The sequence below is a fragment of the Nicotiana tabacum genome, chromosome 17 (genome assembly GCF_000715075.1).
Source record: "Nicotiana tabacum cultivar K326 chromosome 17, ASM71507v2, whole genome shotgun sequence".
NCBI classification, from domain to species: Eukaryota; Viridiplantae; Streptophyta; class Magnoliopsida; order Solanales; family Solanaceae; genus Nicotiana; species Nicotiana tabacum.
This window is the reverse complement of record NC_134096.1, coordinates 149146880-149218968: the sequence shown is the minus strand read 5'-3', so window position 1 is coordinate 149218968 and position 72089 is coordinate 149146880. Positions and strand designations below refer to the sequence as shown.

At 38.3% G+C, this 72089-nt stretch overlaps 4 protein-coding genes, 1 long non-coding RNA gene and 1 pseudogene across 8 annotated transcripts in view; 4 read left to right on the top strand and 2 right to left on the bottom strand.

Moving 5' to 3' along the window:
• The window catches only part of LOC107810287 (uncharacterized), a 10539-nt gene extending 6009 nt beyond the window's left edge, over positions 1-4530 (bottom strand). Inside the window, exons 1-9 of one of the 2 annotated variants that reach the window (XM_075235277.1) lie at positions 4276-4530; positions 4071-4158; positions 3871-3962; positions 3551-3589; positions 3415-3468; positions 2600-2674; positions 1900-1965; positions 1607-1649; positions 372-417 (exon numbers count right to left, since the gene is read on the bottom strand). In XM_075235277.1, the coding sequence (XP_075091378.1) occupies positions 372-417; positions 1607-1649; positions 1900-1965; positions 2600-2674; positions 3415-3468; positions 3551-3589; positions 3871-3962; positions 4071-4137 (482 nt within the window). In that variant the 5' untranslated portion in view covers positions 4138-4158; positions 4276-4530. Of the gene's footprint in view, positions 1-371; positions 418-1606; positions 1650-1899; positions 1966-2599; positions 2675-3414; positions 3469-3550; positions 3590-3870; positions 3963-4070; positions 4159-4270 lie in introns of both variants that reach the window. The other variant, XM_075235278.1, reaches the window with a different exon arrangement.
• A 655-nt stretch (positions 4531-5185) lies between these two features.
• LOC107810285 (uncharacterized) lies at positions 5186-9445 on the top strand. Of its 3 annotated transcripts, none has more exons than XR_001653602.2 (3): positions 5186-5273; positions 5457-5523; positions 7431-9445. It is a non-coding gene; the product is annotated as an uncharacterized LOC107810285 (long non-coding RNA). The 3 variants fall into 3 exon arrangements; XR_012701534.1 differs by having other exon boundaries at positions 5801-9445; XR_012701533.1 differs by having other exon boundaries at positions 5457-9445.
• Positions 9446-57595: 48150 nt separating this feature from the next.
• Positions 57596-65109, top strand: LOC107763253 (uncharacterized). Its single transcript, XM_016581726.2, has 7 exons — positions 57596-58375; positions 60657-60799; positions 61870-62141; positions 63556-63710; positions 63977-64239; positions 64378-64440; positions 64584-65109. The coding sequence occupies exons 1-7, from the start codon at positions 58096-58098 to the stop codon at positions 64839-64841; spliced, it is 1434 nt and encodes a 477-aa protein (XP_016437212.1). The 5' UTR covers positions 57596-58095; the 3' UTR covers positions 64842-65109.
• Positions 60406-60513, top strand: LOC142172291 (U6atac minor spliceosomal RNA; annotated as a pseudogene).
• A 1547-nt stretch (positions 65110-66656) lies between the features above and the next one.
• On the top strand, positions 66657-70464 carry LOC107763251 (pentatricopeptide repeat-containing protein At5g44230-like). The gene is made up of 2 exons (XM_016581724.2): positions 66657-69111; positions 69761-70464. The coding sequence occupies exon 1, from the start codon at positions 66915-66917 to the stop codon at positions 68874-68876; it is 1962 nt and encodes a 653-aa protein (XP_016437210.1). The 5' UTR covers positions 66657-66914; the 3' UTR covers positions 68877-69111; positions 69761-70464.
• A 207-nt stretch (positions 70465-70671) lies between these two features.
• Positions 70672-71736, bottom strand: LOC107763252 (dehydrin DHN1). The gene is made up of 2 exons (XM_016581725.2): positions 71361-71736; positions 70672-71155 (listed from the first exon to the last, which is right to left on the bottom strand). The coding sequence occupies exons 1-2, from the start codon at positions 71646-71648 to the stop codon at positions 70934-70936; spliced, it is 510 nt and encodes a 169-aa protein (XP_016437211.1). The 5' UTR covers positions 71649-71736; the 3' UTR covers positions 70672-70933.
• Between the last annotated feature and the right edge of the window lie 353 nt (positions 71737-72089).

The following is a 72089-nucleotide window of genomic DNA, read 5'->3' as shown; positions in this document are numbered from 1 at the left end:
AAAACTTCAAGAGGTAAAAAAATTTAAAATATTGAAATTATAAATTTTAATGGGATGATTTCTCTGTCAAACTAACTTTTCAACCATTACATAATATTTTCTTCCAATATAACTAATATAATATATAAGTCACATTTTTATCTTAAAACTGCAACCTCAATACTATACAGTTATATAAAATGGAATGAGGAGAAACTGCAAACCCAATACTATACAGTTATAAAATGGAATGAGGAGACTGTGAACTTTCCCAATCTTTTAGACCTCACTCCAACATGCAGCTTCTCTCTTTTTTCTTTTTTTGTTGGAAAGGGGACACAGGGGAGGGTGTGAAAACACATTGAATATCAGCTGAATGATGGGAAAAATACCTACAAGTAGAATCATATTCAACATTGCAGATGCATCCAAGTCCACCTGAGGTATTGAATTTAACAAAAAAATTAGCAAGACAAAGACACATTCCATAAGACTATAACGGATTCTCAAAATTCCAAATCCCACATTTTTGTTAAGCAAAGAGGTAATAATGGATTCCTCAGTGAAATCAGAAAAAGATTAAGGAACCTAACGCCTTCTACTACTTCACTCTTTTCTGCGAAAAATCACTATCTATACCACCAGCAGAAGTCATTCCATTAAAAAATTAGCTTTCAATTTTAACAGTGAGGTACACATGACACAGAAACCAGGGAGAAAGAGAATACATGACTAACAAATTTTGTCCAATAATACACTTCAGAATTAATGATGAAAATCAGACCCGTGACCTGTCAGCAACTCGCATACCGTTAAGCAACACAAAGACCTACTGCCTTTATCACATCCCTGGAATCGAAAACCAAACTTAGCGGTATGCTGATCTTCGCCTAATTCAGGATCATAAGACAAACTAAACCACACAAATCACATTTTCTACACACGGGACAAAGGCACCAAGGATAAGACATTTGTCTTTTCATCAATTCATCGTGCCCACCTCAATGAGCCATGTTCATATCTCAGTTACACGGATGATTAGCTTTGTCCTTATATAACCTGATACCCATCAAGGGATAAACGAATAAATGACATAACTTCTGGTAGATTTTCTAATTAGAACTTGTTGCATATAGATCAACCTCATGACTCAATTCCAGGAACCACAATACACTGCCAATCAGAGGGACATGATCTTCTACCCCAACATGAAGAGCCATGGCAAAACCTAATACAGGTATTTAGAATTTACACACTGGTCAACAGCTAATAATGATTTCACTAGTAACTGAAGTAGAATTCACTAGATATGTCACGCAACTATGAGCCACCAAAAATGACATGTTCAAAGTTATTTAACACTTGCAATACTTTGTACAACCTTTTGGGCTGGCAATTTTGGTGCATTAATATGTGATATCAAAATTATGCTTCTCCTAGCTGACCCCCAGGCTTCATGTTTATGATGTCATTGTAGATCTAAATTTTCAGAATCAGTTGACAGTTTCAGAGGTATTTCAGAGATTAATCAAAAACACTAACTCAGACATTTTGTAGTTTATTGAGGCTATTTCATGCATCTTGCATTAACAAACTATCTTACTAGTCAAATGAAGGGTTTGCATACCTTTGCATTGTCCCTGAGGACAGTTTCCACATATGATATTTACCTATCAATCCAGAAATAAGAGAGTCAATCTAATTGTGTTGGAGTTTAGTACATGGAAACTAAATATTGGAAAGTGATATTCCTATAGGGCCCACTACTCATTTTTATCTTCTGGGAAGATCTACATATGATTTCTTGAAAATACAACACATAAAAAGGTTATATTGCTGGAGAGAGAGAGAGAGAGAGAGAGAGAGAGAGAGAGAGAGAGAGAGAGAGAGAGAGAGAGAGAGAGAGAGAATCATTCAAACCTGAGCTGTTCGGCCCATCTTATCATAACTCTGCTCGCAGTTCATCAGGTCACCGTTGAAATATTCCTGGGGACAATAGAAACAATGTAAATTAAGATTAGACTCAGGTAATCAGAAATAAAAAGCAGGCACTTTGTTAATTCAAGTGACAGAGCAACATGAAGCAAGGGAGCAATGCATCTGAGGAGCAGGTTGTGCGACTTGAAGCACATACTTCACAAATTAAAGCTCAAAGTGATCAAAGTGAGAAGCGTTTGCTTTTACCAATTACTAGTATGTGTAAACATGTCTGCTAACTCTACTAATACACCTACAGATAACAAATCAGTAAATAAGCCCACTGTTATTTCCACTTTATGTAGTAAACAGCTGCAGCGAACCAAGAAACAGCTGTCTAGATGAATCACTAAAGTCTCGTTGCTTCAAAAGGTTTTATATGCCACAGAGCAGAAGTAGAAGAGCACAAGTCACACATGCCTAGAGCCTATCAATTATTGTGGGCTATACAATGCAGCCAGCCAAGAGAATAACAATTACGTCAATCCCACGGGGGGGGGGGGGGGGGAGGACAGCAAATGTATGGCAACAAAATACATTTCACTTCCCAATTGCACCAATAGGCATCACAGTCTTAAACAAACATGCAGGAGTCTTTAATTTTCTCCAGCGTAAGATTATACTTCACAGTTGAAAAGCTTACCTGAATGAAGCTGACATGTCCAGACCCAGTATGAAAATAGTTGAGTTTATCAAATCTGCCGAAGTCCACATATCCCTGCAATTCAGGTTCACTCTTTATTACATAAGGCATCAATGTTACAAGAGTACATAATGGACTAGTTAATCAAGTAGACATTTTCTTGGTACAACAGCTCGGTATTTTTAACAATCTACAAGTTACAGTGAAATATGAAAGATGCATGGAGTTGAGTAAGAATCATTTTCCCCACTTTCACTAGGCACTCACAAGCAAATCCAGCTTTCATTTATTCATCAATTCTTGATAGACAGTTAATTTCTACTCCTGTGTACTTCAGAGGTGGCAGCCCCTAAAATAAATTACTCATCACAACCACAGAGAAAACTAACCAAAAGACAGACAATAACAGGTTGTTTTGTTTATGGTATAATTATACAAGGATTTAATACAACGATTTTAGCAACGGACAATAATATAGGGATTGTTATGCAGTGAACAATAATAAAGTTACTCTATTTATTTTGCTTTAAAGTAACTATGAAGTGCCATTATCAGCGCCAACTAGTATGCTCAACAGCTATTAATCTAATTAGCTATGAATCCCTGAAGGATGTTTTTGAAGGCATCACATCAGGTTAGGGATGCAAAGATGAGAAGTAGGGAAGGAGCTAGTTGAAGATTACTAGAAAAGACAAAGTTTGTAACAGTTGGAGAGAACATTTTCGGGAAAAGAAGTAACAGAAAGGGAAGAGGAAATAAGAATCTAGTAATATACCGAGTGACAAAATAAATGAGAACATCGTAAAATGCATTACCGCTTGTGATCTAGACTCAACATCTTTGCAAAATCGAACCACCAAGTCAGCTTCCTACATTAAAAGACACCAATGAGCATTACATTTTGCATATAATCGAAACCATTTGTGGACATAGCATCAAATCAGACATCACCTTCCCTTCATACTCAAAGGGATGTCCAATCCAGCTACTCTGAGACGTAGGTTAAGAAACACCAACTTTATTCAAAATGCACCTCTAATAACACGACCAGGTAATATCATTGCAGATCTCGAAGGATAAAAAATAACATATAAGAAGTTTGCAAGTATTGTGTCACCATCATGGTGATAAGAAATATAAGAAGATTGCGAAGTTCAGCAGCATGACATTATAAGGTTAAATTTCTGTATTTTAAGCCACTGAAAATGGATCAATTTCAGCATTTCTGTACCCATCTCACTAAATCGACTAGCAAAAATTTCAAAGGATACAAAATCGTGAATGTGGCTGGAGTTATCCAGTGCATAGCAACCAGTATTTGGTGCAACAACTGAAACAACTTCAATTGCTTGTGACAATACAGCTGAAAATAATATGAATTAGCATATTATATCAAAATTTCCAAATTCGTCAGTATAAAGACATCAAGTAGTTCTAGAGAATGCTTCCTCGTAGAATGTATACACATCACCTGCTACTACTGTGATTAGCAAATGATACGCTACATATTCACTAAAGTAGTTTTTTGGGCTCCGCATTTCCTTGAGTACACCGCGGTCCTGCCAATACAGTTCAAGTAAGCACATGAGATTTCATTTTATCACTACTCTATATTGACTAATTGATTATTGCTGCAATTGCTAGCAATTTTGCTATGTCGATAGTTCGGACCTTACCAATAGAAGCTTTCTTTCGGATAGTATGGAGGTGGCAGACGAGCTTCTGAATTAAGCAATGCCAGTACGCGAGAACGGAAATAAGGAAACCACCTGAAAATCTCCGCCGCCGTTGTTAGCACTCGTCGGTGTACAGATTTCGATGAATTGCTCTATACCAATTCTTCGTCCTAAACTTTCAATGACTCCCGTTCTTGATTTGATTTGGAATATCATTTCGCTAACGTTGGGCCTATTATTATTTCAATCGCGTTTAATCTAGCAAACGCCTTTTTCATTTTAAATATTAAAAACTAACTCTCTGTCTGAAAAAAATTATAAATCATTTAAGTAAATACCTTTTATGAGAAAGAATAAATAATTTAACTATTAAATTATCCAAGAATTAACTCAAATAGTCAATCACTCAACCACTTAAACTAAAAATAATCGGTAGAGATATAAGATATGCATAATTTATATATTATATATGTATAATTATGTATAATTAATATGTAATCTATGTATATAATTAAAAAAAATAATAAATATAAACGGCTATTTGTATAAAAAATCCTAAATTATTTCTGCAAATTGGTGTTAATTTTTCAATGAATTTTAATGAATTTCTGACTAAGACGTATTATTTACCTTTTCTGATATCATTATCATTGAAAATTTAATCTGTATTCCAATGGACGTTCTTCTATCAGAAATGGCTATCGAAAATTCGATAAATTTCACAATCTATATTATTAGTATTATTATTATTATTTAGAAGCCAGACTTTAGATGTACGAACAAGTTCGTCAAGGGGTAAAATCTTTTTCTTAGATAGTAGAAATTCATTAACTATTAAATTGCCTTTTATTCCAGAAGGCACGTGGACTTTTTGTAGAGCACGTGTCATACATCTTAACATGTGTAGCATATTCAAAGCCCTATTCTCTCTCACCAGGTTGTATCGCCTCTTTCAGTTTTTAAAATTTTTCTCCTCCTCTCTCTTCTGTTCGCTCTGGGTGAGTTTTTTTTTTTTTGCACTATTACCTCTTGGTTTATTTCAGTTTTTTTGTGGATAATCACCACTTGTGTTTTCACTTCTACGAATTTGTCATTTTTTTCTATTTCTCTCGGATGCGACTTCTCTTATTGCTGGTGAGTTATTTGTGCAATTTTTCTCTCTTTATTGCACCTTTGGACAGAAAATGGATGGCGAATAAGAATGTGACAGAATCTGTTTATCGGCGAAGGTCGGATTTCTTAGTAGTTGTAAGTATATTTCTGGTCTCCATTATTTTAATTTATGCAACTTGAATGGAGAAGTTGTAGCTCCTTATGCAGGTATTTCAATTTTTTGGGTGTATTTTGGTTGTTTTCCACTTGCTTTGTGCTGCTTCCTTGCCCTAGCGTCTATTTTTTAGTGATCCATCAATATAAATTTTTATATGTGACTCCATTTTTTTCATCTTCCTTTTTAACCTTGAAAGTTTTAAATATTTTTCACATATGTTGATTCATGTTTTGTAGCCTTTACATTTCTTTGTAGGTGCTCCAGATTCAGTTGACCCCTTTTTGTGGTTATGGAGCTGGTAGTAATATTTTTTTTTTTTGTCTATTTTAGCTTCGTTATTGGTACAACTACTGAGAGGCATGTAATATCTGTTGTAAAAATAGTGCATAGCCTCACCGGAGAAAGACTTAGTGGGCGTTTGGACATAAGAATTGTAAAATTCCAAAATAGGGGGAAAAAAAATTCAAGTGAAAATAGTATTTGAAATTTAGAGTTGTGTTTGGACATGAATATAATTTTGGGTTGTTTTTGAAGTTTTGTGAGTGATTTGATGAAAAATTTGAAAAACAACTTTTTGAAGTTTTTCAAATTTCCAAAATGCATCTTCAAGTGAAAATTGGAAATTTTATGAACAAATGCTGATTTCTAAAAAAAGTGAAAATTTTTTGGAAAAAAGGAAAAAATTTCTTATGTCCAAACGGGTTAAACTTGCTCGACATCACCAACAGATATTGTTGTCTAATTTATATTTGTCCTAAATATATAACAGTTGTATATGCAATTATTCAAAAAATATTTCAATATGTTTTCATAGCTTCCAATTTCGTTCATCTGTGAGATCACATCATAACCTATTTCGCCTAATTGCAACTAGAAAAAAAATTACTTGATATGGAAAAGAACATAGGTATAGCCTTTCAATTTACTCTTTTCTCTGTTGAAGTTGGTTTGCTTTGAGGAAAGCCTGAGTAGGTGCGACTATCAACTTCTCTGGCAGGATGCCTTCTGTGCGTTTATTGCAATCAAATTTATTTTTCCCCTTTTTGTTTTGAGGTTGTTCTTTCATATTAAGTTGCTTACTTCCATGACGATAAAGTGTTGTTGCAGCTAAAAAGAAAAAAAAAATTGAAGGATAGAGCATGGGTAGTCTTGTGACTTACCCATCACATGAAAGAAAAATTTGACTTTGGACGAACTTGAATTGATTATGGAGTTAAATTTGTTTATTTTTCTCTTGAAAGTTAAAGAGTGTAATAGAGGATATCATTAAAAGTAACTTGAAAAAGGTTGGAACTTAAGTCAATTGTCATCATCACAATATACTCAATTTGAAGATCAAAAAATATTTTAGTAAGCAATCTACACAAAAAAATTTAACCGATACAATCATAGTGGCATTGTACCAAAGATTTTCAACTTCTTAAAGAGGGATCATGTTAGCTAAGATCTTTGGAGAATATATTTATGGTGGGAAGGTAGGGATTGTAAGGTAAGGATTAAAAGAATGATAAGGAAAAGACTACAAAATTTAAATTATGAGAGTGAGTTCCTAACTTCACAACAACAGCACAGGATTTGAGTTTTTGTTATGAAGTTAGGAACCCACTCTTAAATTTATTTTGAGGCCACAAAAACTCTCTTATGCCTTACAGGAACTTTTGTAAGGCCTCTTTTGCCTTATAGGAATTATTTCATGGATTCGAACTTTCACATTAGAAAACTATAAAGTGATATTTAAAAACAAATCCTCATGTATTTCATTCTGTTTTATTTCTGTTTATTTGCATAATTCCATAGAGTCCATACTGAATATCATTCAACATAAAAAGAGTAGTTTTGTTTTGAATCATCTACTTGGAGGTAAACCCAAAACGACTTGATGCAGGTACAAAAGCATTTTGTAGTGGAGGGATGCTGATGTTGGATTCTTATTGTGCAACTATTTTGGAGCAGATAAATATTGACAATTAAATCTCAAAATTGATGGTTTAGTTGTTACAAAGTGGAGTTTATGTAAATGGAAGGATTTAAATTAACAAATTTCTTTGCCATTGTCACTCTCTTCACAAATCTTTTGCTCCTTAGGCATCCTTTTTTCATTTGGCAAGAGTTGGATTACTTCTTTTGGTGCATTTTTTCTATATTTATAATGTTGTGATGCTGCTTCTATAGTCTCTGTTACTAACGTTAGTGTGCCTCCTCTTTCAGGCATTCGGTCAGTTCGTTTCTTGCAAGGTTTCTCCTATACTTTTGTTGCTCCTTTTTCCTTTTTGGCCTTCACTTCTGGGCTTTTTTGTAAGTTTCTTTATTTATAGCGCAAGTTGCTTATGATGTCTGCTCTCAGTCTGGCGAGTTTTCTCTCCATTGTTCATATTATTGACACCTATTTGTTGGTAGTATAAATTTGATTGGTGTATATTAGTTTTCCTATTCTTTTCAATAATGTTGTGCTGGATTTTCTACATGAATATCATGATTTGCCCATGCATGTTTGGTAATAGATGCATAGGTGCATGTAAGTGCTTTCTCTTTTAGGATCATTAAATTTGCTTCTATTTTTCTGTTTAACTTTAAAATATTGCAAAAAATCATAAACTGAATGTTAGTGTTTGCACTGTTTTTTTAACTTTGTTGGTCGTTCAAGTGGTACAATATTTATTAAAAAAAATCGTTGGATTTTCTCTTTAAGATTATTTTGTTTGTGCATGGAGGTTAAAATTTTGCTTTTTTGAGTCACTTGTCTCCGAGGAGTGTTCATGCTACTGAACAGTACCTCATTCAGAACTGACACTGACACTGACACTGTTGTATATACGTACTCTTCTTAAGTGTTGCCAGTTCTGATGATTAATACTTCCATTTAAGATGTAATAATATACTTTCTTTCAAGAAATCGAACTTGAAATCAGTCCCCAAGTGTGGTTTTACATCTGAATGAATGACTTGAACATGAGGTTCTTTAATTTTGCGTATTTATCCGGTACTTTTGAAATCTTTCTAAGGTAAAAAAGAAGAAAAAGGTTCAAAAGTAGCAGAACTATTGAGAATTATCTCTTTGTTCACTTAGAAGACACTGGTGACATCTTATTTTCTCGATATTTTGGGCAATTAGATACATATATTGTTGTGATACATTTGGATTTCTTCTCTGATCGTTTCATCTTTTTCCCATGTTGTTCTGGTAGATTTTCCTGTGGACTGTATCTTAAATTCACCATGGGTTGATTGGCACGCGTATTCGCTTGAACGAGGTATTTTCATGTTCGAATCTATGGCGTGTTACATCAATGTCTAAAAGTCATCACCAAGAGCTCTCTCAGTAGGTTTTATCCTTGCAATTTGATGAACACAAATATGATATTTTGGGTACAAAATATAATTTCTATCGCATACTGATGCACAATATGCACCCAATGTGTTTGATGATATGACTGCAACAATTGAATAGTAATTTTATTTTCTCTTTGACAGGTAGACCAGGAGTTTACCTGTATCTTATTCATGCATGTTTCATGATCAATGCAACTGATACCAGGTATAACAAAAATTTGTCTTTGGATATGATTAACCAATTCCTAATGTAAAATTCTGTCCAAAGATCTTTAGTGTGTTTCGTCCAGTACTTGGATGATAATTTAATGTAGGTATTGGCTTCTTGGAGCTTCAACCTTCTGAAATTGCAGCGGCAATGGCTTTGTCTGCCTCGGTCTTTCGAGAGACATTGAAAGGCCAATACAGTTGCCTTCTTCACATATGTACAAGTTGTACAAGACGAACTTTCTGCTTTGATTCTTGAGGATACGGTTTATTCTTTAATTTATTTTTGGAATTAATCACTCATTGATTAATATTATTCTATTTTATGTTTATTATTATTATTATTTATGATTAAATATTTAATAGTTACAATGGTACTTCCCCGTCCCTATGTTATTATTTTGTTGGGGGATTCATTGATGTATGCTCTGAGCCTCTGAGGACAAGGAAGGTCATCAATTTAGTAAAATATTTGCCTTTGTTTCTATTCTCTTCATACTTGCAGGATTTTTTAGAGTAGTTGTATATTTCTGTGTATGATAATTTGGAAAGTGAAAAAGAAAAAATAAAGTAATAGAAATGAGCAGAGAAAGTAGAATTCTTTTTTTTTTGTCTCTCTGTTGATCAGCGAATGAATTGAACTATCTCAAAAAAAATTATTTAATCTTTGACTATTGAGCCAACCTTTAGGTAGTTATTTTCAGGAAAGAACAGTATGATCAAGTGATTTATATTCTGAAAGAGAACCACATTACTTATCAATAAGATATGAAATATTTGTATTGGGTAACTAAAAATTTTGACAAAAGACAGAAAATAAAATTCAACTAGAAGACAAATTTTGGTATTCATTCTTATTAGTTATGGGTTTTTTTGTGTGTTTCATACACAGACTTAGAATCTTATCCCCTTAAAATGATTTTCTTTCCCGAAGTATACTTCTTGAAGTAATTACGTGCGCTCTGCAATTTGTGGCTTCATTTCAGTTATCATTCAGAATAGAGCAAAGAACGTATGGCGGAAGTGTAATTCTTTTGTAGTTTATGATGATTCTTTTATCTGATTTTCTGCTGCAGGTTTTGGCATTGCCACTATTCCTATACCCTTTCCTTGAGGGTTCTAAATTCCTATTTATACGATGGGTTGGTTCTGTCTCTCTTAGCTTAGTATTAAAAAACGTGTCTCTTAGTCTACTGTTGCGGCCAAACGCACACGCAAGTATACGCGGTCGTCAAGTAATAAAGTGACTAAAAATCGGATGTCGAACCCACGAGAACTTGTGATTAACTATTAACTAAATTAGACTATCTTAATTATCTAAACAAGAATTAAACCTAAAAATATTTGATTCTAAACTAATTAAATAAAAAAATATAAATAATGAACTTTGAACAGAGAAAGAGCATATTTTTATGATATCAATGTAATGAAAACGATCTAGGGTTATGGGCTATCTAACAATCCTATTGTATTCTTCAATTGAATTGACCGACTAATTTATCTAGCTTATTGGGTGACAGGGTTAATATTGCTCATAAGAATCTGTCGAGTTCTTACTCGCCTATTCAAGCTAACCTAATGCCTATATGTCTATGGAGTTAGAATCAATAAGAACGCATTTATAATTCCTGTAGATCAACCAAGCAAGGCAATTAGGTATATGTCTATCCTAACCACGAATCTGTTCCTCGATGCCCGAGTTCAAGAACTTGCTCTACTTAATCCTATATGCAATCTAGAATTCCCACTTTCGAGTTCAATTCTAGATTCGTAAATAGTATTCAATTGGTGATCAAGCAATTAAATAATTAAGCGCAAGATTAAATAAATAAACCAATATGATAAATCAAGAAGGCAAAATCAATATCCGAATAATAATAGTCATGAAAGAACCACAACCCTAGAACGTGAAGTTTAGCTCCACATAAACATGGTAACCAAACAACAAATCATACAAAGAAACATTAAAATTACTAAGTTTGGTGGGAGAAAGATGGAACTTAGTGAATTCCGGCCTCCACGGCGGCTCTGTGCTTGTGTTTTCCTCTCAAAAACGTCCTCTCCAAGTATGTTCTCCCCCGGTATGTTCTCTTCCGGTCTTTTTTTCCTCTATGGCGTTTTTAGGTCTATTTATATGTATAGGAAAATACCTAAACATGTAGGACAAGTCCTAGTCAAACCCGGAAACGAATTAAGTCTTCAAAATTCGGATTGGACCTGGCCCCAGGCCTGGCGTCGTCAGCCTAACGCCAGCCTCAGCCTGGCTTTAGCCTTGCAAAGCCAGCCTAAAGCCAGCTTCAAGCCTGGCGTTGCCAGGTTCTCTCATTCACTGCTCCTGCGCACGCTTTCGACTTGTAGGTCTCCTCTTTCTTCTACTTTAATCTCCAATTCACCTACACATAAAATAGACTCAATTAAGCACGAATATAGTATAGTTTAGCATTAAATCCCCAAAATGTAAGGTAAGTAATGCACTAAAAATATGTAATTATAACCAAACATCACTACCCCACACTTAAACTCTTGCTCGTCCTCGAGCAATCAAACTACACTTTATATAGACACGACCTTTTTAAATAATTCTCCTAACTCATCACACCAAGAATCTTTAAAATAGACTAAGCACAAGTGTATAACCTCTTTACCTCAAAATTTGACTCACAAGTACCACGCATTATTCACAACTCACTCACTTACTCTAACATAGAGGTCAATAACATTACCTTTCCTTCATGAATCAAGTGCCCTCACACAACAAAAGAGAGTAGTTCCACACACAATAAAAATTTAAGAACAATTAGGAACTCAAGATAGAAAGAATTCACTCACTCTCAGAAATAACATTCATATGCCACAAAAGATGCGCCATAGGCTTGCCCGTAGTGTACTACTCTACTAATTGAGCTCATTCAGTCTAGGATCAAGTAGGACTTTAATTGGTTGTAATGTAGGCTACGGGTCGGGTAGGATACATTTGGATATAAGAGTGACTACACCTTCCTAAGCACTTTAATACATGTACTTTAACATTTAACCCCACACTTATGTCAAACCATAACTCCACCTTCACATCAATGTATATTAACTCCATACTTCTTTAAGCACAATTATATCAAGAGTCACCACTATCAAGGAATATTTTTCACAGCAATACAACTATTTTTTTCTTTCTTTTTCAATTCAAGTGGCTTTTCTTATTATTTTATTTTTTTCAAAACAGTGCACCTTTCTCCTTATTTCATTAGTTCCACTCAAAAGCCAAACCAACCACCCCACACTTTAACTTTTACAAAGTTCATAACAATTCAAGTGCTCATGAGAGGTGAAAATGTTCAAATAGATGGTTAATTCAAACAAATAGGTAAGGCTTATAATGTGGTTGCCAAAGAAACAAGATTACAGGCTCAAAGGGGTTAACTACGATACATAACAATAAGGTGGGTAAATTATATAGCTGGTTCAACAAAGAAACGCCTATATCACTTTCAAGACTGAACAAAACTACTATTTTGCTTTGCAAACACACGAGGCAAGTTCTAGACATCAAATGCAATGCACAGAATTACACACAAACCTCACACACACATGGCACATAACTCACTTAGGATTGGACTCATCAAGATATTCTAGTCAAAGCAGTTAAGCAAAGTTAAGATCATACGATTTAAGCTACTTATACAAGAGTCAAAAACTGAGCTTAAGCGTCACAACCAAAGTACTCACTATTCTCAAGGCATAACAAAGTTAAGAGATATTACTCCAATTCAATTCATCTCACAGTGGCTCCTACTCCTAAAAAAATATAAAACTACCTACACCCGGTTCAAATAAAACTCTTGAAAAAAAACCGCGACACAAAGAAAAACCAAGGGAGAATTATTACACTACCTAACAAAAGAAAATCTTTTTTTTTTCAACTTAAATCCCTCAAGAAACCTTTCGAATGAGATCCATCGTCGGAAAAAGTAAGCTAAGATAGCACAGAAAAATACCTAGACAATCTCCTCACCCCACACTTAAAATTGTGTAATGTCCTCAATGCACACTATAAATAACAAGAAGGGAAACAAAGAGACTCCCTGGTAGGCCAAAGGCCGAAGAATTAGCAGCTCACGGGATACTCAGACTTCTCCCAAGTATGGTCCTTTGTGTGGGCACCCCACACTTAGTTCTCACCATCTAACTTACTTTTTCACTCTTCCAATGACTTTGTTTCCTTTGCTTATCATCCTACAAAATCAAAACAAACACTACGAAATAATATAATAAAAACAAAAATAAAAGAAAGTAGTAAAGTTGGGTTGCCTCCCAACAAGCGCCTAATTTAAAGTCGCGGCACGACTTGAACCACCTTTTGCCTCCACCTTGAACTTATGAATTGTACCTCTAATTTGATTTCAAGTTTTCTGCTATACTCTTTTGGTAGGGCTACAAAGATAACAAGACCAAGTAATAAAGTTTTCCCTCTGTACTTTTCGGCCTTTAGACGTGGAATGTAATTTTTGCTTTTTTGCACAACAAATTCAAGAATATAGGAATTCTCATCCTCACCCTTTGACTCCCCCATAGGCTCAGATGGCTCGATTACTATCTTACTATCTAAACACAATGTGGAAAAATGATTAGAATAAGGTCTAATGCGCCCTGACTCATGAATTGTACTACTATTTACATCCCCATAGATACACACACTCAAGTTTCCCAAAGTAATGTTATCTACTCCCTAGTATGTCTCTAGATCACTCTTCTCAACATTGGCATCCTCAAAAAAAATATGGTCTAATGATTGGTATTCTCGTTTTAGCTCCTCAATTTGGTCTAGAAGATTTTTTTCAGCTTCACACAACTCATCATTAAATTGTTGGCCATTACACGCATCAACCTTTGCATTCAAATTTGCATCCAAGTTATGCACAACCAAGCCAAAACTATCAATTTTTTGTGCAAGATCAACTCTCTCCTTAGACCAATCATTCACCAACATTGTTAAGAGACAGCGTCGTTCCGTATATTCGCTTAATCGAGAATATTTGTCCCAATACCAACCCTTACTTCCATATTCGAATTCAGACCTCCCAGAGTTCAGGGCATCACAAGACCAAAAAGATGGGCCATAACGGTCTTCCGTCAACCAAGCGTCTTCATCAATAACCTTACCTCCGGATACTTCATCCCTAGATGTCATGTTGAGAGAACTAAAAACACACTAAGAGAAAAGTTAAATAGTTATAAAATTAAAAATATTTACAAAAAAAAAAAAAAATATAAAGTTAAAAGTAAAAGTCTAATCTAGAAAGATAGCTAATTCTAAGTCCCCGGCAACGGCGCCAAAAACTTGTTGCGGCCAAACACACACGCAAGTATACGCGGTCGTCAAGTAATAAAGTGACTAAAAGTCGGATGTCGAATCCACGAGAACTTGTGATTAACTATTAACTAAATTAGACTATCTTAATTATCTAAACAAGAATTAAACCTAAAAATATTTGATTCTAAACTAATTAAATAAAAAAAATATAAATAATGAACTTCGAACAGAGAAAGAGCATATTTTTATGATATCAATGTAATGAAAACGATCTAGGGTTATGGGCTATCTAACAATCCTATTGTATTCATCAATTAAATTGACCGACTAATTTATCTAGCTTATTGGGTGACAGGGTTAATATTGCTCATAAAAATCTGTCGAGTTCTTACTCGCCTATTCAAGCTAACCTAATGCCTATATGTCTATGGAGTTAGAATCAATAAGAACGCATTTATAATTCCTGTAGATCAACCAAGCAAGGCAATTAGGTATATGTCTATCCTAACCACGAATTTGTTCCCCGATGCCCGAGTTCAAGAACTTGCTCTACTTAATCCTATATGCAATCTAGAATTCCCACTTTCGAGTTCAATTCTAGATTCGTAAATAGTATTCAATTGGTGATCAAGCAATTAAATAATTAAGCGCAAGATTAAATAAATAAACCAATATGATAAATCAAGAAGGCAAAATCAATATCCGAATAATAATAGTCATGAAAGAACCACAACCCTAGAACGTGAAGTTTAGCTCCACATAAACATGGTAACCAAACAACAAATCATACAAAGAAACATTAAAATTACTAAGTTTGGCGGGAGAAAGATGGAACTTAGTGAATTCCGGCCTCCACAGCGGCTCTGTGCTTGTGTTTTCCTCTCAAAAACGTCCTCTCCAAGTATGTTCTCCCCCAGTATGTTCTCTTCCGGTCTTTTTTTCCTCTATGGCGTTTTTAGGTCTATTTATATGTATAGGAAAATACCTAAACATGTAGGACAAATCCTAGTCAAACCCGAAAACGAATTAAGTCTTCAAAACTCGGATTGGACCTGGCCCCAGGCCTTGCGTCGCCAGCCTAACACTAGTCTCAGCCTGGCTTTTGCTTGGCGTCACCAGCCTAACGCCAGCCTCAGCCTGGCTTTAGCCTTGCAAAGCCACCTTCAAGCCTGGCGTCACCAGGTTCTCTCATTCACTGCTCCTGCGCACGCTTTCGACTTGTAGGTCTCTTTTTTCTTCTACTTTCATCTCCAATTCACCTACACATAAAATAGACTCAATTAAGTATAAATATAGTACAGTTTAGCATTAAAGCCCAAAAATGTAAGGTAAGTAATGCACTAAAAATATATAATTATAGCCAAACATCATCTACCAACAATTTAAATCTTGAATATAAATATACTATATGTTGATGGAACATTTGGTTATCCGTGTAGTTTTTCTCTGTGTAGATTGGGGCCAGTTACAATGGAATCGAGTATGACAGTAAAATAGCTGATGTGCTGATCCGTTCAGTCAATTGCTATATAAGCTGAAGTGAGATACCAAGAGATACTCTTAGTATGACAGAAGAATAGCTGTTGTGCTGATCCGTTCAACTTTTCAATTGTTGTATAAGCTGCAGTAAGAGATACTAAGAGCTTGTGGGGATTCCAACTGATGCTAATGAAAATTCGCTTGCTCGAGTGTTTTTCCAAATTTTGGTTACATAAACATTATCATTCCTGTCTGCACCGTTTGTGTTTCCTTGTACTATTATGCATTGTTGTTTCTATGTTTAGTCACACGGAACTTGGCAAAAAAGAATTCTGACGCTGAAAATAGTATTGCAACTGTTGTTGGAACTTTTTCCCTCAATTTTAATTATCCAAGGACATATTCGAGCTGAGTAATTCCTCCCACTCATTAGCATTATAGCTTTGTGTCTTACTTGCACAAATTACATTATATTCTTCGAACAAAGGAAAGCAAATTTATGATATCTCTAGCGGTCATCTATGTTGGGCTCGTGCTGTCTGTCGGGTCCGGCAAGCACCTACTAGTCAATATATAAAGGAGGGTCAAGGAGTGCTAACATCTCTCTTTGGCCACCATTCTTATTTTTCTCTTTTCTCCTTTTTTTGCGATTTACCTTATTTATTTGCTAAGTATCCTTTCTCACCTTTTCATAAAGACGTGACTGGACAGTTTTTCAGTTACAACTTTGTCCAGATAAGATTTGAAATCTAAAGGCTCTAAGACTTAATTATGGAATTTGAAACGGTTTTTCATTCTTAAAACAGTCACCGCCATTATTTTCACACACCACTATATAGATATATCTACCATTTGTGCATCTCATCTTCTTGGTACTGCTTCTGTGCTTCATGTTGGATGCATCAAGAATATATCTCATATGATGCTTATTTATTTTATTGGCTTTTCGTGACTGTATTTTTAGACTTTTCGACATCTTTAAAATCTTTTTAATGTGCAGGTTGATGAAGAATTGAATAGAGTGAATGTGACTGTGTAATGGGCAAGTAGTCATTCCTCATGTTTGTGCAACCTTTCATCGATTTTAAAACTGATTCTTCATTGCACTTTGTTTTCCCATGATAAAAGTGTAATTTAGGGGGGAAATGTGCTTATAATATTAAAAAATTAATTATAGGTGATTCTAATTATTCTGTTATTTCGTACTTATTTAATTTGAATAATTGGTGTTATTCTAGGGAAATGACACCGGAAAATAACAATAATAATGCAATAATAATATTTGTGAGCCGATACACGGGTTGACTTGAGTCGTGCTAGGCATTGTCCTAAGAAATTATTTCAACAATGTGAAATATTTTCCCAGGATTAAATAATCTCATCTCTATTTATTTAGAGGATACAGGAATCAGCAAAATTAAATAATACCAGCAAGTTTGTAATGAGGAAATAAACCCAGGTTATAAAAGAAATTGGAACAAACAAAAGGCTAGGCGTAATTGAAAATGAGAAGGTTTGTAGTGATGATTACTAATCATTATCATTCATGAGAGAACAAAATATTTGTTGGTGTCTTCAGATGGTACAGAAAGTGGGTATTTATAGTTATAAGAATTGTGTAAGAAAATAATAAGTGTTCATCTACTTGTCAAAAACTTGTCATGCAAAGAGACAAGTGGTATGTCTCCTCTGCCACTTGGTACTTAGCTTATGCCACTTACCCAAAACCAAGAGAAAGGATGCCACATGTTGGATATTAGAATAGACCAAAGACACTTGGCTATTTAAATTTTGAAAATACTCCCACAATCCACACATATTTTCAAAATTTATAGGATAAGAATAAAGGAATGGAAGAATTGACTTGCTGGATTTGCATGGTCCAAATGTAATAGGTTTGGTGTCTTCTCTACTATGAACCAAACTTAGACCAATAAAATTTAACACACAGAATTACTGGTGAAATATAATATTTCTATGAACCAATAATTCTTATTGTAAGTTAGAGATTTTATCAATCACATTTTGACCCCCGGTAATTTTGTTGTTCAATGCGGTTTTGCGCCCAATAGGCCATGCGCGTGCCTAGTTATTCATGAGAGCTCTAGAGACTAGGCCAAAATCTCATAGGAGCGGCCCCACTCCACTCTCATATAGGTGAATTCATCAAGTGTATACTGCTTTTAAATACACCATCCATACGGACTATGAATTTCATTAAGAGTTATAACTCAGCCTCTCAATTGGTAGCAGTCAAACACTCTCTTTTAGTGCTTCAATGCTAATATTGACTTGTTATTACCCATATGAACCTACTTCATGGGATCTCCAATCACATAGGTTGGGTTACCATCTCATTGACAACATGTCGGCCTTAACCCCATCTCTTTTGAGGTTTGAAGAATTAATCTTCTTCCCACAAGTTTAGTCAGATGATTGGCCAAATTTATCTCTGACTTCACATAGTCAATGGAAATCATTCCATCTCTCAACAGTTGTTTTATGACATCATGTCTCAATTTCATATGTCAACTTTTACAATTATAAGATTTATTCTTTGCTATAGCTATTGACGCTTGGCATTCACAGTGTATAGACACAGGAGGCAATACGTCCTTTATTAAAGGGATATTAGCTAAGAAGTTTCTTAGCAACTCAGCCTAAGAACCAGCTAACTCTAGAGCTACAAACTCTGATTCCATAGTCGATCTAGCAATGATCGTCTGTTTAGCTTATTTCCACGATATTGCACCACAACCAAGGGTGAATACTTAACCACTAGTGAATTTTGTCTCATCTAAATCAAAGTAAATTGAGGATTTGAATGACACGACCTAAACAGAAGGGCCACGACGGGCATCTGATGCCTTGCTCAACTGAGTACTAACGTAACATATCTTTCTTATCGTACTATCATTGGTTAATGGGCCAAAAAGGGCTGTCATGGGCTAACCAGAATAAACATAAGGGAATACTCAATATAGGACGACCCAACTTGATATAAAAACTTATACGTATGACATACGAGCCTATAAGGCGGCCATGATAATAATCTTAAAACATAGGCCGACAAGGCCATATCCTCGGAGGGCCTCCCATCATATCATCTCGGCCACTGTGGGCAAATCATCAACATATACCAGTTGATCAGGTAGTGGTGCATTTATAACGCCGTAACCTTTTTTCATATCCCATATACATATATCTACATATATACGTGTATATAACGCTATCTGGTCATGGGTCAATGTGCATGTATAAATGAATGTAATGCATGAGAAGTACGTCAATAAAATCTTTCGGAACGTCATAAGACCATTATGCCTCTGATTAATATCATGAAATAAACTTTATCAAATACGTATTTTTCTAAGACCCATGAACAGACGATAGAATAATAAGACATATGAGAATTCAAAAAACATAGGCACCTCTAATACTTCTATGAATAGAGTCATTTATGAAAGTTGCGTATTTTGCTCGTTTCATTTGTATTATTTGGATCATGCCAAAAGAAAGAAGGGATAGCCTTAACATACCTGAGTCGATTCTCTTGACAATCCCCCTAACACACGTCAACTGCGACAACACGTAATCGCGGATCGAAGTAGGAAAAGATCCGTATGATATTCTTGAGAAAGATTGTACCGTATTCCTTAAAATTGCAAAATCTCACACTATATTGTGTTATGAAATTTCCAGTGAGCTGTGGAGCTCCATCCGTAGCATGGCCTTCATTCACAATGTTGATGAGATTTTTCTTAGAAATGGTTAGTTTTTTTCCAACCGTGAGGTGATGAAATTTCTATAAATGGTTGATCTTTATGTGGGCCCCACATGTTTCCCAAAGTGTGCCATCTAGCAATGTGACTAAAGAGTCACTTAAATCAATATTCTTGGGCTACCACATTTGGGAGGGTTTATTAAGCCTTATCCAAAATCTTAATTATTCCCTAATTCATTATTTAACTAATTAATCTCTCACTAACCAATAATCAATCAATTACCCACATAATTAAAAATTATCTCAAATTACTTAAAATACTACTCACTTTTAATACACCTTATACACCTTACTATCATGGCCATGTGGTACCTTGTATAGTACTAGTCCATAAATACCGGGTATTTTACTCATCACTTGTTTGAAATAGCATAATGCTTATAATCCCAAAAAAAATCTCATTCCCGAATTTATGTTGATTAACTTACGATGAAACTTTAACGTACAAAAATAATGGATGTAACATCTCATTTACGAGCTTTCATCAATTTATTTATGGCATACTTTCACGTACGAAAACATGGGGTGTAACATCACTCCCCCCTTTGGAACATTCGTCCTCGAATGTTGACTGATGCACTTATCATTCTCATAATCCATAGCTTTTTCGAATACTTTAATACTCTTCTTACCATTTAGGCAACTGTTCTTTGAATAAATCCAAAAGCCAAGGCATTCTCCCTTTTAGGCCTCTTTCTCACACCACGACTTGTGGTCGGAATCTTTCCAATCTTGAAACTTTTGCTACCTTCTATCATGAAGCTTGTACGACTTTTTCCTTGTGTGGGCGCCTATGCGACTCTTCCCTCCAGCCTTTAGCCAATCTCTAGGCCTCACTTTGTGAACATATACAGAAATATGACAAGTTGTTCCTTTAGGCGTCATTAGCTTTACTATATATAAGTAGGCCATACTATCCCATAACTCTTATTTCAATTTATCGTTACTGAGGTCTGCTACCAAACTCCAGGTTACTCTCATTGCTCAACCTATATGCATAAAGCTAAGTCTTTTAATGCTTCTTCATTACTGCTTATCTTAAGACTGATGGCCTAATCTCATCTCATACTTTGTATCTTTTATTCATCCATTGTTGATTCACCTCAATGTTAATCTACAATTTACCATTGATAATTTGAAACTTCTTACGTAATCACTAGGGCTCATGTTGCATCGAGGAACACTTGAAGTGATTTTCCTGATCCACCTGGGGGCGATACCGTACTTCCATAACCGTATTTCATAGCATCCCAATGTAATTCACCGTATTTAATCCTGTGCCATCCGTGAAATCCCTTTTTTTTCCTTTAAATCATTACTCAATCTAAGGCCCAGACGTCATCCTTTATCTATCACAATTACACCATTATTCTACTACCATGGCAGCATCCCATCTCTTCTAAATGTTATTAGTCTTAGACTCCTTTGAGTTTATTCAGGCTATACTGAACTTTCTGTAACTTAGAGAAACCATTAACTCTCTTGTTTTCACGGGCTTAATTCCGATGACTAATCCGTCTCATCACCTTCTCACTCGCCCTTTCTTATCCTTACTCATATTTTCCTAAAACCTTGTCGCTTTACCATACTTTAGCTTGCGACCTATGCATGTCTACTTATACTACTCGCAATGCGTTCATAACATCATCAAGCCTCTGAGGGCATCTCATCATATCATCTCGGCCACTGTGGGCAAATCATCAACATATACCAACTGATCAGGTGGTGGTGCGTTTATAACGCTGTAACCTTTTCACATATCTCATATACATATATCTACATATATACTCGTATATAACGCCATCTGGTCATGGGTCAATGTGCATGTATAAATGAATGCAATGCATGAGAAGTACGTCAATAAAATCTTTCGGAACGTCATAAGACCATTATGCCTCTGATTAATATCATGAAATAAACTTTATCAAATACGTATTTTTCTAAGACCCATGAACATACGATAGAATAATAAGACATATGGGAATTCAAAAAACATAGGCACCTCTAATAATTCTATGAATAGAGTCATTTATGAAAGTTGCGTATTTTGCTCGTTTCATTTGTATCATTTGGATCATGCCAAAAGAAAGAAGGGAGAGCCTTAACATACCTGAGCCGATTCTCTTGACAATCCCCCTAACACACGTCAACTGCGACAACACGTAACGGCGGATCAGAGTAGGGAAATATTCGTATGATATTCTTGAGAAAGATTGTACCGTATTCCTTAAAATTACAAAATCTCACACTATATTGTGTTATGAAATTTTCAGTGAGCTATGGAGCTCCATCCGTAGCATGGCCTTCATTCATAATGTTGATGAGATTTTTCTTAGAAATGGTTAGTTTTTTTTCCAATTGTGAGGTGATGAAATTTCTATAAATGGTTGGTCTTTATGTGGACCCCACATGTTTCCCAAAGTGTGCCATCTAGCAATGTGACTAAAGAGTCACTTAAATCAATATTCTTGGGCTGCCATGTTTGGGAGGGTTTATTAAGCCTTATCCAAAATCTTAATTATTCTCTATTTCATTATTTAACTAATTAATCTCCCATTAACCAATAATCAATCAATTACCCACATAATTAAGAATTATCTCAAATTACTTAAAATATTACTCACTTTTAACACACCTTATACACCATACTATCATGGCCACGTGGTACCTTGTATGGTACTAGTTCATAAATACCGGGTATTTTAGCTCGGGCCGTATTTTATCCCAAAATGTCAAATTGTGACGAAATTCATTTTCTTCGATTTGCTTACCCTCTCACCTTTGCGAATTTACTCATTACTTGTTTGAAATAGCATAATGCTTATAATCCCAAAAAAATCTAATTCCCGAACTTACGTCGATTATCTTATGACGAAACTTTAACGTACAAAAATGCGGGATATAACATCTCATTTTCGAGCTTTCATCAATTGATTTCTGGCATACTTTCACGTACGAAAACATGGGGTGTAACAACTGTAACCTTCTAAGGTAGAAGGGAATCCACTATATAGGATACCATAATTCATGGTTCCTCTCAAATATTTCATTAGTCTATCTAATGTAGACCAATGATCTCTGTTGGGATTATGAGCATATCTATTCAGTCTACACACAGCATAGGCTATGTCAGGCCTTGTAAAATTCATTAAATGCATCAAACTCCTAATAATCTGTGCATATTTAGACTGAGCAATTGGGTCACCATTATTCATTTTCAAGTGAGAGCTAGCATCAAAAGGAGTGCTCACAGATGTGACATTAAAATATTCAAACTTCTTAAGAAGTCTCTCAACATAATATTCTTGTGACAACATAATTCCATCTTCACTCCTTATAACTTTAACTCCCAATATTGTATTTACTTCACCCAGATCTTTCATATCAAAATTAACAGACTAAAATAATTTAGTACTTTGTACAATATTTAAACTTGTACCAAATATAAGCATGTCATCAACATATAGACATATTATCACATAATCATTATCTACCACTTTAGTATAAACACATTTATCCACCTCAACTGAGAAAAAATCGTCTCTCATTAAGACTTGTTTAAATTTCTCATACCATTGCTTAGGAGCTTGTTTAAGGCCATAAAGAGATTTAATTAATTTACAAACTTTATTTTCTTATCCAGGAATGACACAGCCTTCAGGTTGAACCATATAAATTTCTTCTTCTAAATCACCATTTAGAAAAGCAATTTTGACATCCATTTGGTGGATAAAAAGCTTACGGATAGAAGCTAAGGCAATTAAAACTCGAATAGAAGAAATTCTAGTCATTGGTGCAAATGTATCAAAATAATCTATATTTTTTTTTTAAGAAAATCCTTTTGCTACTAACAGAGCTTTATATTTATCTAAAGATCCATCGGGATTAAATGTTTTTTTGAAAATCTATTTACAACCAATAGGCTTTGCACCAGGAGGTAAATCAGTTAAAATTCATGTGTTATTTTTCAAAATAGAATCGATTTCAACTTTTATTGCCTCTTTCCAATATTTAGTATCTGAAGAAGATATAGCTTCGAAATAATTTGATGGTTCATTATCGACAAGAAAAGTTTGAAAATCATTTCCATAAGAAAAATATTCTTTCCTAGGCCTTTTGCTCCTTCTCAGTTGGATTAGGGGTAATTTCACTATTTGTTTCAACAGATGTATGAGAAATTTTATCAGACAATGGATAAATATATTCAAAGAACTCAACATTCTGTCTCAATTATAGTATTGCAATCAAACACATCACTTTTTAAAATAAAAAATCTATATGCAACACTATGTTCAACATATTCAATAAGCATGCAATCAGTTGTTTTAGAACCTATTTTTCTCTTTTTAGGTTCAGGCAAAAGAACTTTAGCAAGGCACCCCCACACTTTTAAATACTTCAAGTTAGGTTTATAACTCCTCCACAATTCATACGGAGTTTTGTAAGTTCTTCTATGTGGTATTCTATTTTGTAAGTGATATGCAAATAAAATAGCTTCACCCCACAAACTATCAGGAGCATTAGAACTAACTAACATAGAGTTCATCATCTCTTTCAATGTTCGATTTTTCCTTTCAGCTACTCCATTTGACTCAGGTGAATAAGGCGGAGTTACTTCATGAATTATTCCATTCTTTTCACAAAAATCATTTAAAGATAAATATTCTCTATTTATTTGGAAAATGACCGCAATAATTATATTATCCGCTTTAGTCAAATTTAATTTTGACTTAGCGAGATTATCATTTATCTCAACTCTTCTCTTACATTGAGATGCATTTTTCTTGAAGGTTTTAATATTAGCATTCGATATATAACCATGTCTATTTACATACCTGTATTTTGATATCAGTGTTTGCTCAAGTTATGGATACAATAACGTATTTGCAATACCATGGATGTCTGGCAGGACAACTGGAACAGTAGCAGTGGAGACAACACCAAAATTGGCAGCATCATCAAAAAATTTTGTAGTAGTATTACTTGCCATAGTTTCTTAGATTCTAGGAAAATAACACCGGAAAATAACAACAACACTGCAATAATAATATTTGTGAGCGGATACACGGGTTGACTTGAGTCGTGCTAAGCACTGTCCTAAGAAACTATTTCCGCAATGTAAAATATTTTTCGAGGATTAAACAAGCCTATCTCTATTTATTTAGAGGATACACGAATCAACAAAATTAAATAATACCAGCAAGTTTGGAATGAGAAAATAAATACAGGTTATAAAAGAAATTGGAACACACAAAAAGCTTGGCGTAATTGAAAATGAGAAGGCTTGTAGTGATGATTACTAATCATTAGCAATCATGAGAGAATAAAATATTTGTTGGTGTCTTCGTATGGTACAAGAAGTGGGTATTTATAGTTGTAAGAATTATGTAAGAAAATGACAAGTGTTCATCTACTTGTCAAAAACTTTCCATGCAAAGAGACAAGTGTTATGTCTCCTCTGCCACTTGGTACTTGGCTTATGCCGCTTACCCAAAACCAAGAGAAAAGATGCCACATGGTGGATATTGGAATAGACCAAAGACACTTGGCTATTTAAATTTTGAAAATACTTCCACAGTTTGAAGGTTAATCTCATTTTTTAAATTCAAAGAATAGGAGCACGAGTAACTCTCCAAGTATAACCATTCATCTTTTCCTCTTTCCTTATAATTAATTATTTATTAGATATGTAACATCTATGACTATTAATGTTCTCTTTAATTATTCCAAACTTTTTTTTTCCAGTAACTATTTATTCGATAATTTATCACCCATTTTGTTATTAGTAGAAGAAAGTGTTTGTCATAATGCTTTTTTTCTTCTTCTTTGGCTAGGACTTTCCGCCAGTTATCACTGTTATAAATCTGTATTGCTGTAATAAACAATTAAACTTTCTGAAATATATAAATAAAACAGAAAGTTAGTAATACTTATTTAACGAAATAAATTCTGGAAAAACAGTATGGGAATAAATCGAGCCCACTGAATATACAGTGTGTCCTTAAGGAAATTATTCCCCTCAAGTACCCGAGGTGCTGGAATATATCCTCCCAGGATAGAATAATTTAACTCACCGGAGTGTTGGTACCAAACGCCGGTGAACAGCGAGCCACTCGAAGGCTGTAAAACACACTGAATTTTTTTTTGTGCAGAAGAAGAAGAAGAAGAAGAAGCTCAAAAAATTTCATAAGGAAAGATTCTGGGATTCAAACTCTATTTATAGAGTTGCTGGCATTGTTTCTGAAAAGGTTTGCAACCTTTCAGAAACAGCCATGGCTGTTGGGACAGGGTTGTTTGAAATATTACAGGAAATTGGATTTAAAATAATTCGGGAAAGAAAACGGGCCTGACCGGACCGGGTCGCGGGTCATGGGTTATTCCGGATTGAAATTTTTGTTAATTATTTAATTAATTAATTAAATAATTGAAAGAAATTTTGTCCAAAAAGATTAATCAATCAATCTTTGACCAAATCCGAATCCGAAGCCGAGCCGAGCGAGCGAGCGACGACGACGGCGTGAGGCTTGCCTTCTTCTTAACTCTTTAAGAGCTAGAAGAAGAGCAATTATATATATACCCATCAAAAGCCTTTTCTTCCTCCAATATGGGACAATGTCCCTTTGCCAAGGAGGGAAACTCAAATATTTTATTTTTCCACCATTTCTCATTCACCCTCTTTAAGCTACACAAGCTTAAAATCCCAAAAATCCCCCACATGAATGGGGAATGGCTATAAAATAAAGGAATGCACGGACGCGTGTGTGTTTTACATGCAGGAATTAATTGCATCTGGATAAGTAGGTTTCCCTTTGAACTTTCCGTAGAAAACTTATATCGGATATACTCGGTCAATCGGTAGATTTGATATCTTTGAACCGTCGAGCTTTGTTGTATACCTAGACAACATAAGTCACACAATCAATCCATAACCATCTATGGTTCTCACGGTTGTGTTCGTTTCAACCATGAACACCGCTTGGTTTCATGAGTGCTTAGAGAATGGACCTTTACTTTCATTCCCCTTGAAGCGGCTTACACTTCATACTCACATAGGTGATTTCTAAACGTGTAATCCTATAGACACACTATCTGGTCATTTCCTGCCAGACTTAGCAAATCATTAAAAAAACTTTTAAGCTTTGTTGACTCATCAAAAAGCCTTAATGTTTTACCTCGATTTCTAAACATTGTCTTCATCACGAGAATTGGTTGAGTTATTTGACAATGTTGAACCGTCATTCATAACTTTGTTTGATCTCTTTGAACCTAGCTCATGGGATATCCAGTCTGCTAGGTAGAGTTACCGCCATGATGACTTGTCCTAGACCTTAACCCCATTCCCTTTGATGATCTTTCAATTGCCTCTCTAGATAGGCCTTTTGTAAGTGGATCCGATACGTTATCTCTTGACTTTACGTAGTCAATTGTGATAACACCACTACAGAGTAGTTGTCTAACAGTATTGTGTCTCCATCGTATATGACGAGATTTTTCGTTATACATAACACTCCCTGCCCTGCCTATTGTCGCTTGACTATCACAATGTATACAAATAGGTGCCAAAGGTTTGTGCCAAAATGGAATATCTTCCAAGAAATTCCGGAGCCAATCAGCTTCTTCACCGGCCTTATCTAAAGCTATGAATTCAGATTCCATTGTAGAACGGGCGATGCATGTTTGTTTGGATGATTTCCAAGACACTGCTCCACCCCCAATTGTGAAAACATATCCACTCATGGATTTAACTTCAGATGATCCAATGATCCAATTTGCATCACTATATCCCTCGATCATAGAGGGATATTTGTTATAATGCAAAGCGTAATTTTGGGTATGTTTGAGATACCCCAAAACTCTTTTCATTGCCATCCAATGTATGTGATTGGGATTACTTGTAAACTGACTCAGTTTACTAATAGCACATGCTATATCTGGTCGCGTACAATTCATGATATACATCAAACTTCCCAATACTCTTGCATAATCCAGTTGTGAGTCACTTTCACCTTCATTCTTTTGAAGTGCATAACTCACGTCAATTGGAGTCTTGGCAATTTTGAAATCCAAATACTTGAACTTGTCAAGTACCTTTTCAATGTAGTGAGACTGTGATAATGCTAGACCTTGTGGAGTCTTGTGAATTCTGATTCCTAAGATCACATCAGCAACTCCTAAGTCTTTCATATTGAATTTGCTAGCCAACATGCGCTTAGTAGCATTTATATGTGCCATGTTTTTGCTCATTATCAACATGTCATCAACATATAAACAAACAATGACTTCGTAACCTGGAGTATTTTTAATGTAAACACATTTGTCGCACTCGTTGATTTTAAACCCACTTGCCAACATTGTTTGGTCAAATTTGGCATGCCATTGTTTGAGTGCTTGTTTAAGTCCATAAAGCGACTTAACAAGTTTGCACACTTTCTTTTCTTTACCAGTTACCACAAAACCCTCAGGTTGTTCCATGTAAATCTCTTCCTTTAATTTTCCATTTAAGAAAGCTGTTTTAACATCTATTTGATGGATTTCAAGACCATACACGGCCGCTAGTGCCACTAACACCCTAATAGATTTTATCCTCATTACTGGCGAGTAAGTGTCAAAGTAATCAAGGCCTTCCTTTTGTCTATAACCTTTGACAACAAGTCTTGCCTTATATTTGTCAATAGTGCCATCAGCTTTCACTTTCCGTTTAAAGATCCATTTCGAACCTAAAGACTTATTTCCCGGAGGAATATCTACCAATTCCCATGTATGGTTATCCAAAATTGATTAAATCTATCTATTGACTGCCTCTTTCCAAAACGCTGAATCAGAAGATGACATAGCTACTTTAAAAGTATGAGGCTCATTTTCAAGCAAGAATGTCACAAAATCTGGTCCAAAGGAAGTAGATGTTCTTTGACGTTTGCTACACCTTGGATGTTTTATACTTGGAGTATTTTCCTTTGGTTCTTCCCGAGGTTGTTTAGGTCTTTCACTTAACGACTCACATTCCGTTTTATACAGATAGATGCTTTCAAAGATTTCAGCATTATTTGATTCCATTACCATATTAATGTGAATTTCGGGAACATCGGATTTATGAACCAAAAACCGACATGCTTTACTGTTTGTAGCATATCCAATGAAAACGCAATCAACAGTTTTTAGTCCGATTTTAACCCTTTTAGGTAAAGGAACTTGTACCTTTGCTAGACACCCCCACACTTTGAAATATTTCAAGTTGGGTTTTCTTCCTTTCCATTTTTCATATGGAATAGATTGCGTTTTGCTGTGGGGCACTCTGTTGAGTATTCGGTTAGCTGTAAGGATAGCTTCGCCCCATAAACTCTGCGGTAATCCGGAACTTATTAATAAAGAATTCATCATTTTCTTTAATGTCCGATTTTTCCTTTCCGCAATTCCATTGGATTGAGGTGTGTAAGGTGCAGTAGTTTGATGGATAATTCCATATTTCGAACATATTTCTGCAAACGAAAATTCATATTCTCCACCCCTATCACTTCTAATCATTTTGATCTTTTTATTCAGTTGATTCTTCGCTTCATTCTTGTATTGCTTAAATGCTTCAATTGCTTCATCCTTACTATTAAGCAAATAAATATAATAATATCGAGTGCAATCATCAATAAAAGTAATAGAATACTTTTTCCCACCTCGTGATGGTGTTGACTTCATATCACAAATGTCAGTATGAATTAAGTCTAAAGGATTTAAATTCCTTTCAATAGACTTATAAGGATGTTTTACAAACTTAGACTCAACACATATTTGACATTTTGATTTATTACACTCGAATTTAGGCAATACTTCTAAATTAATTAACTTCCGCAAGGTTTTGTAATTGACATGTCCTAAACGAATATGCCATAAATCATTTGACTCCAATAAATAAGAAGAAGCTGAAATTTTATTCATACTGTCAACAACCATTACATTTAGTTTGAAGAGGCCCCCTGTGAGGTAGCCCTTTTCAACATACATTTCATTCTTGCTTACAACTACTTTATCAGAAATAAATACATATTTGAATCCATTCTTAACAAGCAAATAAGTAGAAACTAAATTCTTCCTAATAGTAGGAACATGAAGAACGTTGTTGAGCGTTAACACCTTGCCGGAAGTCATCTTTAGGAATATCTTCCCATAACCTTCAATCTTGGCTGTTGCAGTATTTCCCATGGAAAGCTCTTCTTCGGGACCAACAGTAGAGTAAGTCGCAAATGCTTCTTTGACAGCACAAACATGTCGAGTGGCTCCAGAGTCAATCCACCACTCCTTCGGATTTTCAACTAGGTTGCATTCCAAAAGCATTGCACACAGATCATCAATGTCATCATTCTTATCCACTATGTTGGCTTGTCCTTTCTTCTTATACTTTTTCGGGAGACGACAATCAGGGGCTTTGTGACCGGTTTTTCCACAATTATAGCAGCTGCCCTTGAATTTTTTTTTTGTTCTGCTCCTTAGTTTGTCCAGAAGACCTCTTTCTCTTCTTACTTTTTGGAGCAGTCTCCTCAACGATATTAGCTCCCATGATCGTTGAATTTCTACGAGACTTCTTCTCGGCCGTTTTGTTGTCTTCCTCAATCTTGAGACGAATCACAAGATCTTCCAACTTCATTTCTTTGCGCTTGTGCTTAAGATAGTTCTTGAAATCTCTCTACGAAGGAGGTAATTTTTCAATCATTGCAGTCACTTAAAATGCTTCATTCACGACCATACCTTCAGCAATAAGGTCATGAAAAATAAGTTGAAGCTCCTGAACTTGGGTTCCAACAGTTTTGCTATCTATCATTTTATAGTCTAGAAACTTGGCAATCACGAACTTCTTCAAGCATGCATCTTCAGTCTTGTACTTCTTCTCAAGTGCGTCCCATAATTTTTTCGAAGTATTCATCGCACTGTACACATTGTACAAGTCATCCTCTAAAGCGCTTAAGATATAGCCTTTGCAAAGAAAATCTGCCTGCTTCCACGCCTCAACAATCATGAATTTCTCGTTGTCCGGCATGTCTGCAGCAGGCACTGGAGGTTCTTCACTAGTGAATTTCTACATACCAAGTGTGGTAAGCCAGAAGAACACCCTTTGCTGCCATCCTTTGAAGTTGGCTCCGAAAAATTTCTCCGGTTTCTCTGTCGGTGGAACAGCAGTCCGGCTTGACGAGGCTATCGTCGTTGTAGCAACAGTCGCAGAAGAATTTCCGTTATCAATTGCCATTTCTTACTGTAAACAACAGAAGAATTCAATTAATGGCAATACCATAACAGTAAACAATACTGTTATTAACAAAAAAAAGTATGTAAAATAAATAAAATCGAAGTTTTTTATATACTGTTTCACAGAAAACGATGAAGTTTTTATGTTCTTCAAATCGTTTTATGAATTTCAATACTCTGATGAAGTTTTTTATATCTTCAAATCAGAATAGTAAAATTCAGAAGGAGTAGAAAACCACACAGGTTTTAATCTCCACAAAAAAAAAAAGAATATAAGGGGAATAATTTTCTTAAGATTGTTATAAATCTGTATTGCTGTAATAAACAATTAAATTTTCTAAAATATATAAATAAAACAGAAAGTTAGTAATACTTGTTTAACAAAATAAATTCTGAAAAAACAGTATAGGAATAAATCGAGCCCACTAAATACACAGTGTGTCCTTAAGGAAATTATTCCCCCCCTCAAGTACCCGAGGTGCTGGAATATATCCTCCCAGGATAGAACGATTTAACTCACCGGAGTATTGGTACCAAACGCCGGTGAACAGCGAGCCAAATAATTGAAAGGAATTTTGTCCAAAAAGATTAATCAATCAATCTTTGACCGAATCCGAGCCGAGCGAGCGATGACGACGACGGCGCGAGGCTTGCCTTCTTCTTAACTCTTTAAGAGCTAGAAGAAGAGCAATTATATATATACCCACAAAAGCCTTTTCTTCCTCCAATATGGGACAATGTCCCTTTGCAAGGAGGGAAACTCAAATATTTTATTTTTCCTCCATTTCTCATTCACACTCTTTAAGCTACACAAACTTAAAATCCCAACAATCACTGTCTCATTTTTCCAATTTTCTTTCTATTAAAAAAGGTGAAGGGACTCCAAGGCAAGCGTGTAAGAGACAAAGACTTTGTTAGTTAGATGTTGGCTACTTTTTGCATATTAATTGCGTCGTGTTATGTGTTGTGCTACATGGAATTATATTTTTAGTCCTATCGTTTATCGTTTCAGTGAAATATCAAGAATGGGAGATCATATTGCATATTGGCTAATTTTGGTCCTGGAGTTTCTATGTCCGATTTATGTGTTTTTTGCTCTTGAATTTTTCTACCAATGAAAAGTTTCGATTTTATTTTAGGGAAAAAAGAAGTGTCTTGGAAAAATTGAGATTTTATTTTTGTATCAATCGTTCAGTTTCTATGTCCGATTATGTGTTTTTTGCTCTTGGATGTTTCAGCTTCTGAAAAGTTTTGATTTTGCTTCAGAGAAAAAGAAGTGTTTGGAGAACAATCGATCTTAACATCCAAGGTAGTATCTTTTAATAATCTATTCAAATTTAGTTTGTTAATGTTAGGCTTGAGTTAATTGTATCATCAATTCTTATTAGACGAGATATTTTCTTCCGTATCAATCCGTTACCATGTTATGCTTGAGTTAATTGTATCAATTCTTAGGTTAGAAGAGATTTTCTTTTGTTTGGTCTTAACAACAGTACTATTCTCAGTAATTTAATTTAATTCATTATTGTGTTATGTTTCAATTATTAAAATTGTTGCAATAATTTTTATTATATTTTGATTTTTTTTAAAATTCGCGCGAAGTGCGAACAAATTTACTAGTATAACAAAAAAATAAGATCGAGAATTTATAGATGCATTGACCTTATTAAGTCAGAAAATGTACGAACTGAAGGGGAAACCTCCTCACGTATAAATTGCCTCTGAGCAGAACTCATTACTAAAAGAACAAATGAGCACTTCTGTTTACCCGAAAAACGGATAGAGTTGAATTTATACGTAGTTCTAAGGATACGTGATATAGTTTGGTACAAATCAGAAAAGTAAGTAGGAATATATCGAATATTGATTGTATAAAGGAATGAAATACAAACCAAATTAAATAGAGAATGATTTATAAACAAACAAGATGAATCAATGTCCAAACTCAAAAATAGATAATCTCCACTATATATCAATGTAATAATCTTTAGGATGTGAGTGTATCAATGTTTTCTTCTCTCGATATTCAATCTTCAATGGCTTACAAAAATAATAGCCACTCTTTATATAGTGGAATAACCTACTTTGGATATAATTAAAAATACATAGTGGGATCCCATGATAGATTAGTTAATTAGTTTTTCCTTAATTCCCGACGAGATTGTCTCCCCTAGTGCGGCTACAACGACTCTTTGTCTCTTGGCTCGATCTCGGTCGGTCTCGGTATCAGTCGGTCTCTAGCTCTCGAGCTCGATATTGACTCGGGCTCGGTATTGATCGGTCTCTGAATCTCGAGCTCGATTACACCACTTCATATCATAGTTCGATTTAGACTCGATCTCGATATTGACTTCGAGCTCGGTATTGATCGGTCCCTGAATCTTGAGCTCAATAACCTAGCTTCAGATCTCATCTCGATATTATGGTGACGACCTTCGGTCCATCATGTTCCAATCTCTACTAATTACACGAAGGGCGAACCCGATTTTGACCGTATACAGATAGTTCTCTCGTTTCTCGGAAGGAATGTGGCGAGAAACGATATGATTTTTCGAATCCCGTCTCAATGGGCCATGACGTAAGCGACGATCAGTCATTGAGACACCCGGCTGTGACGTAAGCGACAAACGGATCCCGAAACGTCCTGTCGGTCCAATTACCAAGGCATTAAATTCCTGTAAGTTGCTGATCGGCCACTATGGATTCTTAACCGTCACCAGCAAACTATAAGTACACCAATTTTTCTCCATTCAAACTTTACATTCAAAGCTCCTCCCATTCTTGTTTTTTCAAAAATCCCTTTGATGCAACTCTCGTACCCAAATTTCTTGAATCTTTAGCAAACCGTATACCTTCCTAATTCCCTTCTCTTCTGTTCTACAATGGCGAAAACTTCTAAGACTATACCGCAAAAAGAGGCCGCCTCTTTATCACGACCCACCGGCGAGAGGGCTGCGGCGGAACCTCACCCTGAGGAGTTCGTTTCGATAGGGTGCCCTACTGTTGCCGATTTCAAGGTTGAAAAGACTTCCTCGGTATCGAGTCGATGCGAGCCGGTCTCGAGATACATATGCACAATAACCGAAGATCTCCTCACCAAGGCTAAAGAGGTCTGCAACTGGACCAATAAACATGTGGTGGTACCTTCGCCCGAGGAATCGATCACAACCCATGCGGAGGGTTTCCTAAGTGTTTACACTTACCCTTTCACTTTGGGTCCTTTAGACCCTATCAACATTTCCTTCTGTAAGAGGTACGATGTGACTCTTGGTCAGATCCATCCTTCCTTCTAGAGAATAGTGATTCTCCTCCGATTCTTCGTCAGCAAAATCGAGGGGTGTCCCTTCACCTTCGATCACCTTGTGCGTCTCTACAGTGCTCGACTCTATCAGGGGGACTGATCAAACTTGCTCGCCGGGCCAGTAAGGCCCCGTTCTAGAGTATAGATAAGGCTCGGAGCCGAGGCTGGATGGGTCATTTTGTCTGAATAAGGATCTCAGATCTAATCCCGACTGAGGACATGCCATTTCCCGAAAAGTGAAACATGAAACGTAAGTACCACTTTGCCTTGAAGATTCAATCTTGTTGTTTTTCCTCTTATCTCTTTTCTTATCGATGTTTTTGGTGTTGCAGTTGTGGCCCAGATGCCGGACATAGTTCCTGAACTTAAGGAATGGGTCGAGGGCCTTGTGTCACAGAGGCCATATACTGAGCGCGCTTGGATGGAACTATCGAAGGGTCGATGGGAAGCCCGTAATCATGGTAAGTTTCCTTTCCTGATGCAATAATGTTTGATTTCCTCCTTTCGTTGTCTAATTCTTATCCATTTTCTCTTGTAGGACTCCCTAAAGACATTGATATGAGGCCTCCATCTGGTGATGAGGATGTACCTCTCGATCCTCCTGCTCCGAAGTAGGGTGACGAAAAAGAAAAGAAAGGCTCTAAGTTCCCCAAACTTGGAAAAGAAAAAATCAAAGAAGAGGTCTCGCAAGCCTAGGGGAAATACCGGCGCTCTATCCTTGGACTCAATACATCGGTTGAGGGACGAGTCTAAAGAAGAAGAAGAAGAAAAAAAAAATCCAATCTGGTTGCCCGCATGTGGGCAGGTGTCGTGATACAAGGGCCCTCCGAACTAGAGGAGGTCGGTGAAGGAGTTTTGGCTGAATCTCCTGAACTAGAAGGGGTTGAGGCCACTCTTCCCCAAGCTAGGGGGGTCGAGAGAGAGACCGGGGGTGACGCTTCTCGATCAGAGGGAGATACCCCGAGTGCCGAGCTTGGGGTGATCGACATTACCGGGTCCCCTCAGATTTCAGACGCTATGATCCATGAGGTCATTTTGTTAGAGAGCCGTTCTTACGAGGGGCCTCAGGGGGTGACCGATATGCATCATTTCCTGGACGGATTAGAGTCCTCTGCTTCGGAAGATGTCACCGGGTTTGGTGACTTGCCGGTGCTAAGGAAGGTGTCGTCATCGGGTGCCACTGGGTCTTCTTCGAGTCCAAAACTGGTGGACCGATTCCCGGCCCCAGAGGATGCTTGGGTTTTCTCTGCCCCGTGGGGGTTGCTAGCTACCTCAGTTGCTTGATGATCGAAGAAGACCAGGTCGTGATGGCCCCGGTGAGAACACCCTGCCTATTCAATAAGGCCCAACATGCTTTGAATCGGGTAACTTCGAGAGTTATTTCATTTATTTGTTTTAAATTTGAAGTTGTAAATGATCCCAACACCTTTCTTCACGCTTGCAGGCCTCACTATTGCACCATGAAGCTTTCCTCCGAATCCGAGAGGAGCTAACCCAGCACGAATTTGAGGTTCGGGAGCTCACCAAGAAGAGAGATACTTACAAGCTTCTGAGTGAGAAGCTTCAGGTTGAGCTAGAATAGACTCGTAAGGAGCATGCTGGTTTGGTTGAACATGTAATACGAATATTCGATCTTAGCAATGATGATTCAAACGTTTTGGCTAACGACCCAAAACTACACGCTCAAAAGAGAATTAACCAAATTGGGCAGCTTCAGGTAGAGGCAGACGCGGTGAAGGCCGAGGCCGAAGAATGGAAGAAAAATATGGACCGTCTGGCCTCGGAAAAAGAAACTGTCCGGGCGCAGTTGGCTTCTGTCGAGGTTCAGCTTTGGGCTGCAAAGGAGGAAAACTCGGTGCAAGCCAAGAGGATCGGGGAGCTCCAATGTGATCTTAACTCGGCTATTTCTGGCCAAGAGAGACTGGCTAAGTTGCCAATTCAAGGTTGACGTCAAGTCCATTCAGGCACATGCTAATAGCATGGTGGATTTGTATCTTTTTGAGGCCGTTTTGGCCATTGTACATTCCATGTAAAAATTTTGATATATATATATATATATATATATATATATATATATATATATATATATATATATATATATATATATAAGGCTTTTCCCTTTTCATAGCTTTCAAATTTCTTCTTTGCTTTATTTGTATTCGTAAATGTCGAGATGCCTTTAGCATGAAATAATAAGGTTGTGTTCGAAGGTTCGAACAAACCTTACCTTTATTGCCTTTTTGGGTTAAGGCATTGTAGGGGTTCGATATTACCTAAAACTTTCCCCCAAAAATATCTTAAGTTTATAGCTTTGCCGAGGGCAGCCTTTAGAACTGGTTGTGAAAGTTTTTGTTTTTCGAAGGCCTAGTTTTTGTTACGAGTTTCGGACGTCTCCGAGACGTGTTAATTTGGCCGTAGCCTTTTAGTTCAGGAGCTGCCCATTGGGCTTGTTTTTCCGAGTTATCCGGGCTTACCCAAGATATCAATCCCCGAGTGGGGTGGCCGTGGCCTTTAGAAATCGGGGAGTTGCCTAATAGGTCTTTTAACCCCGAGGCCCGGTGACTTGGGTTGTTTGAGTTTTTCGGACGGTAGTCCTCGAGTGAGGGAGTGGTCGTTCATATTCCGGTTATGTATTGCCCTTAGGCTCGTTATTTTCGGAAGTACGAAACTCTTTAAGAGATGTAAAAAGGAAAAATTTTAAAACATAAGATGATTGCAAGGAAAGTACTTCTCTTTATTCTTGAGCAAAACAGTCATACATGTGTACATGTTTTATGCTAGGGTTCGAGTGATCTATGTGGGCACGGTTCATTTTGACCGTTTGGCCCTTACAATAAATCCTATCTATCGAGACCCTTCCTTTACGAAGTAGTTTCCTCGCTAGAGTTGATATCCGAAGGTAATGCATATCCGAGGGTAATTCCCCCAAGTATTCGAGGTTGATTGCAAAGGAACCTCGGATATTGTTGAATTGATCTTTGGTGCCGATTCATAATCGGGCTTGATTTGAAGTTAGCAAGATCCATTGTTGCCTCGTTGAAAACCTTGTCGAAAAACCCATTTGGGACAAAATCGGTCGAAAGAAAAAAGAGTGCAACACCTGCTTTCAGACCTAAAGACTTCGTGCCGCTTATCGTTGATCATCTGCAAGTGTTAGTCTGAAATAAAATAAAAAATAAATGAAATAGGGTCATACCTTAGCAGTAATACCGTTTTAGGTGAGATATATTCCAATTGTTCGATAGTTGTTCTCCATTCATCGTTCCGAGCTTGTAGGACCCTTTCCTGGTGACCTCGAGAATCTATTACGGTCCTTCCTAATTCAGACCCAATTTTCCTTCGTTCGGATTTCGGGTATTTAGGGTGATTTTTCTTAGCACTAAGTCCCCAATATTAAAATATTGAAGATTGTCTCTTCGATTGTAGTACTTCTCGATCCGTTGTTTTTGGGCAGCCAATCGAACAAGGGCAGCTTCGCGCCTTTCGTCCAACAGCTCCAAGTTGGTATTCATGGCCTCGTCATTTGACTCCTTTGTTGCATATCGGTATCTGATACTTGGCTTCCCGACTTCGACCGAAATCAGGGCTTCGACGCCATAAACCAATGAGAACGGAGTAACCCCGGTACTGGTCTTCACAATCGTGCGATATGTCCAAAGGACTTCGGGTAGTATCTCCTTCCATTTTCCTTTGGCGTCGATTAGCCTCTTCTTAAGATTATGGATGATGGTTTTATTGGTCGATTCGGCTTGCCCGTTTACGCTAGGATGATAAGGTGTTGATAGGATTCTTTTGATCTTATGATCTTCGAGAAATTTGGTTACTTTTCTGCCGATGAACTATTTACCGTTGTCACACACAATTTTGGATGGCATCCCGAACCGACATATGATGTGGTCCCAAATGAAGTCGATGACTTCCTTATCCCTAACCTTCTCATAGGCATGTGCTTCAACCCACTTAGAAAAATAGGCAATCATAAATAAGATAAATTGAGCTTTACTTGTTGCCCATGGAAGAGGGCCAACGATGCCATGGCGACAAGACCGAATGGAGTAGTTCCCCAGGTTGGTGAATCATCGGTGCATGTCTTTGGCATTTGTCATATTTTTGAACAAACTCTTTCATATCTTTTTCCATGTTGATCCAACGATTACCTTCTGAACCAACGATTCGGCGCCAGAATGGTTTCCGCAAGTGCCTTCGTGAATTTTCCTCAGAACATACTCGGTATCTCCCGGTCCAAGACATATCGCTAGCGGGCCATCGAACATTCTTCTGAACAAGGTTCCATCTTCGGACAAGGTGAATCGGGCTACCTTTGTGCGCAAGGCCCTCGATTCCTTTGGATTTGAGGGAAGTTTCCCAGTCTTCAAATACTATATGTATTTGTTTCTCCAATCCCAGGTTAAGCTTGTAGAGTTTATCTCGGCGTGGCCTTCTTCAAATACCGACCTTATAAGTTGCACAACGACCTCTGAGTTGAGCTCGTCGTCCTCGACCGGCGACCCTAAGTTTGCGAGGGCATCGGCCTCACTAGTTTGATCTCGAGGAACATGCTGCAAAGTCCATTCCTTAAATCGATGTAAAGTTACTTGTAACTTATCTAGGTATCTTTGTATTCGTTCTTCTCTAACTTCGAACATTCCGTTAACCTGTTTCACCACAAGGAGGGAGTTGTACTTGGCTTCGATCCCCTACGCCCCCAAGCCTTTGGATAGTTCAAGACCTGCAATTATGGCCTCATATTCGGCCTCGTTGTTAGTCAATTTCACAGTTCTAATAGATTGTCTAACCACATCGCCTGTGGGCGGTTTTAATACGATACCGAGTCCGGACCCCTTTGCGTTTGATGTATCCGAGTTTACCAACAACTCTCTTTCGACTTCGGGTATTAGGGCCGGCGTGAAGTCAGCCACGAAGTCTGCCAAAATTTCATACTTAATGGTTGTTGGGGGTCGATATTCAATATCGTACCCGCTAATTTCTACGGCCCATTTGGCCAACCGTCCCGAAAGCTCGGGTTTATGCATTATATTTCGCAATGGATAAGTTGTTACAACACATATGGGGTGATATTGAAGTACAATTTTAGTTTCTTAGAGGTGCTTATCAAAGCGAGCGCCAATTTTTCTAGGTGGGGATATCTAATTTCGGCCTCACCCAAGGTCTGGCTAATATAATAAATTGGAAATTGCGTACCTTGTTTTTCCCGGACTAGGACTCCACTTACTGCTATCTCCGATATTGCCAAATATAAGTACAACTGTTCGTCTTCCCTTGGCGTGTGAAGCAACGGTGGGCTCGATAAGTATCGTTTAAGTTCTTTTAAGGCATGTTGGCATTCCGGAGTCCATGTGAAGTTATTTTTCTTCTTCAGCAACGAGAAAAATCGATGACTCTTATTGGAGTACCTCGAGATGAATCGCCCCAGGGCGGCTATGCGCCCGGTTAGCCTCTGTACAGCCTTCACGTTGTCTACTACCGTGATGTCCTCGATAGCTTTGATCTTGTCCAGGTTGATCTCGATTCCTCGGTTAGATACCATGAATCCGAGAAATTTGCCTAACCCGACCCCAAACGCGCATTTTTTCGGATTCAGCTTCATGTTGTATTTTCTCAATATATTGAAGGTTTCTTGCAAATGCTTCAAATGGTCCTCTGCTCGCAGGGACCTAATCAAAATATCATCAATGTAAAGTTCTATAGATTTCCCTATTTGTTCTTCGAACATCCGGTTTACTAGGCGTTGGTAACTGGCACCAACATTTTTTAATCCAAATGGCATTACGTTATAGCAGTAGGTACCATATTTAGTGATGAACGAGGTCTTTTCTTGATCATCTGGGTTCATTTGTATTTGGTTGTACACTGAATAGGCATCGAGAAAACTGATGATCTCATGGCCGGTCGTGGCATCGATCATGCGATTGATGTTAGGCAAAGGAAAAGAATCCTTGGGGCATGCTTTATGTAAATCCTTGTAATCTACGCACATTCTTAATTTGCTCCCTTTCTTAGGGACTACTACTACGTTTGCTAGCCATTCGGGGTATTTTACTTCTCGGATGGACCCTATTTTAAGAAGTTTAGTTACCTCATCTTGGATGAAGGCATGCTTGATCTCAGACTGGGGTCTTCTTTTTTGCATCACCGGATGGAACTTCGGGTTCAAGCTTAGCTTATAGGTGGTGATTTTCGGTGGGATCCCTGTCATGTCGAGATGGGACCAATCAAAACAATCCATGTTAGCTATAAGAAATTGAATAAGTTTTTTCCTGAGCTCGGGAGTTAACCCCGTGCCTAGGTATACCTTTTGGCCGGACAGATGTTCGATTAGTATGACTTGCTCCAGCTCTTCGACCGTTGATTTGGTAGCGTCAGAGTCATCGGGCACTATGAAGGATCGAGAGACCCCATAATCATCATCTTCGTCAGTCCCCTGTTTCTCTAGTTGGGTCGAGGCCGGTGTCTGTGATTGCTATTTAGCTTTATGTTTTACCTTCGAATTTTCCCCCTTCGTCGATGAGAGTGTCGATATTGGAATCACTTCGTCAACGGCAAATATTTGTTTTGCAGCGGGTTGCTCCCCGTAGATTGTTTTAATTCCCTACGGTGTTGGGAATTTTAAAACCTGGTGCAGGGTCGAGGGCACTGCCCTCATGTTGTGGATCCATGGTCTCCCGAACAGGGCGTTATACCTCATATCCCCTTCAATCACATGGAACTTGGTCTCCTTGATGGTCCCAGCTGCATTTACTGGCAAAGTTATTTCGCCCTTAGTAGTTTCACATGCCATGTTGAATCCATTTAGCACTCGCCCCGCGGGCCCAATTTGGTCCTGTAGGCCGAGCTGTTCTACGACCCTTGATCGAATGATGTTGGCCGAACTACCTAGATCAATTAACACACGTTTAACTTGAGTCTTATTCATGAGTACATATATTACCAGTGCATTGTGATAAGTAGGGATTTTGACTGCTTATTTGCACTCTTTTACTTGCGTTTTAGCTCAAAATTTCTTAAAGGTATTCCAGAAATATAACGAAATATACTTGCCTGCAGGAGTGTTAGAATATGAGCTAAAGAAATGAAAATCAACTCAAGAAGGAGTAATATTGGAGAAGGACAAAAACAAGGCTAAAATGGCACTGTGCGAACCTCACAATATTGAGTGCAGCCGCAGATAATGAAGAAAACCTCTAACAATAAATGACATGTAAAGTGCGGACCGCACAATTCTAGTGCGGCCGCAGAAGACAAAGATCAGAGAGATGCGACTTCAAGTTCAAGAAGAAATGCGGACCGCACCATTTTTATGCGGCCGCATAATCAAGAGCGCGGTCGCACTCATTTTTATGCGGACCGCAGAAGTCTCACACAGCCAGAGCCTAAGATCAAGGAGTGCGGCCGCAGAAACAAGAGTGTGGTCACACTCACAAATGTGCGGTCGGCAGTAGTTGAAGGAGTGTTACCGTAATCCAGAATTGTGCTTCCGCAGAACTGGAACCTGTCAAGCCAAGTCTCGTTGTGCGGACCGCACACATAATTATGCGTCCGCATGGGCATTTTTGTCAGATATTTTCAGCTTAGTATAAATAGAACTTTTTGTCATTTTAGGGTAAGTTTTGTTTTGGGAGAGCACCTGAGTTGTTTTTCTTTATTGTTTTGAGTAATATTGTACTAGATTAGCTTCTAAACAATAGATTTTCTTTCCCTTATCAATTATTATGCATTCTATCTTAATTTTTCTTGTATTTCTTCATTTTTCATGAGTAGCTAATTTTCTAGCTAGGGTTGTGGCCCAACCCTAGTGTGGGCACTTAATGGGTGTTTGATTTAGGACTTGTTTGTGATTGGGTTAGTGATATTTAGCCTAGTTCTTGATTGAATTCAAGAATTAATGGTTGCAAATATTGATTCATGCCTAATTGACTTAGTCTCTACTTGAGAAAGAGAGACTAAGTCTAGGAAAACTTGGCTAATAAGAAATTTGGGTGAACTCAAGAAATTGATAGCCCCAATTAAAGGGTTGAATCTAGAGATAGTAAGACCCGACTTGAGCATTTATCACTTGTTTTGTGCAATACCCATTTGGACTTGAGAAAGCCAAATTGGGCAAAAACACTCAAACTACCAAGAGATATAGAGTGGGTAATTACGTGTGATTGCTATATTATAACCCCGACCAATCAGGCTTGTCCTAGAGTTTTCAACCCATTAGGTAACCACCTAGGTGGAAGTCATGACCCTAGATCTTTTATCATTTGGAAAACAACCAAAATCAAAAATATTGTCTCCTAGTTTTATAATTGCAATCAATAGTTTAAAGTAGAAGTAGAAACATCAAACAAGAATGTGGAAGTGTAATCTAAAGCATATTGTACAATTACACTAAATATATACCTAATCCCAATTCTAACTCCCTGAGGATTCGACCCCGACTTGCGTTGAGTTTTATTATTACTTCGACCGCCTCACTACCTATATTTGTGGTGTGAGTTTGGGTGACATCAATTTTTGGCGCCGTTGCCGGGGAGTTAAACGGATTTAGCTATATATCTAGGTTTTTGTGTGATTTATCTTTTTTTCCTTCCGAGTCACTAATTTTGTTTTTGAATTGCTTATAGGTACGAGAATGGCTCTCAACAACGAGCCCATTGGTAATTTGCCATTGAGGGAGGAAGTGGACGATGATCAAGGAGATGAGGTTCTTCCCGAACCTCAAGCAAATAGGCGAGGCCGACCGCCTCAAGATAATGTTCACGTCCCCCTTCACCTCTACCAAGAGCGGCAGTGCACCAGATGTTGCCGAACGAGGGTTATGCAAGTGCTATAGTCCTGCCCCGCATTAGGGCAGGCAACTTCCAAATCACCAACGTGATGCTTACACTACTTGAGCAACGGGGATTCTTCACCGGGGCTCTAAATCAAAATGCTTACAAGCATCTCAAGGGGTTCGTAGATACTTGTTGGGGGAGCAAGCAAACCAATATTTCTGAGGACGCGTTGAGGTTGAGGCTATTTCCTTTCTCTTTACGGGGAAAAGCATTGGACTGGCTAGAGAGATTGCCCAATCATTCCATCCATACATGGGATGAGTTAGTCGAAACATTCATTGCCAAATTCTTCTCTCCGGGGCACATGGCTGCACTACGGGATGAAATTCTAGCGTTCAAGCAAGAGCCCAATGAGCCATTGCATGAGATTTGAGAAAGATATCATACCATGGTTAAAGAGTGCCCGAATAATGATATGACTGAGGCCATGATCCAACAAACCTTCTACAGGGGGATTAACACAACAAATCAATGTGTGGTAAATCAACTTGCCGGTGGGAACTTCATGAACACACCTTATGCCGAAGCTTGTGAATTTTTGGATGAGATGGTGGATACCTCATCGGCATGGCAAAGTAGGGCCAATGTTCCGCAAGGTGACCCCAATGTCATCCACCTACATAAGGAACTACATGATCATGGGCAAGCTATAGCATAGTTAACAACCACAATGAACCAATTGGCCAAAGCTCAGCTGCAATAAATTCAAGGGCCGAAACAAGTGAATGCGATGAAAGGTGTTAATATGATGATGAACAAGAGATGGAAAAAAGGTCAACAAGGGCAAAGCCATCCGAAACAATTCATGCAAGATGATAGTGGGTATGACCAAGGTGATACATATAATGAGAAAGAAGAAGAAGTGCAATGCGTCAATAATTATCAAGGTCAAAGAAACAATGCTCAAAATCAACAACAATAGAGATCACAAGGAAATCAAGGAAATTGGAACAACCAAGGCCATCAAGGCAATTGGAGTGGTGGCAACAACAATCAAAGCAATTGGAATAATCAAGAAAACCAAGGCAATTGGAGTGGCAACAATCAAAGTAATTGGGGAGGTAATCAAGGAGGTTGGAAAAACAACAACAACCGGGGGTCGGGTTTTCAAAGGCCCCCAATGTTCCAACAAACGAGCAATCCACCTCCTTATACTTCTCAAGGCCCAAGCTCTTCTAACAATGAGATGGGACAGATTGAAAGTATGTTTAAACAAATGATGGAGAAAAATGCTGACATCGATGCTCAATTAGCCTCCCACAACACTTCAATCTGCAATTTAGAGGTTCAACTTGGCCAAATCTCACAAGCATTGAACACTCGTCCTAAGGGAGCACTATCAAGTGATATGGTGGTGAACCCAAAGGGGGAGGGGAATAATATAGGACATGCTATGGCCGTAACTACGAGAAGTGGAAAAGGTGGAGATGCAACCATCTCAAATCAAAGAAGAATTGTGGATGATGATGTTGTAGTTCAAGAAGATGAAATTCCAAGCAATGCGGTTCAAGCTAATGATGAAGTGAGAATTGATATTGATGAAAATGTGGAGGAGACGCAAGAAGAGTTGAACCCGTCTAGGGAGCACATGATTGACATACCGGAACCGGTAGTGCCAAAGGCTAAGGCACAAATGCCAAGGCCTCCTCCTCCATACCCTCAAAGGCTTGCAATGCAAAATAACGAGAACCAATTCAAAAAGTTTATTGACATGATGAAGATTTTGTCTATTAGTGTACCATTAGTTGAGGCGTTGGAACAAATGCCGCGTTATGCAAAGTTCATGAAGGACTTGGTCACCAAGAAAAGGTCGATGAATTATGAAACTATAAAGATGACACATCAAGTGAGTGCTATTGTGCACTCAATGGCTCCAAAATTGGAAGATCCGGGTGCTTTCACAATCCCTTGCACTATTGGGAGCGCCGACTTTGCCAAAGCTTTATGTGATTTGGGGGAAAGTATCAACTTGATGCCCTACTCTGTGTTCAAAACTTTGGGAATTGGGCAAGCAAGACCCATATCTATGAGGTTGCAAATGGCAGATCAGACTATGAAGAGGCCATTGGGAATTATTGATGATGTGTTAGTCCGAGTTGATAAGTTCATCCTTCCAGCGGACTTTGTGATCCTTGATTGTGAGGTTATCTACGAGGTGTCTATTATCTTGGGCAAACCTTTCCTTGCTATGGGGAAGGATCTTGTTGATGTGGAAGCCGGTGAGCTCACTTTACGGGTGGGTGACGAAAAGGTGATTTTCCATGTGTGCAAATCGATGAGGCAACCAAATAGCAACAAAGTATGTTCGTTCTGGATTTAGTGACCGAAGTAATTGTTGATGATGCTAGTGCTGTGATGAATGTTGAGGATACCTTGGAAGCTGTATTGCCCAATCATGATGATGATGAGAATGAAGGCTTTGTGGAATGTGTCAATGCTTTGCAAGTAATGGGGTCATATACTTATGAACCCCGAAAATTGTCCTTAGATCTTGAGAACCGGAAGACTTCTCCAACAAAGCCCTCAATCGAGGAGCCTCCCACTTTGGAGTTAAAGCCTTTGCCTTCACATCTCAGGTATGAGTTTCTTGGCCCTTGTTCCAGTTTACCTGTTATTCTTTCCTCTTGCTTGACTAACGTGCAGGTAGATTCTACTTTGGCGGTGCTCCAAAAGAGAAAGAAAGCTATAGGTTGGACATTGGCAGATATTCGGGGTATAAGCCCCGCCTTTTGCATGCACAAGATTATTTTGGAGGAGGATGCCAAACCCTCCATGGAGCATCAAAGAAGATTGAATGAAGCGATGTAAGAGGTAGTGAAGAAGGTGATCATAAATTGGTTGGATGCTGGGGTTGTTTACCCCATTTCCGATAGCTCATGGACTTCTCCGGTGCAATGTGTCCCAAAGAAAGGGGGCATGATTGTGATAACTAATGACAAGAATGAATTGATCCCCACAAGAACTGTCACTGAGTGAGAGTGTGCATGGACTATAGGAAGCTCAACAAAGTCACCCGAAAAGATCATTTTCCGCTTCCATTTCTTGATCAAATGTTGGATAGGTTGGCCGGACGTGCTTTTTATTGCTTCCTGGATGGATACTCCAGCTACAATCAGATTCTTATTGCTCTTGAGGACCAAGAGAGGACCACTTTCACTTGTCCATATGGTACCTTTGCATTCTTGAGGATGCCATTTGGGTTATGTAATGCACCAGTGACTTTTCAACGGTGTATGATGGCTATTTTCACTGATATGGTGGAAGATATTCTTGAGGTCTTCATGGACGATTTCTCCATCATTGGGAATTCTTTTGATGATTGCTTGAACAACGTGGACAAGGTATTGGCAAGATGTGAGTAAACTAACTTAGTTTTAAATTGGGAGAAATGTCACTTCATGGTCGAGGAAGGCATTGTTCTTGGTCACAAGATTTCAAAGTATGGTATTGAGGTTGATAAGGCCAAAGTTTAAGTGATCTCTAAACTCCCTCCCCCTACATCCGTGAAGGGAGTAAGGAGATTTTTGGGTCATGCGGGGTTCTATCGCCGATTCATCAAGGATTTTTCTAAGGTGGTGAACTCTTTGTGTAAATTTTTGGAGAAGGATGCCAAGTTCCATTTCAATGAAGATTGCATGAAGGCATTCGAGTTGCTTAAGTTCAAGTTGACTACTACTCCTATTATTACCGCACCGGATTGGAGCTTGCCTTTTGAGCTCATGTGCAACGCAAGTGATGTGGCGGTTGGAGCGGTGTAGGGGCAACGTATCAACAAAATCTTCCATCCGGTTTATTATGCAAGCAAGACCATGAATGATGCCCAAGTCAACTACACAGTGACCGAAAAAGAGATCTTTGCTATTGTCTTTGCTATGGAGAAGTTCCGACCGTACTTGATGTGTACAAAGGTGATTGTTCACACCGACCATGCGGCGCTTTGGTATTTGATAAGCAAGAAGGATTCTAAGGCAAGGTTGATGCGGTGGGTGCTTCTATTGCAAGAGTTTGATCTAGAGATTCAAGACCGCAAGGGTAGTGAGAATCAAGTGGCGGACCACTTGTTCCGATTGGAGGAGGAGGGGAGGCCACATGATGGCCTTGAGATAAATGATTCATTTCCTGACGAGCAACTCCTAGCCATTTCTATGACCGGGATGTCATGGTTTGCCGACTTTGCCAATTATCTTATGAGTGGAATTGTACCGAATGAGTTATCTTCAAACCAAAGGAATAAGCTCAAATAGGATTGCCTTGACTATTATTGGGATGAGCCGTATCTTTTTCGGAAATATACCGATGGTGTGATCCGACGATGTGTTCCGGAGGAAGAACAAATGGGTATTCTTGAGGCTTGCCAATCTTCACCGTATGGTGGTCACCATGGTGGAGCAAGAACGGCGGCAAAATGTTTGAGTTATGGATTCTATTGGCCTACTCACTACAAGGATGCTAGTGAGTTTGTCAAGCAGTGTGATGAATTCCAAAGGGCCGGTGGCATCTCAAAGAAGAATGAAATGCCTCTCACTACCATTTTGGAGATAGATATTTTCGATATGTGGGGTATTGATTTTATGGGTCCGTTTGCTAGCTTTTGTGGGAACACCTACATTCTAGTTGCAGTGGATTATGTATCTAAATGGGTTGAGGCCATTGCTTTGCCCAACAACGAAGCAAAGAATGTGGTGGCATTCTTGAAAAAGAACATCTTCACGAGGTTTGGTACCCCAAGAGCCATTATTAGTGATGGGGGTTTGCATTTTTGCAACAAGGCTTTTGATACCTTACTCAAAAAGTATGGTGCCACTCACAAAGTATCAACCCCATACCATCCTCAAGCAAGCGGACAAGTTGAAGTCTCCAACCGGGAGATAAAGAGTATTTTGTCAAAGACAGTCAATGCCAACTGGACGGATTGGTCAAGAAAATTTGATGATGCTCTTTGGGCTTATAGAACGGCCTACAAAACACCGATTGGGATGTCTCCATACCGGTTAGTGTTCGGGAAGGCATGCCATCTTCCGGTAGAACTTGAGCATTAGGCCATGTGGGCTTTGAAAAAGTTGAACCTTGAATGGGATGTCGCGGCAAATCTAAGGATGTCATAATTGAATGAGCTTGATGAATTCCGGTATCATGCCTACACAAGCTCGTCTCTTTACAAGGAGAAGATGAAGTACTTCCATGACAAGTACATCCACAACAAGAAATTTAAAGAGGGTGATCTTGTGCTATTGTTCAATTCCCGGTTACGGATGTTTCCGGGCAAGTTGAAGTCAACATGGAATGGCCCCTTTGAAGTGGTGACTGTAACCCCCTTTGGTGCTATAGATTTGAAAAATAAGAATGATGAGGTGTTTAGAGTCAATGGGAACCGGGTTAAATATTATCTTGGCAAGGTTGATGATGGCCACATTATGGCGGTTCTTCATTTCAAATGATTGGTAATTTGCATCATGCCGCGACCTTAAATCAGGCGTTTCTTGGAAGGCAACCCATGCATCTTTTTCTTTTTCTTGTTTTTCTTCTTTGTTAGATAGCTTTGTTTTGTGCTAACTAGTTTTGAAGTGTATGTAGGAATGGGTGTGCATTAGAGGGTCTGTGCAATAAAAATTAGCTAAGTGTCACAGGAGTGCGGACCGCACCAAACTTATGCGGACGGCATAATCACTCTGCGTACGCACAATTCTGTGTGCGGTCGCACAACTGGAAGATCAAAAATGCATGATCTCTGAAGTTTGTCCTGTCAAAATTTCCTTAACAATTTGCGGCCGCATACAAAATTGTGCGGTCCACACAAATTCAGCGACCACACTCACTTTTGTGCGGACCGCAGAACTTCTTCAAAGGATCAGGTAAAAAGTGCGGACCACACTCAAAATTGTGCGGCCGCACTCAGGTAAGTTCTGGGTCCGATGGGTCAACCTATAAATAGGACTTTTCAATACTTTTCACACTTTACAATCTTTGAACTCTCAAGCCCTAAGCAAACACAGTGCATCCCCCACTAGTTATCAAACTTCAACCATTTCATCTCTGTAGATTCTCACTTGCACCTTTCATTACTGGTATGTTCATTTCATCGTTAGATTTTTCATCTTCTCTTAGTTTTGTTCTTTTGTCTAGGGTTAATTTCATGCCTAAAAATGTCAATAGTTAGTCATCTTTTCTCAAAATCATGTGGGTAGCTACATAATTGTTAATTAGGGCATGGGTAAATAGCTAATCATGCTTAATTGTTAGGGCCATGTCTAATTCTTGAAAAATGTGCATGAATCATAAAGCAGTGCCGTGTTAATCCAAATTGTGCATCCGTACACACTTTCGTACGGTCCGCAATCTCTAAGTTAGGGTATCTGTATGCTTGAATTGTGCGGACCGCACTCAAAAATATACGATCCATAGTGAAATTGTGCGGTCCGCAGTCAAAATTATGCGGTCCGCACTATTAAATAATCAGAGACCCAGTAGTCTGAAGTTGGGGTTGTGCGGCCACACTCAAAATTGTGCGGTCCGCACTGCCTCTTTTGTTTTTCCACAACTGACCTGCAACTATCATGCATATATCTGTGTCCTATGTACCTGAACTCTAACTGATTCTTATTGTTATGAATTACAGACGATGGTTAGATCACGTGGTGGAGGAGATACATCAAGGGGGGGGGGGGGGCAGAACCCTCCCTAGGCCGAGGCAAAAGTAACCTACCACTTGCCATTCAGAGGACCATAGGCAAGAAACCAACCGCCAGCAGAGTTCCTGAACCCTCCGAGACCAGTGAGTATCTCCCATCTGGGGAAGATTCTGAGGGTAACTCCGTGCAAGCACAGCCGGAAGCCCAATCACAACAAGTCCCTGGTAGATTCCACTTGGTAGATGAGTCATTTTCCGCTGCTAGTTCTTCTGAAGGTTCGGAAGAGGGTAGCCCAGATTCTGAGTCCTCTTCCTCACATGTCCCGGCTGCACCAATCAATATTGATGATGATGATGATATCCCGGATGATGGTAGAGGTGGTGATGCTACAGTGGGGGGTTTAGAGAGGTCAAGGAAAAGGGAGATGTGGGAAGACAGATTTGTCAGCTTGACTGCCTTCAACAGATTTAGAGAGTGGTGTCCCCAGAGATCGCTCACTCTTGAGCGACAATTCTTGATGAAGGATTTGGACAAGCACAACCTAAATGTCCCTAGACAGTTCCAGGAGAGAAAATGATGGAAATAGTTCACCCAAAGTGCCCTCGATGCAAATGAGCACTTGGTTAAAGAATTTTATGCCAATGTGGCTCACATTAAGAAGGGTACCAAGGTGACAAAAGTGCGATATCTGAAAATCCGATTCGACTCTTGTGCTTTGAACTCTTATGTGGGATTTGAAGAAGTAAAGACAACCCAATACTTGGAAAAGCTGGCTATGGGTGATGCAGCTCGCCTGTGGCTAGCTGAGATTTTGGCTATTCAAGGATCAATACCCCCGTGGCTTACAACAGGGGTTCCCATAGTCCGGGCCACCGTAAACTTTGAAGCTAAAGGGTGGCAGACTTTCCTGTGCAACCGCATTGACCGTGCTTGAATAAGAAGAACCTCCCACTTCCTCGAGCAGTCTTGGGGGCTTCGATTATGGCTGGGTACCCGATCAATGTGGGTGCTATAATGTAAACCAACATCACTTTGGTTGTCCAGAAGGATGAGAGATCCTACCCTTACCCGAACTTTCTCACAGAGTACTTCAATGATCAAAAGGTTGAGCCGAGGCAGTATGATACTAAGGTAAATGCCAAGAAGCCTTTCTCTTGGTACCACATGCAGGGTGATGACAACCCGAAGTTCAAGGGTAAGGCAACTACGTCCGCTAGCCAGTCTGAGGAGCCAACGGTAGTAGTTACTAATTCAGCTGCTGAGCCTTCCACAACAGCCGGTCCTTCTACTGGGAGAGCAGCCATGTCACCACTATCATCTTCCAGACCATCACCTCTATTATCAGTGTCAACTACATCTACTTATCCACTAACTGTGCTGCGAGTCTCCCAGACATTGGCGAGTCTCAACAAGTGGATACAGGCAGCTACTTCAAAGTTGTCTGACATATCCAGTGTTGTTGCAGCACAGTCTTCTGCCCAGGCTACACCACAGGTACCTCCGTCGGTGGAGAAAATATTGAAGAAGATTCTGGACAACCAGAAGACCATTATGGAGACTCTGGTGGCACATGGGGATGTCATTGAGGAGTTGGGCAAGCAGGTAAAGAAAATGTGAAAGTCTCAAGCTTCGAAGAAGTCGGTGGATAAGTTGACAACAACAGTTACCAAGCTTGCATCTGCTAGAGATCTACCACTGGATTTACTAATGGAGATAGCACCAGCAGTTCCAATAGCACATGCAGCACCAACAGTACCGGAGGCACCAGAGGCAGCAGGCGGCCAGTATGAGGAGCCGGTTGCGACTGCCCACACCGCTGACGAGATGATATAGATGCTCAGTAACCCTGTTGTCCCTCAGCCAGGTGATGATGAGATACATCTAGAGGAGACCAAGTGTGCTGAGGATGCCATGCAGACTGAGACCACATAGGGAGTTCTCTTAACTCTCTACCCCATCTTGTTCTTATTTTTGATAAGCATTGGGGACAATGCTCATTTTTATTCGGGGGGTGGTCTATGTTGATTGATTTGACATTGACATTTGGTCTGTATTAACTCTTATAATATTTTTATTTTATCTTTATTTTCTCTTTGGTTATGTATATATTCTTCCCTTTCCCTTGATGTTTATATTCATTTTCCCCTCGGTTTGTATATTCGTTTGCTTTACTTTTCGTAGTTTAGATTCTTTAGTTTGTCTTTCTTAGTAGTAGAACTTCTTATTTATTTTAGTAACATCTTTTTGATTTGTTATCTTCTTTTTTACATTTGAGTGAACAATAAACCTTTGGTTTTCTTAATACCACGGTTCTTTCCAAAGGTGGATTTTGTATGAATCGGGTGGCTCTTCCTAATGATAGATGGCGTGACAACCTTCTTAAGGGATTGAGTCCGTTTTCGTTTATGTTTAGGGAAAAAAAATAGTAGTAATGAATAAAAGGGTTTCTAACATGCTTCACTTAGTACCAACACATTTACCCACGACCTTATGGTTAAAAACAAGTTGTTGGCAGAAATTAACTCTAGTTGTGACCTTTTGACTCTTGTGTTGACTTAAGCAGTCATCGAGTGGTTCAGTCGAGCCATTTGTGATTCTCAATCTCAACTAAGGTTATTGTGGGCCCTCGACTCCGTTCTCTTTAGCAATCCAGCAGCGTGAGATGTGAGGTATTGAATTGCAAGTCCAAGTACCCGTGCTAATAGTCTAGAACTTGTCCCGAATGCTTTTCTAGGCGAAATTCTAAGTGTAGCTTGGCTTGAGAAATGATTGTAGGATCTCCTTGGTCCAATTTGAAATTTGAAATCTTCCATAGCCTACCAATGTGATATCCCTAGTCAACCCATTTGAGCCTAAGTCCTTTTTCTTTCAATAACCACATTACAAGCCTTTATCCGTTTGGTAATAACCCTCTCTTGGTACCCGATCTTTTCTTAGCATTCTTGAGAAACAATTGGCAAAAACATAAGTTTGAGGGGAGAGATGAGGAGTTTTAAAGTGATATAAAGGTACAAAGAAGAAAAAGAAATGAAGAAAAGGGAAGGCAAAGAAAAGAAAGAAAGAACAAAAAAAGATGCCAAAAAGAAAGTGAATAAAGTAAAAAGTTAAAGGGATTCAAAGAAAAGCAAGGATGAAAGGCATAGAGTAAATAGAAAAGGAGAAAAATGAATGTCATGATCAAGAAATAGTGACGTTACGTCTCTCTAGTTCCCTCGAGGAAAAAGAAATTGACTCAAAGAGTCGACAAAGTATGAGCCAAAAAAGAAAAAATGGAGTGCTTAAGGAAAGATGAACCCATTCTAGTCCATCAAGTCCTACATTGATCCAAAAAGCCTTCATTACATCCCGAAAAAGCCCTACGTGATTTCAAGTTGAGTGAACTTGCATTAGCGGTGATTTACATGAGGGGCAAGCATATGGTACTTAAAGTCGTACTTGTGACATTCTTTTGAGAGAGATGAGTGAACTTTTCACTATCCTTGAATTGAGTGTTGCATTCTAAAGTGAGATTTGCTAACGGAGAGTAAAGGAGAAGGAGTTTGGGATCCACAATGACCTACATGAAAGAGCGAGCTTCCTTGATGAATAAAGTTAACTCTTGATGCTCTAGTGTCACATTAGAACTATGGTACTCAGAAAGTCAAATCATTGCATTGTTGATAATTCATTCGTGTTGTGGGTAATTGTTGGTCCCAATTGATGTGTGATTAATTCAACTTAGGCCAGCTGAAATAGCCCTTTTTTCTAGTAGATGTGGGAATTGCCTTAATTGCTTGAGGACAAGCAAAAGCTTAAGTTTGGGGGAGTTGATAAGTAGGGATTTTGACTGCTTATTTGCAATCTTTTACTTGAGTTTTAGCTCAAAATTGCTTAAAGGTATTCCCGAAATCTAACGAAATATGATTTCTTGCAGGAGTGTTAGAATATGAGCTAAAGAAATGAAAATCAACTCAAGGAGTAATATTGGAGAAGGACAAAAACAAGGCTAAAATGGCACTGTCCGGACCGCACAATATAGAGTATGGCTGCAGATAATGAAGAAAACCTCTGACAAGAAATGATATGTAAAGTGTGGACCGCACAATTCTGGTGCGGCCGCAGAAGACAAAGATCATAGAGTTGGGATTTCAAGTTCAAGAAAAAATGCGGACCGCACCATTTTTATGTGGCCGCATACTCAAGAGCGCGACCGCACTCATTTTTATGCGGTCCGCAGAAGTCTCACACAGTCAGAGCCCAAGATCAAGGAGTGCGGACCGCACTATAATTGTGCGGCCGCAGAAGCAAGAGTGCGACCGCACTCACAAATGTGCAGTCCGCAATAGTTGAAGGAGTGCAGCCGCAATCCAGAATTGTGCGGCCGCAGAACTGGAACCTGTCAAGCCAAGTCTCGTTGTGCGGACCGCACACATAATTATGCGGCCGCACAACCTCCGAAGGGGCATTTTTGTCAGATATTTTTAGCTTAGTATAAATAGAACTTTTTGTCATTTTTAGGGTAAGTTTTGTTTTGGGAGAGCACCTGAGCCGTTTTTCTTTATTGTTTTGAGTAATATTGTACTAGATTAGCTTCTAAACATTATATTTTCTTTTCCTAATCAACTATTATGCATTCTATCTTAATTTCTTCTTGTATTTCTTTATTTTTCATGAGTAGCTAAATTTTTAGCTAGGGTTGTGGCCCAACCCTAGTGTGGGCACTTAATGGGTGTTTGGTTTAGAACTTGTTTGTGATTGGGTTAGTAATATTTAGCCTAGTTCTTGCTTGAATTCAAGAATTAATGGTTGCAAACAGTGATTCATGCCTAATTGACTTAGTCTCTACTTGAGAAAGAGAAATTAAGTCTAGGAAAACTTGGCTAACAAGAAATTTGGGTGAACTCAGGAAATTGATAGCCCCAATTAAAGGGTTGAATCTAGAGATAGTAAGACCCGACTTGAGCATTTATCACTTGTTTTGTGCAATACCTATTTGGACTTGAGAAAACCAAATTGGGCAAAATCACTCAAACTACCGAGAGGTATAGAGTGGGTAATTGTGTGTGATTGCTATATTACAACCCCGACCAATCAGGTTTGTCCTAGAGTTTTCAACCCATTAAGTAACCACCTAGGTGGAAGTCATGATCCTAGTTCTTTTATCATTTGGAAAACAACCAAAACCAAAAATATTGTCTCCTAGTTTTATAATTGAAATCAATAGTTTAAAGTAGAAGTAGAAACAACAAACAAGAATGTGGAAGTGTAATCTAAGGCATATTGTACAATTACACTAAATATATACCTAATCCCAATTCTAACTCTCTGAGGATTCGACCCCAACTTGCGTTGGGTTTTATTATTACTTCGACCACCTCACTACCTATATTTGTGGTATGAGTTTGGGCAACATCACATCGTTATGGGACTGCACAATTCCTTCTGCGTCCTCGTCGTTGAAGGACAAGGTTCTTTCTGGTACGTAATCCCGAGTTTGTTTCTCCCTTGTGATCAACACCTTGGTGAGTTTTAACACTGGCTCTTGGGGAACATCAACCCCTCCGACAATCATGTGAATGACGTGTTGAGGTTCTTCTTGCTCATTTTGTTTGTTGGAATCTCTGTTTATGAAATGATTCTTGGCTCGATCACTCAGAAACTCCCGAAGGTGCCCGTCGTTGAATAACCGGGCTACTTCTTCTCTCAGCTGTCGACAATCTTCCGTTTTATGGCCATGTGTGACATAATATTTGCACATTTGGTTAGGATTTCTCTGGGCTGGATCGGTCTGCAAAGGTCGAGACCATTTAGTATCTTTGATGCGTCCGATAGCCGATACGATGGCGGCTGCATCAACATTGAAGTTATATTCTGACAATCATGGTGCTTCTTTAGGTCTGATATGCCTGTCGAAGCCATTCTTGCTCATGAGCCCTCGAGAGCTTTGGCCTCGGTCATTTCTACTTCGTACAGGGTTTCACCCAGATCCGCTGCTCCTATGATCTCAATTATATGGCTGGTATCGAGCCCTGTTCAACCTTGGTTCTCGATCAATGTCCCTCTTGATTCTGTCAACGGGCCTGATAGGATAAACGGACCCAGAAGGAGCCCCAAGCTGGTCGTCTTCGACTCAAATCTTCGATTGATACCGATTATGTACATCGGCCCAGGTAACAACTGGGTATTCTATCAAATTCTACTTCAACTGCTGTGAAGCTATTGAGCTTCGTACATTGAGTCCTTGGGTGAAAGCTTGAACGGCCCAATCATCGGTGACCGGTGGTAGGTCCATTCGTTCTATTTAGAATCGAGACACAGACTCCCTAAGCATTTTGTTGTCCTTCTGCCTTACCTTGAAAAGGTCCGACTTCCTAGTCTCGACCTTGATGGCTCCGGCGTATGCCTTTACAAAAGAATCTGCAAGCATATCAAAAGAATCAATAGAGTTAGGTGGTAAATTATGGTGCCATATCATAGCTCCCTTTGATAGGGTCTCCCCGAATTTCTTTAGTAACACGCATTTGATCTCGTCGTCCTCTAGATCATTCCCTTTAATTGCACATGTGTAAAAGGTGACATGCTCGTTTGGGTCGGTTGTTCCATTATACTTAGGAATCTCGGGCATGCAGAACTTCTTGGGGATCGATTTGGGAGCCGCGCTCGGAGGGAAAGGCTTTTGCATGAATTTTTTGGAATCCAAACCCTTCAATATTGGTGGTGCCCCCGGGATTTGATCGACCCCGGAGTTATAAGTTTCCACATTCTTGTCGTTTGCCTCGATCTTGTTTTCCCCCGACTCAACTCGTTTTGTTAATTCCTCGAGCATCTTCATGATTGCGGGATCAGTCCCCGATTCATTCTCGTTCGATTTCCTTGACACCGATTCGACCCTCTGAACAACTTCCTGAGACGGCTCGGGCTCGATCCTGCTTGGTGCATGATTCTGATTTTGGAGCTGGGCTATCGCGGCTTGTTGAGCCTGCAACATCTCGAAGATCACCCGAAGGCTGACCCCGCCCTCTTCGCCGCCATGTGTGCTCTGAGCGGCTGATCGAACATCTCTACGGATGCTACTCTCGGGATCGATAACAAAATTTGCATTGATGGCTACATGCGAGGTGACGTCGATTGGATCTGCAGCCGGAACTCCATCGAGGCCAACTGGAGGTGCGTCGTTCCCTTGTGCTATGTTGTCATTTTCGTCGTGGTGACCGAAATCATTGTCCATGTGTATGGGTGCTGCCTGAGAGTTCGACATTTTGATCCTGGAATCAAAGATACTCACAAGAACAAGTGTAAAATAGTGTGTGTCGTGAAAGTTAGTACCCGGTAATCACTATTATCCTTAGCCCCACGATGAACGCCAAACTGTTTACCCTAAAAACGGATAACAATTAAATTTATACGCGATTTTAAGGATAAGTGATGTAAGTTGGCACAAATTAAGAGAATATATTAATATTGAGATTGACGATAAAAGAAATAAATGCAAACCACACGAATCGAATAGTCTTGACCCTCGAGTTCGATCACCCTTGAACTAAGAGATATTTAAGCTGATATGTGAATAAAGTAACAAGGTAATGAAAGCTAGAAATAATAGTATATTGCTTTATGTTGCGTAAATGTGATCTGTTTTACAAATGATCAGACCCCCTTTATATAGTAGGGGAGTCCTACTCTTGATACAGTTCCAAATGAAGTAAGAAATCTCATGATTGGCTAATTAATCGGCCTATCCTTGATACGTATCGAGATCTCCGTCGTGACCTACGTCCGATCGCGGATATTTCGTCCTTGTGTTATTGGCTTAGCAAATTTCCCCTAATCTCACCTGATTTGACGGGGATGTTTACGTCCCATTTTTTACACACAAACTTAGAATGTGACATGCATGGTCACACACACACAGAATAAGCAACATTTGTCATCATAGGCAACATTTCCAGGCAATCTCGAGGGCTGAAATTGTAATTTATAATCAATATTTCCAGACAATTTCGAGGGCTGAAATTGTAATTTAATATCATAGGCAATATTTCGAGACAATAACCACATTACCAAGAATGGCTTGAAAAACTGAAGCAAATTGAAGCAAGGGGATTACTGAGGAATGCAATAAACTAGTAGAGTACAAAAGTATTGACAATTTTTCTCGAAAGACAGCATCGTCATTGCCAATTTGCGATTAACAACATTGTCTCCTCATTAATGCTGAATCGTAGTCAAATCTAAAAAGCTCCCAATCACTCTTCGCGGCAGTTATTAACCCAGCGCAGTAGATCTTCTTCACACAGCCAGAGATTCCAACCTTTAAAGAACAAACTCTTTTCTCTTTTCCAAGTGTCAATTTAAAAGCCAAATGTACGCCAATTACCAGTCCAGATCAAAAACCCCAACCCTAAAATGCAGAGAAAGGTGACACAGATCCAACTTCTTACCTTCACAAACCCTAGCTTTGGACATGGCGAAGCATTCTTCCGTAGCTATGGCTCTGTTCCGCAAGCGCTGGCTGACTGTAGTAGCGCTCCTTGTGATGCTTTCAGTTACCACTGCCATTGCTTTTATCGTGAGAGCTAGCCTTGAGTCCTCCTGTGATTGCCGCGTAGATGTGGCTTCTGCGAAGCGATATAACTCTTCACCCGAGTCAGCTAAGCCAATTGGAGTTGCTGTTACTCAGAGCCCACTCAGTTTTATGAAGTCTAGGCTTGTGCTTCTTGTCTCCCACGAACTTTCCCTTTCTGGTACCTTTTATTTTTTCTTTTGGTTTCCCTGAATTTCGCTTTTAATTACTATATATCATCTATTATGTTTAGTTCGGTTCGTCAATGTTGCTTATGGAGCATTCTAGAGTGAAATGTTGCTAGTCTAGCTGGACTGAAGAGTGTTGTTTAGCTGCATTAGTGAATCACTTGTGTTACTGTTGATCCTGTTGTTGTTGTTGTTGTTGTTGTGTGTGTGTGTGCGCGCTCCTTTTTTTTGTTGTGTATAGTGAGATGTGAAGTCAATTATTTTTATATGCGTATTAATGGGTTGGATCTGCAATTTATTAGCTAATTCATTCATTCAGAATTGGTGTTGTAATGGAAGTTGGCTATTTAAGGTGTAAAAGGAAGTAATCACGAAATCACAAGACTAAATAAGAGGCGTAGAATCAGAGATGAGTTAAATTGAGAACATTAAAATGGTGGAATGGATGTTCGTGGCATCCCTAATTAATGCTGCGTGTATGTATCCTCTTTCTGTACCACTTTGGTAGAAGTTTAAATGAACTGAAATGTTTTAGAACAGTGTATTAACTGAAATGTATATGGAACAAAATCAAATGAGAAACACGTGTTGCATAAGAATAGATTGAGAAATCACTGGATCCTCCTATCTTGTTTTGTCGCTTTTCATTCTTTTGATCTACACCCTTTTGTTGGTATTATTTATCTTTATAGCACAAGATAGTTGTGACTGAGTTATGAAAGACGGTTTAAAATTCGTTGAAGTTTGATAAAAGAAATTTGTTCTATAGCGGGATATTTGGAGTTATCTTGTACTTATATTTTTGAGCAATTAAGAGAGTTGATCTGTCATTTTGGATTCTTTAGTTAGCCGGTTTTTCATTCTTCTGGAGCAGTGTTATCAAAAGCGAAAAGCGCAAAAAAGCTCTAAGGTCTGTTGGGGCTTTAAGCGCAAAGCGCAAATAAAGCGTGGGCTTTAATGAAGAAAGGTGCAAATGGAGAAAAACTACAAATATGTATGTTTAATTCAAGACTAATATCTATAAGCATGATTACCAAATATATAGACAAAGAAACTGAAGAAAATTTACGACAAAGTGAAATATCAATTGTTTAGTGTCGCTTCTTTAGATTACGCTCATTGGCAAGGAAAAGTATGCCTTAGAGCCTTGATGACAACACTGAAGCACTCACTAAGCGAGGCGAAGCGCTCAACATGTTTTGAGCCTCGCTTCAGGGCTTAAGCGCTTTGCGCGCCTTTGATAACACTGTTCTGGAGCTGGCAATATTTCATTATTTTGACGAGTAAAATAACCAGAGTTCTTAACTGCTAGATTTGAGCTTTGGCTAGAACCTCTTCAGCTGTTCCTTGACCTGATTGCTAAAATGTTTTAAAATGTTGAAAATGGATGTAATCTTTGTTATCTTTTCTGGCTGATGAACATTTAATTCATGTTCCAAAATGTGCTCGCTCATGCTCTGTTGATAATGTGCTTTCTTGGTGCTAGCAACAGTTTGTCGACTTAAGTTTGTTGCTTCCCAGTTATTCTATGTTTTAATTATTTTTATTTTTACTTTGTATAACTTGATTTCAAATTTCGGCCAAACATTGAACCACTTCTATTACAACTTTATTATTTCAGTAATTTACTCCGCATCTTCTTGATGATGGAAATGAGATCCAGTAAAAAACATGTTACCAGTGAAGCCGTTGGTTTGATGCATCATTTAAATCCGTTCCATATATTCTAGAATGTTTTATTTTTTATCGGAAAAAAGAAACCTATTAGTTTGGTTTTCCTTGCACTTGAGAACTGAGTTCAGTGCTGGCAAATAAATGGGCCCTTTTGCATATTTTGATAATTAAGAGAGAAAAGAAAGAAAAGAACTTTCGAAGAGGCCGAAAATCATTGATTAGGAGTTAATTTCTCTCTATTTTGTATCTTTTGTATATTTGTATTTATGTTGTAAGAAACAACAATATTTTTGGAACTTGGTATTTTTGGATGCTTAAAGAATACTTGTATTGTACCTCCTTTGTAATTGTGTTCATAGAAAGGAGAGATGGTTGGCATCCCCCCTACAAGGACGTGAACAACCTCCTTATCAAAAAAAAAAAGGACGTGAACAACCTTCGGGCTTTACCTGTTTACTACCTCCTTTGTAATTATTACATCATCGTGGTTGAGTATCAATGAATATTTTGATTTATGAAAAAAGAAGGAAAAAAAGGAAAGGGTCATATCATGGAAACAAATACTACTTCTAATCACTATGATTGCTTCTTTCCATATAGGTGGACCCTTGTTGCTGATGGAGCTGGCATTTTTGCTGAGAAGTGTTGGAGCTGAAGTCTGTTGGATCACAAATCAAAGACCATCTGAAACAAATAACGTCGTATACAGTTTGGAACACAAAATGTTACACCGAGGAGTTCAGGTTGTACTTAGCAGTATTCCTTTCCAGCTTGAGATTTCATACCTTTCCATATTTTCACAATTTCATCTTTCCTCGTTTTAATTTCAGTTTCAGTTCCTTTTTTTTTTGAGAAAGGTAATAGTAATTTCAGTTTTAGTACTTGTTTTTGTCCTTTTGGTATTCTAGTTCATATATTTTGTTTTTTTCATTACTTTCTTAGTCCTAAATAAATGTCCATATTTAACTTTTCATGGATATTAAGAAGAGAATTGAAAGTTAATGGGATAGAATACAGATAAACGTGTATGGAAAATTGTGAGACTGTAAAGACGAGCCTCGCGTGTGAAGTACAATATATGTAAAAAACTATTCTTTTCTTTTCTTTTCTTTTTTATAATGGTGGTATCCGAGCTAGCTTGCACTCTTCTCGATTATTCCACCGGGTACCTGCTGCTTCCCACCAAAATTATCCTTTTTCTTATTTGAGCTTTTATAGAGAAAAAGGGAAAATCAACTTGGTGTGGAGGGACAAGTTCATTGAGGTAGATAAAACATAGAGTGTTTTAATCGCTTCTAATTTTTTTGTTTAACCAGTATCCAACAAGTGTATAACAGTACTATCAGCAGAGATAACTGTCATTACTATTAGTGGAGATTTTGCCCTATGTGTTCTACCCTCTTATCCATTTGAGGTGAAATTCCATGTTTTTCTGTAATTTCTCTTGGCTTTTAGCTCTTTTAGCATCTTACCCTCCATGAAAACTGAAATATGATAATGATAGAGGCAATTCTCTGTGAGATTCACTTTTTCTTTTCTAAATATTATCCTTATTTGTTTCATAACACACACATTTATGTTTTGATAAGTGATATCACTCCTTATAAACGGTAGGGGTCATTCTCTGCAGGGTAGTCTGCCATTAGCTTATTTTGTTCCAGCAGCCTTAAGCAATTAATGGCTGGCATATTTGCAGTGATGTGCATGTCTAGTCACTGAGATCTAGAAATTCATTCTTCTGCCTTATTGAAACTTATAGTTTAGTAGGAAAGATTGAAATGATTGTGCTTATGGGAGGCACGTCTGCTTTCAGGTTGTCTCTGCTAAGGGTCAGGAGGCAATAGATACTGCTTTAAAAGCTGACTTGGTTGTTTTAAACACTGCCGTTGCTGGGAAATGGTTGGATGCTGTTCTCAAGGAACATGTTCCTCGTGTCCTTCCCAAAGTTTTATGGTGGATCCATGAAATGCGAGGTCATTACTTCAGTCTAGATTATGTGAAGCACCTCCCGTACGTTGCTGGTGCAATGATTGATTCACATGTAACAGCTGAATACTGGAAGAATAGAACACAGGAACGGCTAAGGTACGTTTATAAGTTCACAATTTTGATATAGTTGGTGACGGATCTACTTCCAGTGGCCTTTTGAGGTCATGCATCTTTAGGTTCAAATCACGTCTTGAGCATCATCGTTGTGATACCAGAATGTTTTGCTTACACATTAATGTGAATTTACACAATAAATTGAGTAGATGAAATCTTGTTTTTTTTGACTGTTTAAATTGAGTAAATGAAGTCTTCTAGTCTTAGAATGGTAGTTTACTCTCTCAAGCTGCCATCATTTCCTACTGGCATATATCTATTTTTGATTTTCTTTCCTGTTGACTTATACAGTCACCATAACTCCATAAGAAATGATAGAGGGAGGAAAAGGAATGTTAATACATAAATTGAAAAACATAAGACTTATGAGGGATAAAAGTTTAAGTGCCTGTGAACATTCTTCCAGAAAGATCTACTTCTCCTTAAAAATGAGAGAAAATCGGGCATAAAAAATTTATCTCCCTATTGGGAGCTGCTGTAGTTATTCAGAGTTTACTAGCTGTATTATCAAAGAAGGAGATGAAAATCTCATTGAAGTATGTCATATATGAAGTTTTAAAATGGCCTTCATGTACTGCCCAACGTGCAGCATTTTAGTTTCGGAAAAACTGTATTCCTAGCACCCATATAAAAGGGGTAAATGAACAGGCTGTAACCGTTCTCTTTCTCTCTTAATCCCCCCCCCCCCCACACACACACACACACACACACACAAAGATAGGTTAGCTTGTACTTCATACAAATCTAGCTGATAAAAGTAATCTTTCTACTGCGGAAGTTTAGATCACAAGATGCAAGAGCTTTCTTATCTTTGCTGGAAATTTATGATTCCGTTGGTAACTTCAGATTGCTTCATTTTAGTTAACCCTTTACCATCTGGTTTCTTATCTCTGTCATTGGTGTCTTTATCAATATCTATTCTAATGAGATTCTGTTGGACTCAAGAAGTGAAAAAACAGCACTCCAGGAAAACTATCTGGTTTGCATTTTGTTACATAGAAGAGTACTTAGTCGGATTACCAGAAAATGCTAACAGTAATTCTAATGTTACTTATACTGAAAGTACCCTGATCCTAATTGTGGTGGATGCTTGATGAAGTAATTTTAAACTCAAAGTGCATCTCAATCTATTTCCAGGCATAAAATTTAGCTATTTATTTTCTTTACCTGATCATAAAAATTTAGTTGAATTTATTTCTCCGTTGGTAAGGGGATCTAATGGAAATCTTCTTTCTAATACTTGGGTCTGAAGGCTCAAACTTTGGGTGAACTCCAGAAAGACTGAACTTCTCATTTATGTCCAAATCTACCTTGTATACGTTGCTTATCCTTCATTTTTCCGTTCTTGGTTGTATGCGTTGTATAATCTCTCTAAATTGTTATTAATATTCTGTAGGATCAAAATGCCGAAAACCCATGTTGTTCATCTTGGCAACAGCAATGAGCTAATGGAAATTGCTGAAGATAGTGTGGCAAAAAGAATTTTGAGGGAGCATGTTCGTGAATCTCTTGGAGTTCGAAATGAAGATATACTATTTGCCATCATAAATAGTAAGCCTTTTCCTTTAATACTATTATGCATTGCAATTTATCATGCTTCGATCCTGATAAAAGCTGCTTTCTTGAATACCTGCTTAGGTGGATTGCTCTTGATATATTTTCTGAATTTATCTAATCACTATGATTCACTTGTATTCCTCATCATGCTGTACAGACTTTTCTTTAACTACTGCACGACTTGGATTCGAAATATTGGTAGCTTTCTCACTAACGGTCCTTTTCTAACTACAGTATGACCTGGGTTTGCAATATTGCAGGTGTTACTCGTGGGAAGGGTCAGGACATATTTTTACGGGCGTTCTATGAGAGCTTGCAGCTTATTCAAGAACGGAAGTTACAATTGCCATCAATTCATGCTGTTGTTGTAGGGAGTGACATGACTAGTCATAGCAAATTTGAGACAGAGCTTAGGAACTTCGTTATATCAAAGAAGATTGAAAAGTATGTTCATTTTGTCAATAAGACACTGACAGTAGCCCCATATCTTGCTGCAATTGACGTTCTTGTTCAGAATTCTCAGGTTTGTAGGCATGGGGTGGATGCTAGGTCACTTTTTTTTCTTTTTCTTTTTTCTTTTTGTCCTCTTAAGTAAGATAATTTTACTACTACGGTAATAGCTAACTTCATATTTTTCATCCCTTCTCTTTTAACCATGTAGGCACGGGGTGAATGCTTTGGTCGGATTACTATTGAGGCCATGGCATTTCAGCTGCCTGTGTTGGTAATTGCCATTTTCTTCCTCCATCTTGGCTTGTGCCTTGTTGCATAGTTATTCTTTTACATGCAACATTTTCTTTGCATAATCTAAAATATTTTGTTAGATTGGAAGAACTTACACTCTCATCTTCTTGCCTTTCATTTCAGGGCACTGCAGCTGGTGGCACCCAAGAAATTGTAATAGATGGAACGACTGGTCTGCTACATCCTGTGGGGAAAGAAGGGATAATGCCCCTTGCAAAAAACATTGTTAAATTAGCCACTCACGTTGAGAGGAGGCTTACAATGGGTAAAAAAGGGTATGAGAGGGTGAAAGAGGTATTTCTGGAGCGTCACATGGAAGAAAGAATTGCAGCAGTTTTAAAGGACGTGTTGCAAAAAGCAAAGGAACATCAAAGGACATGAGATTTTATTACTGTTGGCTAGCATAAAGCCTCTATTCTCAGTTGGAGCTGCATTTGTAGATGAAACGTGGAAATTTATAAGCTGTGAGTAGGTGGTCAACAACAGGAAATGAAATACCATAGAGAAACAGTTTAGCCGTCTCTTGCTTATATATTTTGTGAGTGTAAAAAAAACGACTTTCTCATCCTTGATGTTGTCAATGTGGTGTCAGAAGGACTAATGCTGCTAATCATTCACCATAATTTTACATCTTCTTTTTGGTTTCTTAGCAGGATAGTATATAGTCTGGGAGGAAATAGTATGATTAAATTGACGTCTGGGTAAAGGCCTTTGCATCATTGTGTTTCTGGACCTGTATTTCCTGTAAGTAGAGAGTGGGGTTTCCTTTTTGGGTCAAGAAAGCTAAGTTATCTCCTGTCTGACTAATACACACACACATATATTAGGTAACCAGTCCTGTTATAGTAGAGGTGGGGTAAAAACATGTTATGCATCGAAGAAGCAATGGTAGCTACACAGATTGAAGCTGCTTGAACATCTCATAGTCAGATAGTCCACCATCTATCTGAATTATACCGGGATTAGCTCCCTCGTATCACCAGATCCTTGAAGAATTGAGTGCTAGGTTAAAATGTTGCAAAAGTGAAACAAAAGGCTTTAGTATACCGACATACAGGGGTGTACAAAGAAAACCGATAAACCGCACCAAACTGATAATCCGAGTCAAACCGGAAAAAAAATCCGATGTTTGGTTTGGTATTGGAAAATAAAACTCGACCATAATTGGTTTGGTTTGGTTTTAACTAAAAAAAAGTCAAACCGAAACCAAACTAACCCGATAGTACATTTATATAATTTTTAATTTTTTTTATACATATAAATATTTGTTGTAATGTAATTTATAAATATTTCTTAAACTTTTTCACAGTTTTATCTTTTAACGTATTATTTCAAGTTTAGACTTAACATTTTTGAATGGTAAATAAATTTTATAGCCAATAAATGTAGTAACTCAAACAAGTTCAAATCAATACTAATGCTAACAAAATAAATTCAATTCAATACTAGGAATGACGATAGTGTTGGATAATTATTTTAGTTTTATATTAGTTTATAATGAAAATGCATAACTTAGTTTATCTTTTTCTTTAGTGATTAGTTACGTAATTAATATTAGTACTTATTAGCTATACTTATTTTAGCATGACCTATATAGTATTTTTAGATTATGTTAATTTTCATTATGGCTTATTAATTAACAATATTTGTTTTATATAATTTTATTATTTTATATTTGTTATTGAATATTTTAGTATAATGCTATGACTTATCTCATATTATTGTGTTAGTTTCTTGGAAAACACATTATATAGTTGTATTTTAGTAGGACTTAAGAAATATTTGGAGCACAAGTTACATATTTTATGCTATGAAGTCTTTACCGGAAAAAAATCTGAAAACCCGAATAAACACGAGAAAAACCGAGATTGAAAAACCCGACTTTGTTGGTTTGGTTTGATTTATAAATTTAAAAACCCGTCACCATTGATTTGGTTTGAACAAAGGCTCGACTACGAATTTTTCAACATTTTTCAAGTAGTTTAAACTATTTTGACTTGAGTACTTCTGAGTTCTGATTAGTTTCTAAATGCGGAAGTTTCATTGCAAGAAAACTAATGAATTGATGTCCAATTTCTATCTAAATTTAGAGATATTGACTCTTGTCCTTCCTTCATCTGAGTTAAGTTGCACACAAGTTTAACTAATTCACTTTTACAACTCACAAAGCTAGAGCCTAGATGCCTAGTAATCTCTATCCGAGGTTATATGATGCTTTTTTATTTGAGAAGTTCAAAAGTGTAACATCACTCCTGCAACTTTCACAACCGTTAAAAATCAGATTCATTAAACTATTTTGATTTAAAAATTATTTTTTTAATTTTACAATATAAATCATTTACAGTCAATTGCCATCCTAAGTTGGCACACTCATGTATAGGATAATAGGAGTTAGCTTTCCATCGTCCTTCTGGTTTCTTTCTGTCTCAACTGTAGACCTTAGCTTTGCATGTAATGGTTTCACTAGCTCGGAAGCTGATCGCACCCAGGAACCCTATCCCAAGATCCATAAGTTACGAGCTCGGAAACCCAGAAGCTTCGCAGCCCTTTGTCCCATTTTCCCGTCTTCAAGAGACAAAGCTCTTAGAATCCCATCTGGTTTCACTTCTCGACAACTGTAGCAGCCTAATTCAGATCAAACAAGTCCATGCTCACGTTATTCGCAGAGGTCTTGACCAATGCTGCTATGTTCTCGCGAAGCTACTCCGTATGCTCACAAAAATCAATGTCCAAATGGACCCATATCCCCGTCTTGTATTTCATCAAGTGGAATACCGTAACCCTTTTCTATGGACCGCTTTAATTCGGGGTTATTCAATTCAAGGACCATTGAGCGAGGCAGTGCGTTTGTATAATGGTATGAGAATGGAAAGTATATCCCCCGTTTCTTTTACTTTGACGGCTTTGCTCAAGGGTTGTAGCGATGAACTTGGGTTGAATCTAGGTAAGCAGATTCATTGTCAGGGCATAAAGCTTGGTGGGTTCTGTAAAGATTTGTTTGTTCATAATATTTTGATTGATATGTATGTGAAATGTGGTTGGTTGGATTGTGGTCGAAAGGTGTTCGATGAAATGTCCGAGAGGGACGTGATTTCGTGGACTTCGTTGATCGTTGCATATTCAAAAACTGGAGATATGGTGGCAGCTGCTGAGCTGTTTGAGAGATTGCCTGTGAAAGATTTGGTTGCATGGACGGCTATGGTGTCGGGTTTTGCACAGAATGCTAAACCAAGGGAGGCATTGGAGTTCTTTAATAGGATGCAGTGTGGAGGTGTGGAGACTGATGAGGTAACATTGATTGGGGTTATTTCAGCTTGTGCGCAGTTGGGGACTGCTAAGTATGCAAATTGGGTTCATGATGTGGCTGAGGGATATGGTTTTGGACCTGCCAATCATGTCATGGTCGGATCTGCATTGATTGATATGTACTCCAAGTGTGGGAATGTGGAGGAGGCATACAAGGTTTTCGAGAACATGAAGGAAAAGAATGTGTTCTCATATAGTTCGATGATTGTGGGTTTCGCAATGCATGGATGTGCGAGTGCTGCATTGGATTTGTTCGATGAAATGGTGAAAACTGAGGTAAAGCCTAATAAGGTGACATTCATTGGTGTTCTTATGGCTTGTACTCATGTAGGTTTGGTAGAACGGGGTCGACACCTGTTTGATATGATGGAGAAACATTATGGTGTTGAACCATCAGTAGAACACTATGCTTGCATGATTGATCTCCTTGGCAGGGCTGGGCAACTAGAAGAAGCTCTTCAGCTTATCAAAGCGATGCCAATAGAGCCTAATAGTGGTGTCTGGGGAGCCCTACTGGGAGCTTGTCGGATTCATGGTAATCCTGAAATTGCACAAGTTGCTGCCAGCCGTTTATTTGAGCTTGAACCTGATAGTATTGGAAACTATGTCCTGCTTGCCAATACATATGCTTCAGCAGGAAGGTGGGAAGATGTTTTAGGGATAAGGAAATTAATAAAACAAAAACTGCTGAGAAAGGATCCTTCACGCAGCTGGATTGAAGGCAAAGTGGGGGTGATTCATGAGTTCTACGCTGGTGATATGACCCACCCAAAGTCAAAAGAGATAAAGGAAGCACTTGAGGATCTTGTTGGTCGGCTTAAGACACATGGCTATGAGCCAAACTTAAGTTCTGTGCCTTATGATCTGAGTGAGGAAAATAAAAAGCGAATACTTCTCACACATAGTGAGAAGCTGGCTTTGGCATATGGGCTGCTTATCACTGATAATGAGTCTACCATCAGGATCATGAAAAATCTGAGAATATGTGAAGATTGCCACTCATTTATGTGCGGTGCATCTCAAATCACTGGCAGGGAGATTATTATCAGGGATAACAAGAGATTTCACCATTTCCGCAATGGTGTGTGCTCTTGTGGTAACTTTTGGTAATTGAAGCAAGAACTCTCATTTCTCTCAAGTGCCACTCTGTGAGTTTGAAGGATCCTTTTTCTTCAGAGATGGCCATTACTCGTCACAAGTGCCTCAGTTATTCAAACTGGTTTTGAATTGCTTCTGAAGTGAGGAATTGGGATTCTTGTTCAACTGAAGGGTATGATTAATTCATTCAAGGGCAAACCTAAGTTCTATAAATGTCTATGATCCAAGGTGCCAATCTATATGACAGGTACCTATACTGCTGGATATATACATTTAGTGTCAGTTTAAGATTGCACTCACCTGGGACATACAACTCTCATATAGAATCTTATTTGACAAATTGTTGATCAGTACCGAGTTTAGTTAACTTTGACACCTGATTGATTATTGGAAATAAATGACATCTCTGAAAGTTTGTAGAACTCAAGCGTTACTGCTGGCAAATTAAAATAAAAATTGCTTATTGCTCTGAGGCTGTGAACTTCTTTGGATTTCAATTGATCGGAATAAACAAGCTCATCTACATTCTAATTTGTAGAGTGTATAGAAATATGGAACTAGCTCTATAAAAAGACAGCCATCTCCGGAAGTAAAGTTTACATAGAAAGGCTAGTATCATGGTGAAAATAAGATCCATGTTTCTCTCAAACTTGATATTTTTACACCATAAGATAGCCTAGGTGACAGGAACAGACAACAGGCTTGATCTCCACGTGTTCTTGCAAAGCCCAGGGATACTCATTTCCTTTTTATAGTTTCTCCTCTAAGGAATGACTTAGAATATTAGTAATAATTTTTACATGCTTCAAAGAAGCTGGGATGTTTCGTCCTCTCACCCTTGCATTTTCTGACTTTAAGTTATTTTTTTGTGGTATCGTTTCCTGTGTATGTGAAAGCCCTGGGTGTGAGTTGCAGCAGAAGATAGGCGATCCTGAAGTTTGGTACTGTGTGTATGGGATCAGAAGATCTGTGACTGTAGTAACTGTGCGACTTCAATTTTATTGCAAACTCGGTTGTCTAGCAGATGATACGTTTCACCAGACTCAACTCTGATGCCTGTGTTGCTTAAATTTGCTGGGATATGTTGAAATTGGAACTCAATGTTGGTGCAGACATGATTCAACCCTGATCCCATCTGTGGCTTAAATTCGATGGAGAATATGCTAGCACAAAACATGCTATTCCTGGGAACCAGGAAAGGCTCCTCTGGGTAGACAATGCAGGTAAAAGCTGGAAACTTCATGTACTTTTATCTGGTCACAGAACATGTTCAGGCAAAATCGAAGCAATTGCCTTGTACCTATGAAACAAAGAGCGCTCAGCTGGACCTCAGTATCCTTTCTCACTTTGGTGTGTCCAATTTTTACTCACACTTCTAATCTAATAACTTAAGCAGCACTTTGTCGTGTCCAATTTTTACTCTCTTGTAATCTAACTTCAGCAGCAGCAGGAGGGGGATTTTCATCTAAAAAACAAATGTACCTAACACTGCTTCAGGTATTGGTTCTTTCTCATTTCTCACGTCTTCCTCGTCTGTTTATGTACCAATTCTCTTGCATCACTGATTGAAATAAGAGATAGGAAACTAATATTCGTTCCATTACTGTTTTACAATTCTTTTGCATCACTGATTATAATAAGAGGTGGGAAACTAATAGTCGTTCCATTACCCATTTTTTTCCCGCAGTCCTTGTTCCGTTACAGCTCGTTACTATGCCTGTTTTGTAGTATTTGCTATCAAAATCATCATCCATGTGATCGAACCCTTAAAGGTTCCTTCAGAATCTCAGGCAAGAAAGAAAAAATGTTCCTATGAATTTAAATACATTCACGACACATCACTATAACGAGGTACACGACACAACGTGCTTGCAACATTACAACGTACTTATTACATGTAAGACTATGCTTCCACTACTTAAGAGTCTAACATGGCTTTATTCAAATAAACGCCACGCTCTCAAAACTCAAAAGACTAATAACTAGAAACAACGTTGAAATACAAAAAGTATTAGACCAACATTTTACATGTATCTTTAAAGGGATTTTATTGTTTGGCAGCAGCTTTTCTAGTGGTGGCCAGGTCCATGGTGGCCAGGAAGCTTCTCCTTAATCTTGTCCATGATTCCCTTCTTCTCATGATGATGCTCCCCTTCCATACCATAACCGGTAGTCGTAGTTGTTGCAGTTGAATGAGTCTGATCGTCTTTGTGACCTCCTGGCAATTTCTCCTTAATCTTCTCCTTCATCCCTTTCTTCTTCCTTCTTCCGCCTTGTCCATCATCCTCCGACTGCAAAACAAACACAAGCACAAGTGTTGAATATAATTAAGAGAGACATACAACAATAATATGCTGAATTACACCGCCGACTCCATCCATAAGAAGCTCTTTTTGCATTTGAGGTTTATTTTTACAAAAAAAACAAACTATCATTACGGGAGTACAAAGAAAGTATCGAATACTTGGAAAAATAAGTTTAGAAAAGATTACTTACAGAGCTAGAGCTGGAGCTGGAGCTTCCAGAACGGTGGAGCATGCCACCGAGAGTACCGTGCTCATGGCCGGGACGGTGTTCCCCACCAAGTATGCCAGTGGTGTGGCCGGCGCCACCGCCAGCGTGAGTTCCATAGGCACCTCCTGTTCCGGTGGTTCCATAGTCTCCCATGGTACCTCCAGTGTGATGGACTGGGTTCCCATATTCGTCGGTTTGACGAATGGGATTGCCGTATTCGTCCGTCTGCAAGGCCTGGCCTGCACTAAATTGGTTGTCGTAGTGCGACATTTCTTCACGAACAGAGAGCAAAACTAATTAAAATCTGAACTACACAATTCTGTCTGTTGAAAATACCGAGTGTAAATGGTTTCAAATTTAAGTGCGAAAACGGGATTGATATAGGGATGAAAAGCTCCGGTGCATGGCTGATGGCACCAGAACTTCACAGGTGTCACGTGAATTAAGCACAGTCGACATGATCATGAACGTGGCAGCATGAGAGAGTGGCAAGTGTTTTCTCTGTCGGCTTTGAGATAAGATTGGTTATAATTTTGGGTCAAATTCTGCTGCTTGATGCAGTGGACTACGTACGCTGAAACAGATCTGCAAATTCATCATCATTCAAAGATATAGACGGGCTTAGAAACCGTGCATGTCTTATATGTGTTCCAGTTAATAACACTAGACCATCTCATCATTTCCCACCATAAGACCTGTCCTACCAAATAA

Excerpts from the sequence above, each read along its gene's own strand:
- LOC107763253 (XM_016581726.2), top strand. The coding sequence starts at position 58,096 with ATGGCGAAGCATTCTTCCGTAGCTATGGCTCTGTTCCGCAAGCGCTGG. Across the intron at positions 62,142-63,555 it reads AGAACACAGGAACGGCTAAG|GATCAAAATGCCGAAAACCC; the intron begins GTACGTTTATAA and ends AATATTCTGTAG. Across the intron at positions 64,441-64,583 it reads CATTTCAGCTGCCTGTGTTG|GGCACTGCAGCTGGTGGCAC; the intron begins GTAATTGCCATT and ends CTTTCATTTCAG.
- LOC107763251 (XM_016581724.2), top strand. The coding sequence starts at position 66,915 with ATGGTTTCACTAGCTCGGAAGCTGATCGCACCCAGGAACCCTATCCCA.
- LOC107763252 (XM_016581725.2), bottom strand. The coding sequence starts at position 71,648 with ATGTCGCACTACGACAACCAATTTAGTGCAGGCCAGGCCTTGCAGACG. Across the intron at positions 71,156-71,360 it reads CCAGCTCCAGCTCTAGCTCT|TCGGAGGATGATGGACAAGG; the intron begins GTAAGTAATCTT and ends TTTGTTTTGCAG.